The sequence below is a fragment of the Accipiter gentilis genome, chromosome 17 (assembly GCF_929443795.1).
Source record: "Accipiter gentilis chromosome 17, bAccGen1.1, whole genome shotgun sequence".
NCBI classification, from domain to species: Eukaryota; Metazoa; Chordata; class Aves; order Accipitriformes; family Accipitridae; genus Astur; species Astur gentilis.
The window spans coordinates 46,924-118,549 of NC_064896.1; the positions used below are offsets into that span (position 1 = coordinate 46,924).

Below are 71,626 nucleotides of genomic sequence, written 5' to 3' on the forward strand. Positions count from 1 at the left end.
GGCTGTGACTCCATGGGAAAGCCTGTGCTGGAGCAGTCTGTGACTGAAGGACTGCAGCCCATGAAAGGGACCCATGCTAGAGCAGTTCATGAAGAACTGCACCCTGTGGGAAGGACTGACATTGGAGAAGTTCATGGAGGACTGTCTCCCATGGGAGGGACCCCATGGTGGAGCAGGGGAAGAGTGAGAAGTCCTTCCCCTGAGGAGGAAGGAGCGACAGAGACAAGGTGGGATGAACGGACCCCAACCCCCATTCCCCGTCCCCCAGTGCTGCTGAGGTGGAGGAGGGAGAGAAAATTGGGAGAGGACTTGAGCCCAGGAAGGAGGGAGGGGCAGGGGGAAGGTGTTTTGAGATTTGGTTTTACTTGTCATTATCCTTATTTTGATTTGATTGGGAATAAATTAAATAATTGATTTTTTTTCCCCAAGTTGAGTCTGTTTTTTTGCCTGTGACCATAACTGGTGAGTGATCCCGCCGTCCTTGTGTTGACCCATGAACTTTTAATTATATTTTCTCCTCCCCATGCCACCAGGAGGGAGGAGTGAGCAAACAGCTTCATGGTGATTTGTTGTCATCTGGGCTTAAACCACAACAGTTAATGTCAATAAATGGAAATTTAACCAATATGGAGTCCGAGTGCCTTTTGTACTGGGATTGTAACAAATACTAGCCCCAGTGCATTACAGTTACAAACCACAAAGAAGGGTTAGCAGCCCACTGTGTGGGTTTCAGGGCTTACAGCTTATGGTCACCCATTCAGTAGAAAGGTCAAAATCCTTAAGCTCTAAATGCTGAATCCAGAAGTGATAAACTGCAAATCTTGGAACACAAATCATTGTTGGGGGTTTAAAAATTTTGGATAACGTTAGATTTTTAAATCCTGTGCTATGATCGGTAGATGACTGAACTGGAAACACTGATTGATAAATACGAAGCCCCACAAAATAAAGTAATGAACCATAAGGCCCTCAGTGAGAAACCCTCAACAGCAACCTCTGAAAAAAAAAAAAGGTAAATTAAAAACTCTGAACCCTCCATTTTAAAAAATAAATGCCCACGTGCATATAAGCAGGAAACAGATAAGATGTGGAATTTTTGCTCACAGCTCAAAATGTTTTGCCCCTTGATAGGAATCTCAGCAGAACATGCAGACAGACACCAGGAACACATTACAGTTGCTTTTCATAAGCTTGGTTTTAGCCACCGTACTAACATGACCATAAGCATGAATCAATCCCAATTATTGAACTAAAATGCACTTCCACCCAATCTACCCGCAACCCCACAAGAACCAGTTCATCCACATTAGGGACAATAACTTTATATTTTTAGTCCTTGCAGATCGATGGGCAAACATCCAGAGCCGGTGACACCTGTTACAACCAACAATCCTTTTCTTAAGGAAACGGGTACCTGCTGAAGAGAGAAAAAAGCATTTATGACAAATGGGAACGCTCCTCCTGTGGTCACTAACAGCACCTCAAAACCTGTTTCCTCAGGTCGGAGTGGCCAAGAAAAGGTTAAAACATTTCAGCCAAGGAAATAGTTTTTATGATTTTTAGCCTATTATCCACATAATGAACATGTGCAGTCCAAGCTACCTAACCAACTGGCATATCACTCAAATTCTCTTCAAGGAAAAGCAACTACCTTTTTTTTAATATACTGAGGCTCATCCAGTTGGATGTTTCTTGGCTGTAAGGATGCAATTTAAAAGTGTCCCACCTCAGATCTACAAAATTTCTACACAGTCAGGTCTTAAAGAGCAAGAAACTGTTTTCTGAGTGTTCTGTAAACATCTTGGAATGCAGAATTTGGGGATTACAAGCATCCTGCTTACTTTACAAGAGGCTCTTTTCAACATAGTGAAGAACTTGTGTGGGAAAAGGGAAGTCCTAAGTGGAAACACGGCACGCCATCTAAGTTTAAAGACCAAAAAAACACCTTAGACCTTTTGGATAAATGACAGGGCATCTTCAGAAATTTTGCTTGTGAAAGCAAAAACACAAATCTGCACCTACTGATTTGCATGTATATCTTAGCAATCCAAAGTGAATCTACAAGCCAGTACAGAAAACAGACAAAGGTGAAGAGCGTGTGCCTCAGTATTTATATGGTATTCTCTGGTCTGCCTTCAAACACAGTACCGCTGGATTTGGTGGTCCTAAAGACAATACTGAGTAATACAGTTGTCCCGATTTCTCATTGTTGCAGTTTATCATTTGTGATCCTAACTTCACTCTGTAAGAAAACTATGGGAGTGAGTCCACGTTACCCAGAAAGCCTGTAGGACACATCACTGATTTTTGTGCCTCTAGTTATCTAGCTGGCCATTGTGGGTCAGACAAATACAGTAGAAAATAAAAATCAATTGTACACATAAAGTGCACATTATTGATGAGTAGGAATGAAAAGGTCTTGATCTTCAGAGAATATTTCCACGACTGAATGATTTCTGTGGTGTTTGACCCCGAGCTAAGAAAATATAATATAGTTGTTAAAGTCTGGGTGATGTTTTGCAGGAAACCCACCACTGATGAAAAGCCAGTGAAGTAGCTTCTAGACCTGGAAAAAAAAAAATGCTATTCTCTCCTTACATAAGTATTTTGTTACTAAACACTGAATGTTGGTATGACGGTTTGTGTAAATAGTCACATCTGCAAAATGTCTGGACTAAGGTAAAGAGCAGCATTGGCGCTATAAAATTGTCATTGCTGCTTGAATTCATTTTCTCTCCCGCCTTGTCAAATTGTCATTTACTGAAATACCATTTTAAATGAGATAATGCATCCCAGAACATTATGTGCAGATCGTTAAATGTTCATCGTAACATTTATCTTTTACAGAACAAGTAGATCCCTAGCCACTGTAGTTCAGTCTTACCAAACACTTAGGATTTTCAAACAAAGCTTCAACATCTTTGCAGGAGGTGGGTTGGAGGGGTCTGTGGACCACTTCAATGGACTTAGAATTTTTTTCACCAATAGCAGAAAAACTTTTAGAAACATACTTTAAGTACTTGATAGAGGAGACATGTTTAGAAACCTGCTTTAAGTACTGAATAGAAATGGCTGGCTGTAGACATATAGCTTGCCAAAATGATCGAATACTTCCAGGCAAGCTGTCATTTAACTATGAAATCGGACGTGACCTATTGACTGATCCTCAGCACCAAAATTAAAAGATAACGATTAGCTTTTTAGAGTTCTCAGCAGAGGAAGTTTATTTATCCTATACAGGACACCTGGATCAGTGATACACTTTTGCAGGGTGCTGAGGAGAGTCATCTAAAAGAGCATTATGGTGCTAGATATACTTCTAAAGTCATATTGATCTTGGCAGTGGAGTTACACATTAATATCAGGCATGCCTAACAAGGCCGTATCCTTGGCCATTGGGCTGATAATGCTGGCTCCAAGACAATCTTTGTACACAAAACAAGCATATTTCTTTGCCAGTCTTTCCTTTTCTAAAATGAGGTCTCTCTCCCTCTCCTCTCCGCAATGTCTTTTGCTGACATTTCCTGAAGTTTAGAGTGTTTCAAGGGGTGTTCTCCAGCCTACCATTGGTCCCCGTAATACACTGTAGCTGTCTGACTGGCTCAAAAAAAAATTCAGGTAGATTTTAAGGTCTCTTAAATAATTTTTGTGTGCATCAGCTCAGTTTACAAGCTGCCATGTATCCCTCAGTGCCGGGTGGACTTTTTAAAGATAGCATTTACTCTTAGAATTTTTATGTAAGCAAAGGAAGAAATTATTTATGATGAGGGTGGTGACACTCTGGAACAGGTTGCCAGAGCAGCTGTGAATTCCCCATCAGTGGAAGTGTTCAACACAGGTTGGATGGGGCTTTCAGCAACTCAATCTAGCGAAAGATGTCCCTGCCCATGGCAGGGGGTTTGGACTAGGCAGTATTTTATGGTCCCTTCCAACCCAAAGCATTGTATGATTCTATGTACCTTTAGCCTGTAGAACTTTCACTGCCATTCTTTCACTTTCTCCTTCACATTAATCTTTTCTTTTTTAAACTCAGTGAAGGGTAATTTAGGCTAGGGAGTATTCATTCTGTTCCAGTGCCTCCACCTTTTTTCTGCTCTAGGGAGACACAAAGAATGGTAAGTTTGTGGAGTAAAGGTGCAACTGTGGGTGCCGTTTCTAATTTTGCCACATGCTGACACGGGAAGGATGTATAGTGTATAGCTTCACCAAATCTTTTACCATAAGTAAGCGGGTTCTTCAGTAGAAGAAACCCATTTATTCACCCGAGTCGCAGGGCGACTGCTGCAACGATCCATCTAATGCAAAGAAAGGAATAGGAGAGGGAGGAATTTAAAAGAAAAAGTTAACAACAGTAGGTTGTAACCCATGAACAATTATATCAATTAATATATGTGGCCCTTGCCTTCCTAAACACCTAGAAAATCCCTGTTCTTTGAGACTAGGCAGTTTGTGCGCTTTTTTATACTGGAAAATATTGCAGCCTGTTCTCAGTGTTCTTCCTGCTGAGGTAATGCGGAGGGGTAGCTGAAGGCCTGGGATAAAAAGGGGACTTGTGTCACCTGGTCTGTTTCTACAGGCTATACATAAGTATCACTAGCAAGAAGAATGACTGACACCTTTAGTAAGTCTGACACTTAGACTGGAATGCGAATGACTTGTTCCTAAAAAGAAATACTGAATTATATGAATGGGGAAAATGGTGTAAAACAGTTGCCACATTCTGGGCTGTTCTAAAGAAGTCAGTATGACAAGTAAAATGGCATAAGGAGAATAAATGAGAGGTGCAGAATCATAGAATATAAAGACAGACGATGTCTATGAAAAGGGAGTGAGTCTGCAGGGGCCAAAAGTACTACCATTGGGTTTTTACATCAGGAGTGTGCTGCTAAACTGTTCCAGGAGAACAGACTGCAGAAATATACAATTACAGTATTTGGGAGGATTTACCTTCTTCACTTTTGCACAGGCAAGCTGAGTGTTTGCTGCTACTGAGATATGTAAACTAAAACTTAATCCGAAAGTTTTCTTTTATCCTGTTTGTCCGAGGCTGAGATCATTCCTAAAACTTAGAAGGTGCTGGGGAGGTGAAGGGCAAGATAATCTGAAGGAAGTTAGAGCTGCAGATTTTTCATTTCTAGATTTTTTAATGAGATTCTTTCACTGGTCATAGCTAAATTATCCTTGGAGCGGTAGCAGACTGAACAACAGATTGATTTTCTCCTCCCTCCATCCCTAGCAAATATAAATTCAATGTGCAAAGCTTGCACTCCATTACTTGCTCCTGTAGTGAAATAATCTGCTTAAAATGTGAAATTTACTCACACAGACAGAAGATGGCAGGGGTTATAACTTTTTATCGGACGCTGCAGATGTTTAATTTTACACATTTTTGTAAAGAAAGGTATGTTTTATTTTTAATTTGCTGTTTATTTTTATTTTTTTTTTATCTTTAAAAAATGTCTAACTTGCCTGTTTGTACACTGATTTGCAAGAGTATTTTCATGTTTAGTAGGCTACCTTAACATAAAGTTTCCTCTATAGTCATCGGTATTGCGGCTATAAGACTGCAACTTCTATTTGATTTCTTAACACTCCTGTTTTACAGGGTGAAAATGAATCCCATTTGAACAGAAAACACTGCGATAAACCACCTTTATCCTAAAAAAAACCCCAGATTATTCTGGTTTTAATATAACTAAATTCTATTGAATGGTACTGTACATACAATGAAAAGGTAAATCTACAGACGTACTGGTTATTCTCGTGCATAAAAAAGAAAAAGATTTTTGTTAGCGTATACAATTATATAAACACTGAAAAGGAATTCAAATCTTGTCCACAATGTAGTATCCTGTAACGGAGAAAGAAACAAACACAGGAAAGAAAGGCGAGATATGCAATTACCATTTATCTGTACTCAGATGATAATAATTTAGGAAAATGCTGGTAGAAAATTTTTGCATAAATCATTTATTTTTCACAGAGTCGGAGCCAACTTGACACTTTGGCACTCTGTTCTGTATTTCAAATGCAGGTATCATTGATCAGTGGAAACTGGACCAATTATGGTGATTTTATTTGTTTATCATTGACATCCACAAACAAAAAGCAATTGCCTGCTCCAAATTAAATGCTTAAACATATTTTTTAATTTAACAATGCAATTTTGGCAAGATGTCTTATTCCCTCTTGAGTTCTTTTGTATAACCAATTTTTGCTGCAAAACAGTAACTGGACATTACCTTAACTTCCACTGCGATGTGGGGCTCAGAACATCTGAAAAGGAGGACAGGGAAATATTCTTCTATCTTCATAAGTGTCCTAAATATAAATGTACCGCTCTCACACCGCTGTCAGGTGATGGTTAAACCAAACTGCATAATGCTCTGAAAATCCTACAAGTCAGGCACCTTAGTTTCCACTGAGTTGATGCCACCTGAGGGTGCTTAGTACCTCATAGTGATATGCTTATCAGGATGTCTTTTACTGATAAATTAGACATGGGTGGATGATGCACTTCTCCATCTTGTAGATGAGAGAGAATAATACCCAGATTATCAATGAGCAGTGGGTCATGTTGCCATGGTTACAATGTGAGATACAATGGGTTTTCCCAGTGTCATTTTTTGGGTAATGCATTAAGGAAGGACTGCAGCTTTTACAATGTTTGATACCTTTTTTCTCCCATATATTTTAGTGTTAAGATGGCAGACTAACCATGGGAGACTGGAATTTCCTTGGAGGCATTTTAGAGGAGGTCCACATTCATTCCACTATTATTGGAAAGATTTGGCTAACAATCCTCTTCATATTTCGAATGCTTGTCCTCGGAGTGGCAACTGAGGATGTTTGGAATGATGAACAATCAGAATTTATATGCAATACTGAGCAACCTGGTTGCAGAAACGTGTGCTATGATGAGGCCTTTCCCATCTCTCTCATAAGATACTGGGTCTTGCAAGTTATATTTGTGTCTTCCCCTTCCTTGGTGTATATGGGTCATGCCTTATACAGACTAAGAGCCTTGGAAAAAGAGAGGCAAAAAAAGAAAGCTCAGGTAAGGGTGGAACTTGAAAGCACTGAATTAGAAATGACTGAAAATCGGAAAAGACTGGAGAGAGAACTCCGGCAATTGGATCAAAGAAAGCTAAACAAAGCACCTCTGAGAGGCTCTTTGCTCTGTACTTATGTGATACATATTTTCACAAGATCTGCAGTGGAAGTCGGTTTTATGATTGGGCAGTATCTTCTTTATGGCTTTCATCTAGATCCCCTTTATAAATGTCAGAGAGATCCATGTCCAAACACAGTCGACTGCTTTGTATCTAGACCAACAGAAAAGACAGTGTTCATATTATTCATGCAATCAATAGCGACTGTATCATTGCTTTTAAATATCCTAGAAATTATCCACCTAGGATTCCGAAAAATTAAAATGGGACTCTGTGGGCAGAATAAAAACAAGGACGACCCTGACAATTTCTATGTAAACAAATCTAAGAAATACTCTGTGATACCGCACTCTTCTTTGGGAGTACCCACCACCCCTCAAAAAACTCTTCCTTCTGCACTTAGCGGTTATACCTTTTTAATGGAAAAGCAAACTGACACTGCTGTCTACCCGGTTCTAAATTCTCCTCCCATGTTTCAGTCAGTGCAAAACAACTGTACAGAAAGCAGCAGCAATTACACCCATCGCAATCAGGAAAATAAATCGCCAAAGAGGACGCCAGCTACAAATGCTTCAGACAATCAGACTCGAAATACTAGCACAAATAATAATGAAGGCTTGCTTGGCGAGCTTGGGACTGAAGCGCATGATGTGCAAAAAGAGGCTGAAAAGAAACATTTCCTTGTTGTTACTCAGAATGCAGATATAGCTTTGAGCACGTGCTTGAGAAGCTTTGCTGAAATGCCATCTCAAACTTCACTGCGACCCAATACCACTTTTCCTATTACTGGTTTCAGAAGACAACATGGAATTGGTTCATCTTGGAACTGCTCAGCAATGGTTGAGAGTGCAGGAGCTTCAACAAATTCTCTTCCAAAGAACAGCAACAGAAGACAAAGCAGTTTCAGTGCAAACAAAGCCCAACTTCCTTATGAAAATTCTAGCCGAGCAGACACTCCTGACTCTACAGAGGAGGTGAGCTCAGAATCTAAGCAAAGTAGAAACTGCGATAGTCCTAAGCCTTTCTCTCTGTCTAGGCGACTGTCGCTGTCAAGTAATGCCAGCAGCAGGCGTGCCCCCACTGATCTTCAAATATAGTGTGAGTTAATCTGCCAATCGCACTAGTCAATGCTGGGATAATTATTGGACATTGCGACATAAGCAAGACCTATCTATAATAGTAGCTAAATTGCTCAACTTTAACCAGCTGTTTCACATAGATAGAAAAGTAAAATATTCAAAGCCCTTTGAATATTAGCTAAGTAACTTTTAAAGTCTCGTTACTTCCTTTGTAACGAAAGGATGGCTTAGACCTCAGCATATAAACTTCTACGCTACCCTTCCAGCTAAGAAGGAAAACAGACATTGTGTAAGTCCACATATTAGGAAAAGTCAGGCATAAAATCACAGCTGGTACTATTTAAACTGAATAAAGGTAGAAGACAAAATTTACAGTCTAATTCTATTTTACGAAGAACAGTAAATGACATTAGGCTAAAGATGGCACTGGCACTCTCAGGAGAAATTAATTATCTGTAAATATGTTTCTGCTTAATCTCTCTGAGAATTCAAACAGACATTTGATAGCTGTCTGAAAGCAGAATGTCAAACATATTCTGCTGTTTGAATTAAATACAAAAAGAACAGAACATTTGATACATGTATCACTAATTCTTTGACTCCACCTTCTGCTTTTTTTTTCCCAGTGTATCACACCACTGACTTCCTCAGCAGAACAGAGTCAATCTCTTATCGTATACAATTACCATTAAATACATTATTACACTTTTAAAGCATCATGAATTACAAATGAGTTGTGAGCTTTAATTTTGAAATTTTGCACATGTCCTGGTTTCGTCTGGGATAAAGTTAATTTTCTTTCTAGTAGCTGGTACAGTGTTATGTCTTGGATTCAGTATGAGAAGAATGTTGATAATGCACTGATGTTTTCAGTTGTTGCTAAGTAGTGTTTAGACCATGTCAAGGATTTTTCAGCTTCTCATGCCCAGCCAGCGAGAAGGCTGGAGGGGCACAAGAAGTTGGGAGGGGACACAACCAGCACAGCTGACCCAAACTGGCCAAAGGAATATTCCATACCATATGATGTCATGCCCAGTATATAAACTGGGGGGAGTTGGCCTGGCGAGTGGATTGCTGCTGGGGAGCTAACTGGGTATCGGTCAGTGAGTGGTAAGCAATTGCATTGTGCATCACTTGTTTTGTGTATTTCAATCCTTTTATTATTATTATTGTAATTTTATTATTATCATTATTATTTTCTTCCTTTCTGTACTATTAAACTGTTCTTACCTCAACCCACCAGTTTTATCCCCCCCCCACCCCCCCGCCCTCTGATTCTCTCCCCCATCCCACTGGGTAGGGGGGTAGTGAGTGAGTGGCTGCATGGTGCTTAGTTGCTGGCTGGGGTTAAACCACAACCTCGTAACACTAATAAACTAGCATTATTTTTTTTTATCAGAAAACAAGTTACTGCAATTTATTAATCAGAAATGTTGGATTTCACAAACCAGAAGGCTTACTATGGTAAAAAAAAAAGAAAAGAATGGTAGTACCTTCCTACTTTCAGTTACAATGTCAAAAAATATGTAAAAGGTTTATCAAACTGTAAAACCACTCCTTTTCTGGATGCTACAGGGTCCATCTGTCCCCTGAATTCTGACAGACTTTTAAATCATAGAATGCTTATAATTGTTTAGAAGGAGCATTTCCGTCTATGCTTTTTATGGGGGTAATAAATAAAGGACGTTCATCCACTTGCTGCTCCAGTCCATATAGCGTAAGGTGAGTTCCATGAAACATCTTGAAGTAATAAAGGAGGGAAAGATGAACAAAATACTATGTTACGTTTGTAATCGAGACTTCTATGAATGAAATACGTTCACTTGAGTTGCACAGCACTGACAGGCTGTAAATACTTAGTGAGGTGGTCACATATGGGATGCATTAGTGTATACACGTATATTTTTTACTAGTGGATTTGACTTACTGTACGCGTACTGAAAAATAATCTGTGAGATGTAGCGTCACAATGTTACGGCATCATTAAATTCTTAATGGGCATTTTCATTATGCTTACAAGCCAGCCATATTTCAGATTGGCTGAAGGCTGTACAATATTAGGAAAAAAAGGAGCCAGAAAACCTTAAAGGCTCTTCTGCTTGCAGCAGCAGCAGCATTAATTTGTCCACATAAGAAATACGCATTAATACTATTAAAACTGTAGTTTTCTCTCCAGCAGCTATTCTTCTCATGTCTAGTATTGCTCTATGTGTATACATAAATACAGCCCTATGTAATTCTGCTTACACTGTAAAATTTAACACTGTGTAATATACAGGAATGTATATAAATGTATAGTGTGATTTAGCTGAGTTAATGCTGCTACTGCGGCTTTAATTCTTGCATTTCTTGATGCGTAAGTTTCTGTGGGTGGTAACTGTGCTAATGCATGCTTTACATTTAATGTATCTGTAATAGAAAGCCTAGTACTTAATGCACTCCGCTCCCACTGTCTAAATAATAGAAAATTAGCATTTAGATGCTCACATATGGGATATGACATTTGAACTTCTATTGGTTCAAGACGAGATAACATAAAATCACAGCTGATTTTACACAAAACACAAGATAATTTGTTTTTCTGCTGCTGACAGAGGATTTTTATTAACTTTTGTTGTGTGGACATGGGTCAAGCATTCTATTTCATCGCAGCACCTTGCCAACAGAAAAGCTTAACTTAATTCCAGTGAAAATTGAAGACGTTGCAGAAGACCGTGTGGAAAGAGCGTGGAAAGACCCTAACATTGCAGGTGCAAGATTATTCGGTTGTTTCTTTTATTTATTTTTATAATCAACAGATTTTATCGGTCAGCAGGTACCGCAGCGTTTCAGAAAAATAAGCCGGTATAACGGCTTCCGGTTTTTAAACCAGGCTAAGGCAAAAAAGACTTTCTTTCCGACGCGAAGGTTTCACCGCATGTCACCCCTCGGAGCCCCTTGGGTAGGCAGCTCTGCAGCTGCAGCTTGCTGCAACTTTCTCCTCCCGCGATTTTTCAGTCAGCTCCCGTTCCCGCTCAAGCCACCAGCACCACAGTTACCCGATCTGACGGAAAGCCGCGCTGCCGGGCGCAGCGGCACCTCGCCGCCCGCAGGCACAGTGAATGCCAGGCGTCCCTCACGACAGGACGCGGGCCACCGCCCCCCCCACCTCCGGGTGACTCCCGCTGCGGCAGAGCGCCCTCTCACCGGGGGGACCCGGGGGCCGACCCTCGCAGCTGCCCCCTTGGCCGGCCGGCGGCGCGGCCCGGCCCGGCCCGGCCGGCGGCGGCGAGCCCCGGACCCGCCGAGTCCGAAACGCACTTCCGTACCTGGTGAAGAGCGCAGGGCGGAGCGGGACAACGGCCAGAGCTGCTGAGGCAGGGGCCGCAGCGCCGGCTTCGGCCTTTCTTTGGGCGGCGCGGACCCCCTCAAGAGAAGGAGCGCGGCGAGATGCTGCTGCGACGGCGGCAGACGCCCGCCCGCGCGGGGGCGAGGCCGAGGGCGTTGCTGCTGTCCCGTCGCTGTGGTAACCGCTGGGAAGCCCTCGCGCCGTAAAAGAGTAGGGCGCAGGCGCGAGGCCGGGTGCAGGCGCGCTGAGGGTTAGATGGCGCATTACAAGGTAGGAGGGAGCGAGCCGGCGGTGTGGGGTTGGTGCGGCTTACCGTGCCGTCTGCGCGGAGGGGCAGGCCGCGGACTGGTGCCGGCTTGGCCCTTCGTGCCGCCTCCGCGGCGGAGAGGGGGGCCGGCCTGCCCCCACGAGCCGCCGCCGTCGTAGCTGGGGGGGGTCGCCGCCGATCTGACCGTGTGGGCGTCCTCCCTCAGGCCGCGGACTCCAAGCGGGAGCAGTTCCGCCGGTACCTGGAGAAGTCGGGGGTGCTGGACACGCTCACCAAGGGTAAGTCTCCGGCCCGCGTCGTGCCGCCCGCGGGCGGCTCTTCGGGCGCTTCTGCGGGCGGGGGCCGTTCCCCTCGGGGCGTCCCGCTCCCGCGGCGCAGCTGCCGCCCTGGCACGGCTGTGGTGCGGCCGCCCCTCGGGCTGCCTCGGCGCTCTGCGCCGGCTCCCCGCCTGGGCGAGCCGGTCGCTCTTTCTCCTCAGTCTGCGTGGCGGCCGGCAGCCGAACTCGCCCGGGCGACTTGGTGCGGCAGTGGAAGTGGAGTCGGAGCCGGGCGGCGAGGCGGTGCGCGCTGGGGGGGGGGGGGGGTGGGCAGGGGGCCTCTCTGGAAACGTGGCCTGTGAACCACCCTGCGTTCAGTCCTTGCTGGCAGTTCGCGCGTTCGTTGCGCGTGGGTCGATTGCTAGAGGTGTGTGTGGAACAGGGGTGGTAGAGAGACGTAAGGGACAGGAAGGTGGTTCCTTTCCCCTTCCGTGGCGTGTGAGACCTCTCTTACTCGGCCAAAGTGCTTTTCTCTATGCTTGCTTTTGGAAACAGCTGAACCTCTTGGGGGCTGTTGTTCTGCCAGAGCTGTAATGCTTGAGACAAAATAACAGTAAATGTGCTCTTAAAAACAGTCTATTTAAAAAGACCCTTTCTTGAGTAGAGCTTGGTGTTTCTCAAACTAATGAACCTGTAAGTTTTGGGAGAGTGACTATCTGTATCGGAATGGGGAAGATAATGATGCTGAACTTGATGCATGCTTTGGCTTTCTGTATGGCTTGGCGTCTCTTAAATCCTTCTGAAGTCTTTTTGAGAGCCTTCCAATAGTATGTGGAGAAAGCCTGTTAATATTACTGCTTGAAAAACATGCTGTTTCAAGAGGGAGCAGCAGATCTAGGATGTCAAGTGAATAGGTGCTGCACTAAGACTCTTGGCCTGGTGTGTGGGTACCGCTTGTATTCTTTCTATTGTAATATGAAGCGTCCTATCGGATGGCAAAACAAGTCTTCCAAGCAGCATGGCATCCTGATTTTGTTTTTAACTTAGGTGCTTAGCTTAAAACCAATTTGGCTGTGCAGTTTGGACATCTGAAACTGGGAGAAGGGCTTCAAAGTATTTATGAAAGCAGACATCTGCTATAGCCATGTATGTGCCCCTGGGGTGAGGGGCGAGTGGTTATGTTTGGGAACTTCCCGAGTATCTGTGTGACTGAGTTCTCCAGATATGGAGTTGGTATGTGTATGGCTAGTTTTATTTAAGCTGTCGGGGTACTGCTGCTTGTGCCTGACCTCCCTGGCACTCTTTTGGCTGCTAGAGCCCTCATCTGTAAAGATTATCAGTGTCACCTACTCTGATGGTAGCCATTTATTTTTGCAACTGTAGGTGTTTAATGGAGGCTTGCTTTTGTATTGAAAGTTATAGAAGTGCTGATGGTGTCCTGTTGTTCAAAGATGTAGCTTAAGTGGAAGTAATGGTTTGTGAAGGGAGAGTCTCAAAATAGTTAAACTCAATTTTCCTGATGAAAGCCAATATTAGGATTGTGTGTGGAATATGTAAAAATTGTCTAGGCTGTTTTGTGTTCTGTGCTAGAATAGCCAAAGACTATGGTTAGGGGATAAACAAAAATTCTGTCTAGCTGTAACTGGGTGGGATGCTCTGTTCCCACCTGTACAGCAGACCTATTCTTTACACCAAAGTATATAGGTGAAAATCTTGTTAAGCAGAAAAATGCGCTATAAACGCAGCGTGCAACTTGTATGCCTTCTGACTTTTGGTACATGTTTTAAAAACTTAGAGTTGCATGAACTTCTTGCAATTGTTGAATATTTTCTATTTGCAGTGTTGGTAGCCTTATATGAAGAGCCAGAGAAACCAAATAGTGCACTGGAGTATCCTTTTTCTCTTCTGTGAATTGTTTGCAGAGACTTCACGTGAAACAGCAGTAGTGCTTTTGACTTGTAGGTGGAGAGGCTCATTTAGAAGACTTGCATTGAGAACATGACTTTTAAGGATGCAATTTAGGTAATAATTGCATTCTTACAAACTAACAAAGTCTGGTAGGATGAAAGAGAACTGTGCATATCAGTATGCCAGCAATTCTGAAGTTAAGTTATAGGGCATTACAGAATGTCATAGACCTGCAGCATTAGACTTGAGTACTTATAATATCTGTGGCTTCTGAAGTCAGCTTCTTCATGCTTCCTTCCCCACCCCTCCCTCCCCAATAATATGAGAGGGGAAGAAAATTAACGTCTTTTGTTTCTTGCTGTTTTTAAGTAGCCTCTCTTTTTGGCTATTGCTTCTATTTTTTTGGTTATTCCTTTTAGTTCTTCAAAACTTCTGCGTTTAAGAGAGGAAAAGAAGAGGAGGGTGTAGTAAAACATGTGAATTAGTCCTGTGTGTATTGATGTCTTGTTTTGGGGGTTTGGGGGTTTTTTAATATACCAGTGAACTTGAAAAGCTTTGTTATTTTTGTATCTTCATGCTGTAGGATAGAAAACACTCTAGTAGTCTTAAGTAGTTTAATGCAATTTTGGTCACGTGTATTGCAGCACTAACTTCATCATAAGTGTTAAAACCAAAGTGTGGTTATGCTGTCTAACTGAAGGAATACTTAACATCTAAATATCAGCTTTCTGAAGCATCATCTGGGAGCTTCAGCTCCTGAGAATCCAGAAATAGAGGCACTTCGCTTGGAAGTGGCAGAGATGAAAGAAAAATATGAAGCTGTGTTGGAAGAAAATAAAAAACTGAAAACCAAGGTAAAAGTCTACTTAGTGTTCCTCAATACTTCCATATTACACAAGAAGACTACTTTAATACTTAGAATACAGCTAACTTTCTTCCATTAGAGTAACTGATAAATGTTGTTGCATTGTTTAGCCGCATGGCTGAGGAATGCTAATGGAATTCATCATAGTGAAGATATTTTTTTTGATGGGACACTTATTGTGTTCTGTAACATAGAATAGTGTTGCTAAACTAGGGATTTTATTTATTTATTTAGTGAATGTGTATGTTATTGAGGCTAATCCCATGTCTTCATTCAGTCCTGTCTGGATGTGTTTGATATTATGTAGCTCATGCTTCCACAAGAGTTTTGAAAAAGAAAAAAGCTCATGTATCTATTATAAAGGCTTTCAAAAGGCAAACTGAAGGAGGAATATTATATATTAGTTTGTGTGACCTGGCACAGAGTTGCACGTGGCAGGATGTTACCGATGGAAGCACTTGTGTCTATGTGGAACAGTAATTTGCACTTTTGGGCAAAAACAACCCTGGTATTCCTTTATCTGCCACAACAGTGGATCTGACATGCTGGCTAAGGCAGAGCCATTCTTTAATGGGTCTGCAGACTGTCTGAAACAGCTCTGAGATGTGAACAACTTCCCCTTATGAGAGAGCACTGTAAACCTAACAACACTGAAGGAAACCATAATAAGCTAGTAGCTTATGTGCCACAACAGGTTTCCATGCGTTTGGTGGAAGAGGATGGCTGTTGTTATATGTGAACATCCCTATGTGTTGTTTTTTTTTTTACTGGGAGACAACCACCCCACCTTAGTCCTGGGAGAAGGGATTCTTGGGTGTTACGCCTTTGTAGTATTTCTTGTCTGGAGTGCCCCTTTGCTGTCCTAGTAATTGTCCTCCTCCTCTGTTAGCCAGTGTGAGTCCTTACAGCTACATTTGTTATTTCTTACTAGGAAATATGGCAAAGAGCAGAATTTTAGGGGGAGTAGCAATAGACCAGCAGTTCACTTGGTGTAGCCGACTTAAAAATGCAACTGATAGTAAGTAGACATATGAAAGCAGAGTAACCTGGGTCTTTCTTTAAAGAACTCTTTTAAAGAAGTCAAAACTTGTTCCAGGAAAGTAAGCCTTTCCATAACCATGGGTTTATTTGTGCTTTCACCTTCTTCAGCCTTCAAATGATAACTCTTACTTTGTGTGTTTACCAGTATTAATGTTTTTGCTTTTTCCCTTTCTTTTCCCTACCATCTTCTGCCTGTCATTCTGACACTGTAGAAGTTCACACAGACAGAATGCAGGGAGAACACTACTGTTTAGCACTTTTTTCAGTCCAGTAGCATAAAATACATGTCTTTAACTGTGCATTTATTGGTAACTTGAATCATGTCCAAATAGATGGTGGTTTTCCCTTGCATTCATCTGTGAAGATCTGTTCTTTTCCTTATATTTATTGGTCAGAATGTCAGGTATTTGGGTGGGGCGGGGGACAGGAAGTCAGTAGTTAGGCCCTTTGTGGAAAAAAAACCCCTGACTTTGGATTGTACACTGGCCATCTTCTGTGGTAAAATCTACAAGAACAGTGGTTCTTGTTAGTGGCATAGTGATTGCTGTAACTTAGTGTTGCTACGAGGAACACATGGGTATTAACTGTATGTACTTTGCTTATTTTCAACCTACTCCGCAATTTGCGGGAGAGGGAAGAATCTTAACTGAGGAAACTAAACTGGCATATTTCAGAGACTCAGTCCTAATGCTTGAACGGTTTTGAAGCTTGAGCTTACCTTTAATGTAACTGAGGTCAAGTAAACACCTTCATATGTTTCTTTGGAAATAACTTTACACGTAAAGGTCATACTTTAGCGCATAATTGCTTAGGCCATACTCTCCACAAAGAATAATGAAAGCTAGAATGATTACAGGGAATGTTAGTTTGGGTACTGTTGCTATGAGAATGACTGTTTCATTTAATCATATTTCAGTGAAATCAAAGCTTATAAGGCACTGATCATTATCAGTTGCGATTTGAGATGAAAAGTACTTAATGAGACCTAGAACAAGAAACAGGCAAAAATTAAGGGCAAGATCTATATGCTTGAAAGTGTGTTTAGAAAGCTCCCTTGTCATAGCTGCATGATTATACAATGTGACAAGCTGATGTTTTGAGGGAAGAGTTACTTTGTTGCCTGACTCGAAAATGGACTTGCATAAATATCAGTGATGGATTAAAAAATGGAGCACTTCAAGACCAAACGTTTTCCTACATTTCTTAATGTAGAAAGTGTCTCTGAATGTTGCAGCTAACTAAATTCCTCTCTTTAAATCCACAGCTGGCTCAGTATGAACCACCTCAAGATGAGAAGCATGGTGAATAACAGTAGTTTCTCCTTTAATGCCTTGACTTAATAAAGGGCTTCCTGAGAACTGTAGTCCTTTTTTTTTGTGTGTGTGTCTGTGTGAACTCTGCATGTCTACTTTGTTACCTTATGATCTTAAAGAAAGAAAAACTTGCAGTATGAGTGTACAGCTATTCTTGTGCAGCAGCAGCTGAAGAGTTTAAGCATACTGACCAACTTCCTTGGTTTCTGTATTTAAGAAAAGCTGATAGTTATGATTAACTTGTAAATAACTGTGCCTGCCAACTTGTGTAAATTTCATATTGTAGTCAATGGTCTTGTTAAGCTGTTGACCTCTCTCTTGGTTTTCTTTTGACTGGTGGGGGTGATATGACACAGATGGACCACTGTAAACTAAAGCAGGACCTCCAAGGTATGTTCTAAGTTGGTGCTCAGAACTGAGGTTAGCCTTGTACTGAAGCTGATAGGGTAACTGTCTACTCAGAGGGACACAAAAGGGGTGAGTATAGTTATGTTAAGTGATGGACATAGCACAATGTTGGAGATGCAAACTGAACTTACACTTTTTAATTTGCATGAGGTGTACCTATTTCCATGCAGTTCATGTCTCCAATCCTGTTTCAGAAACTGGGCCTTGGGAGAGTTGATCCAGATACTGCCTGGGCAGTTCTGAACAGAGTACAAAATTCTTACTTGTAATGGATGTCCTGGGTAATTAGAGTGGCACATGTAAGAGTACAATGCAGAGGGTTCTGCTTTCTGATTCATCTAACTGGGAAAAGAAAATTTAGGCAGGGCAGAAAATACAAGAGGGGTGTGTGTGTGACTTGTGATTTCTAATTTCACCTCTATGTTCTATGGCCCCTGTTTCCCTGAGCTGGCTTCACCATTCTTCTGGAATGCAGAATTGGCCTTCTTTAAATTTTTTTTTTTTTTTTTTTTTTTAAAGAGCTGCATCTGTCTCCTATCCTAAAACCAGGTAGTTTAAAGGCAGCTGATGACAGGAAAAACAAAGGAAGGGGAGGGAAAAAGTGCGGTAGTTGTCTTATGTATTAGATCTACTGGCTATTAGTTTAACTTTTCTGTTTCTAGGATGGGTTTTGCAGCTTGTCTTATGGGTGCGGTAGGATGGATCACAACTTTTGCTAAAGGCAATATACAAACTGAGATTGAGGGCTAATGAATGTAATAGTTGCTTACCTTACTACTGTACCTATTATTGATCTAAAGAGACCAGAAGAGAGGTAAATGAGGGGAAAATACTGTGTTAAATCAGTAAAACAACAACAAAAAAACCCACCCTGAACAAGCGAACAAAACCCTGGAAAAAACACCCAAACAGAAAAAATGCCCCACCTTCTGCAACGAGGGAGAAAAGAAAGCTGGCTTGTGAGTTAGAACATACACCTAGCACCAATTTGCAGCAGGTGGAAATAGGGAGAGGATAATGCTGTAGAAAATGCATCATACAGCTGAACATGTGCTGCAGGTAATGTGACTGAAGGAAGACGGAAATAAATGCTGTTTGAGGCACATCTCGCCAAAGAAGCGGCAGGCAGGTAAGGTGTTGACTTGTCGAGGTCGTCACGGGGCACAAAGGACTCCTTGGCTGAGACGTCGGCTGTGAGGGCAGTGGTCCACGCTTATGCTTTTCGTAACTATTTGCTTCCCTCTAAAAACAGTTCGGTCTTGTGAGCCTTAAAGGAGGAGTGTAAGGAAATAAAACCACTACTGGTTAAAATCTCAATCGAGCGGCCTGCCTGCGTGAGCGATGCCAGCAGACAATTCCTGACTATTTGATGAACGCGACGAACCTCGCTTCACAGATAACGTTGGCTGGGAAAGGAAGGGGGACGGCGTCTTCAGCGACAGCTTCCCCCGCCTCGGCTCTCGTTTCTTTTCGCGCCCGCCGGGCTGGTGCCCGCGGCCGGTCTCCGCAGCAGGGGCCCGGGGTGCCGCGCGCTGGAGGGCGGCGGGCCCCTCCCCGCCGGCGGCGCCCAGGGCCGCCCGGGCCGCTGCTCGCCCCGCCGCTCGCCCCGCCCCTGCCGCTCACGTGCGGTAGCGCCGTCAGGTGACTCGGGTCGTCTGACCGGAGCCATCCTACCTCGCTGCCGTCCCGAGCCAATCGGCGCCAGGGAGCTTGACGCCAGCCAATCCGCGGCAGGCTGCGGGGTGTCCGGTTGGGTTGGTCGAGCAGAAGGAGGGCCTGGGACGGGCGCTGGTGGCTGGAGGGCGGCGGGCTCGGGCGGACATGGCGCTGCAGTTCGGCGGGGCGGGCGCGGCGGGCACGGCTGAGGAGCCGGCGTTGGTGGGGGGTAGCTTCGGGGCTGCGGACTCGTTCCCCAAGGACTTCGGCTACGGGGAGGAGGAGGAGGAGGCGGAGCTGGAGGGAGGCCCGGGGCCCGGCGGGCCCGGCGGCGGCGCGGGCGGGCCCGGCGGCGGCGCGGGCGGGGCGGACTCCAAGCCGCGGATCCTGCTTATGGGGCTGCGGCGCAGCGGGAAGTCCTCCATCCAGAAGGTGAGGGGCAGCCGGCGGCTCAACGCCCCCGCCTGCCGCGCTGCCTCTCCGGCGCCGAGCTCTTTCTCATTTCTGTCGTGCTCTTTCGGCAATTTCTGCTTTTTAACGCGGGCGCGTGTGGCGAAGTTGAAGCGAAGGGAGGCTCCTGCTTGAGGATGCTTACTTCGCAGAACGGACTGCCCGAGAGAGGAAGGTTGTGTAGCATAGGTTGTAGCCTTTGTAGTTCTTCGCTTGAATGCTTCAGAAATGAAGAGTGAAGATACTGGTGTAAAATTTACCGTGAAGTGCTTTCTTACGGATGTGAAAGCGCTGGGAGCGGTACAGGTGTGGTGTTTAGCTAGCGCTTCCGGTCAGAAGATGACTTGAGCTCTTGTTCTGCCTTTTGATCCTTTGAGAGAGACTTCTGCTTCTGTATAAGCAGAAAGACAGCCTCTGGTCTCTTTTAGTACGCTAGACCAAGCGAACGAGTCGCTGGTCGAAGAGGAAATAAAACAGTTTCGGTGCCTTAGGTTTGCTGGTAGCTTTGTGAAGTTGCTAGCGTTTCTTAATAAAAATAAGACAAAACCGACTATTTTTGTTTGCCACGTTGCTTAAGAGTAGTGTGGCACTAAGAACGATCCTTGTTCCTCAGTGCAAGTTTTGCATTTGCAGTCCCTATTATGAAGTTTTTAGGTGAACTTTTATGGGAAGGTGTTACTAGTCAAATGCCTTGGTTCTCAAGCTCTAGACTTAGGGGCTTCAAACTTACTTCAAATGCAAGTGTGGAATCCTTCGGATATTTCTGTAAAGGTTTTATGCAGAGAAGCCCTTTTTGGACGTTGCACCATAGCAGGTATGAATCTGCTTCTTTTAGCCAACTTATGCAGACTACTTGGCAATCCATAGGCTGTACTAGACCGATGGGTTCTAAACTGTAGTCTGAAGATTCCTATCTTTTGCTGTAGGCTTGCCTTTCTTTACACAAGGTTTGCAAAAGTTACCATACCTGTTAGTGAGAATTTTTTTTCCATTGTGCTATTCTGAAATACAGTGGCAGACTGGGCTGTCATTGCTTTTCAGTCTTTCCAGTTATTCCCCATTATTTAGGCCTAATGCCCCCACTGTATGTGCAAATGCAGTGATTGTACTGAAAGTCTTTTTCTGTCTTTAGTCATGTGAATGGCACTCCTTGTAGACTCTCATTAGAGATCTTATTTTATTATCCGCAGCTGAAAAAAGTGAACCCTAAAAGCTGGAGGGAAGCAGTAACTCCAAATTGCAGCTAGATTTTAAGACTTTACAAGTCACTTTATAGATGTAGGGTTTGGATTTTTTTTTTTTTTTTTTTGTGTGTGATGACCAAGGTTGGTAGCATCAGTTCTCTGAGGACCCGTTCAAGTAGTTGTACAGGAAAGGAACAGTGTGATGTTGAGTACGCAATAAGAGGACATAGAATTTATCTTTTGCCGATCCGTTGCCAACCTGGCTTGGGAATTAGAAGCTGTGGTTCTGTTATCTAGGAGCTGATTGTGCTGCTGCCTGAGTGAACAAACTGTGGCAATAATTTTAGATACTCTTTGAGTATCAAGAAGTTTCAACAGCGTCCCTGCTCTTAGACCTGTTTAGTCTAAAAATGGCCATAACCAGACCTGAACCTTCTGTCTGGGCACTAGTTGTTGATTGCCTTGCCAGAGAGTGGGGGTGTGCATGATGAACACTGTATTAGGAAAAGTATTGGCTTTGTGGGAATCTAGAAATTTGTGTGAAAACCATGAATTATTAAACCACTTCAGTCCTCTACTGAGAGCAATATTAACAGGAGACCTCTCACAAAAGAAAGAAAAACGATGGTGCTGAGGAGGAACTGTTTTTTCCTTTGGACAACTGGATTTTCCGTACTGGTATAACCTGTGCAAATTTTTGTGCAGACTTATGACTTGCGTAACTGGACTTACTGCACTGTCCTTATGTAATAGGAACCTGAAAAGAATTCAGAGTACCTGATTTTGGGGGTTTTGTGTGTTTGTGTGTAGTTTTTGTTTTGTTTTGGGTGTTTTTGTTGTGGTCACCACACTTGCTGCTCTGCCTTCACAAGATTACCATAAATGTATTACTGGGGGAGGAATTTGTGCGTGTGGTAGAACCTAAAGCAGCAGCTTGTTTGGAGCTGCTGTAAACCTTTCATTTACTCCCTTTTTTCTTTAAAGGTGTTAAATGAACTGAATTGGGGGAGTAGGGAGTCAGAACCAGCTGTCTATGTTTCTGTAGCAAGCTCTAATACTTAAAAAAATCTTACAGCAAGATGTAATGTAGTGCTCCTAATAACTAGTGAATTTCTTTACAAACTTTGTCTGTTTTGTTTTCCTTTCGCTGTACTTACCCTCTTCCTTTGTTACCCCACACTACCCAAATCTCTCCTCTGGAAAAAAAGACAGCTGCTACTTCTGAGACCATCTCATTCATTATAGCAGCTTAAGAAATCCATAAAATTAAAGCAAAGATTCTGGAAAGCATGAAATTGACAAAATGGTTGTATGTCTTATGCTGTTAGGGAATCCTTTGGAAGTCGCTTCTCGTTGTTACCTGTGAAGCAGCTGTTTGCTTCCAGTTAGTAGATTCTCAACACCATCTTGCAATACCATACCTTTTCTCTCTCTTTTCAGGGACCTCCTTCCATCTGCCCGTGCAAATTCCTTTCTGGACATCAGGGCAATAGAAATAGTGTAATATTACCTCAAGAAAAAAAGGGGTTTACTATGACTGGAAAAAAAAAAAAAGGAGTTTGAAAACCCATTCTGCATTTGGACTTATAGGTAAAGGTGCCTATTTTTATGTGCAGAATGATCCTGTGCTGCAGTGGGGAGACTGGTTGATTATAAAGGGCAAATTGCCTGCTTCAGCTGTACAGACTTCGTTGAGGCATGCTTTTCATGGTGGCTTGGGACAACTCCCAGTGCAGGGTTCTTCCCTTTGGGTTACTTGCACTGTGAAGATTCCTAGAAAAGTTCTGGCTCTGGTTGTTATTTCCCTTTTGAGGAAAAGGATGTAGATTTCTCAGATATAAACCAGTTATTCAAGTTTCCAGACAAAGTGTCAAAAAAAAAAAGGGGGGGGGGGGGGGGGGGAACTAAAGTAGATTTGTTACTTTCTCAGCAACTTGCAATTCCTGCATTAGATATTCTTCTTGCAGTTTACAGGTGTTGCTACAATGTACTCGATAAAGTGTCTTGTGGTGACAGGTTATATTTGATCATAAGCTCTCTTAGTAGGGGTGTTATGGAAGTCATGTTTGTCACTTCATGTATAAGATTATTGTTTGGTGGTCTTGGATGTTTTTGTTTGCATGGATCAGGTGAACGTTTCAGCTGGTAGTGAAATTCCAAATAAGGCTGTTCTCTGATTTGTAAAATAAAAAACCACCAAAAACCAAGCACATGCTTCCCTGGGGAGTCCATTCAAAGTTTAAGGTAGTGGGAATGAATATGTCAGACAAATTCAGCTCACAGATCCAAGGAAGGGAAAATTGAGACAGAAATTGTGAGTTTAAAAAAAAAATAAATACAAGGGCAGTCCAAAAACACAGGGGTGGTTTAGAAACACTGCATCAGGAGTGCAGCTTAACTGCTGCAGTTCAAAAATAAAACCAAGTGCTGCTGTAAAGAAGTTATTGTAGAGATATGATTGACATGTCAGGAAATAAAAAAAAAAACCAACAACCTGAAAACTGAGATTGTGGCAGGTCAGATGTGAATGGGATGTTCAGAGGGATAAAAAAAAACAACTGAAAGAGCGTATTGGTAAGAGTGCTCAAGCTGACAGTGAAAAGTTCTTAAAATACAGTAGAAGCAGGAAGTCTGCCAGGAAGTTGATGAGACCGTTGGATGTTGAAGGTGTAAAAGGAACACTTGGGAATGATAAAAGCCATAGCAAGGAAACTCAGCAGATTCTTAGAATTTTACTAGCTTTTGTCTGCTCTGCCTGTGTATGCCTAGTCAAAATTGCTTGACATCAGTGTGAGCTGTATGCTTCCAATCGGCTGCTCCCACAGCCTTTTTATTTGCTTTATCAAAGCTCTGTAAAGCAAGTAAGAGTAGGGGTAGATGCTAGGTGATAAAAATGGAATTTGATTAGAACTGTGTCTTGGTCCCCTTATTAGTGTAAAAAACAGATTGGGAACATCAGTCTCATGTAACACACTGCTTTGGGAAGGAGGGGAAAGGGGGATGATGGCATTGCTTCTCAGAGACTCATCTGCTTTAAACTGGATTCACTAATTCTATCCTGCTTCCTGTGGGAGACACTGAGTTCCATAGAAGGAACATTGATTTCAGAATGCTTTAAAACTGTGCTGCAAACCCTGAGGAATTCTTAGTCCTTGCAATACAGCTGCTACATATATAGAACTGTTTTTACTTTTCCACACAGATGTCCTGCTGTTTAAAACCTCGTTTAAATCGTGGCTTCCTCAAACGTTTGCCTTGAGGAACAATTTTTTTCCCTTGGTCTTAAAAATCTAGGCTGACATACTACTTTGAACCTCAGTAAAGAATCCATTAACTATACTGGGTGTGGAGTTGTTTGTCTTGCAGTTTTTCTGACAGAGATTGTTGCAGTAGGTCTCTTTAATGGATGACTTCTGTAACTGTGTGAAACATTAAAAAAAATAAAAAAATTACCAAGTGCTATATAGGAAACATATTTCTTTTTGCAGTTCTAGCATTTGACCACCTCATGTTTGTAGTAACTCTTGCGATATACGTTTGAGTTGCCTTAGTGCAACCTTCGCTATTGAAACTGACTGCTTTTGCTACAGGCTGGTTTGCTCTGGGGTTACGTGCTAGTTCTATTTCTTCAGGGAAAGGTTAAAATCCCAGTGAGGCTTTTTGAGTACTAGCAATGAGTATGTTTTTCATCACTGCAGCTAAACCGTTTACCAACTGGTATAGAAGCTTTCATCGTTTCCTTAGGGTACTTGAGAGGGTCAGCAAACATAATTCAGTTGTTAATAGATGGCATACTACCTAGCTATCTGGGTCTCTAAAACTGAGATGTTATTTTTGTACACTTTTATTGAAGTTTAGGAACAGTCTGATTATATTGTGTTGTAATGCTTGGCACCAGACTGAAAGCAAAGTTTCCGTTAGGAATTTCTAAGAGTGGAAGGGAACAGTTCTTAAAAGCTTGCAGTTGCTTCATTAACACGGTGGCTTTATACCAGATCAAATTGGCTAATATAGCAGAATTTGAAAATACTGTCAGATTTGCAACGAAGAAAGAGTAACTGGGATGTCTTTGTCTTTAGGCAGTAGTATTATTTAGACTTGTTAAAATGTTTAACTGTATTCAGTTCTTTGGTTCTGGTCGAGGGTAGGTTATTTCCTTAGCTGATGCAGGAAGCTGTCTATTTACCAGAAGGAAACTGTACACTTTAGAATGGATAAACCTATTTGTAAGATTCAAGTGGCAGAACGTTTACCAATCTCTTCTAATAAGATGAAGTCGAGACTATTATTTGTGTTCTTTTAACAGGTGGTGTTTCACAAAATGTCTCCCAATGAGACTCTATTCTTGGAAAGTACCAACAAGATCTACAAAGATGATATTTCCAACAGTTCATTTGTGAATTTCCAAATATGGGATTTTCCTGGACAGATGGACTTTTTTGATCCAACATTTGATTATGAGATGATCTTCAGAGGAACAGGTGCTCTAATATATGTTATTGATGCCCAGGTAAATACAAATCACTAAGAATCACAAGGACGTTTTCTTTTTGCTTTGTGTGTGAGAGGAATGATCAAGAAGCTAATAATTTATATTTTTAGATAAGTTTGTAAAACATCTGTTATGTATGAAAGGACGCATTGGCAATGTAACTTTTGGTGTATGGTTTTCAGTTTTGTGAATTGACTGGAACACATGCTCCCGGTGGAGAGAGTGGAAAGGGGCGAGTACCCTTACCTGAGAACTTAACTGTTCTACAATAATAGTGAGAATCTGCTGTGCTTAGATGGTCTAAATTATTCCTTCCCTCTGCTGTTGACTGCTATGGAATTCATTTAATAACAGCACACTTTTGACCTCAGTTTCAAGTACTGGTACTGTTGGGTATCTGGTAGCTTCTAATAAATTTAGGAATTGCACCATGGGAGATTACCTGGTCATTAGGACTGTATTGGAGATCGCTGCCGCCTTTTGCTGGAGTTGAAGTGTAACCTGCCTTTTGCTCTGAAGCCTAGTTTTGTGTAGCTGAGCCTTGTATGGCTAATGCAACTTAATTTACATAGCAGAATCTAAGCTACTTGGATTTCTGACACTCCAAGCTATTCTCTTCTCCCATACTTCTGTTTAGTTACAGAAGTGAAGTGAATTTCTTGCACTGAAATATTTTGTCCTTGTGCAGAACAGAATAGTTATCAGAGATAAAGCATTGTCATTCATTCCTGCCAAAACTGATTTACAGGATGACTACATGGAAGCTTTAACAAGACTCCACATTACAGTTTCAAAAGCCTACAAGGTCAACCCAGAAATGAACTTTGAAGTTTTTATTCATAAAGTTGATGGTTTATCGGATGACCATAAAATAGAAACTCAGAGGGATATTCATCAGAGGGCTAACGATGACCTTACGGATGCTGGTCTTGAAAAACTTCACCTTAGGTGAGTTAAGGCTTCTGGCATATGTAGTTCTACTGTTGCTGATACGCATACAGACTAATGGGTTTTAGATGTAATAGTGGACGGACCGGAGCAAGGCCTTGAGTTTCTTAATACTGCACAAACTCTTGTTACAAAACACACTGCTGAATTTGTGGCCAAGCCTCAGCTGTTAGGCTGAGTAAAATAAGGCAGGCTACTGTACTGGATTTCAATCAACAGATTTATTCATAAACTTGCTGATAATTCAAGGTCCTTTTGCATACTTTTCATCCAGCATAGCAGGCCAAATTTGTACACGTGGCCTGGAGGGACAGGATAAGGAGAGGGGAAGCTGCCTGCCTTCTAGTCCTGGCTAGCACTGGCTTTTCAGTGTGATTGTTTTAAAAGCTTAGTCTCTTACTTGGTATTTGGCTCGCTTTTAAGGTGTCTTCTACCGACACCTTTAAAATGAGCTATTTTTTCTCTGTTTTTACTGCTATTTTGATTATTGTGGAGCCTTTAAGTATTGCCAGTGTCTCTCAGTGTTAGTGTGAACAAAGTGGAAGGCCGGGAATGAGACTTGAAGAAATCTGGTCAAGTATTTAATGCCTTTGTGATCAGCATTCTGTAGGCTAAGTGTGTTGTGAAAGCATGTTCAAATTTTCCTCTCTGTTCTCCCACCTCTCTGGATGGAGGAAGTCTGTTTTGTGTTTATACCAGACACTCAGAAATTAGGTTCTTGGTGTAGTGGCCAGGTATAATTGTGATAAAGGCATCCCAGCTAAATCATCAGGCCTGAATGTTAGAAAACATAGCTTTACTATTTCTATTGCAATTCTGAAATACTCTTGAATCTTTGTTCTTTTTTTATTCCTTTTCCCTCCCTCCTCATCTCAGCTTTTATTTGACCAGTATCTATGACCATTCAATATTTGAAGCCTTCAGTAAAGTGGTACAGAAGCTTATTCCGCAACTGCCAACGCTGGAAAATCTACTAAATATCTTTATATCAGTAAGTGTTAATCTAACAGAACTTTGAGTGAAATACGAGGAATGGTAAAGCAAGTCCTTCTGCTAAAGAATGCTGGCTAGATCTGCCCTTGGGAGATTCAGGTGGCACTCCTGTTGGTGTATTCTGCTGGCCCGGCTGTCTGCATTAGAAGCTTTTTACCACAGCTAAATTGCACTGGTTTGTGCTTTGTGTGGGTTTCTCTAAATACTGACAAAGCATAGTTTGGCTGGTTATAACTGTTGATATGGAAGTTTTCTGCCAGCACGATATACTGATTAGTCTGCTAAGGCACTTAGTCTAATGTAGCTGTACTGGCAAGAGACTTTTTTCATAATATGAACTTGGCCTTGAACTAAACTGTCTATTTCATGTGGCCTGTGAGACTTTTGCCCTTACTCTTCTAGAGTTTGCATTTCTTACAGAATTTGTGACAGAAATTTGCTGCTATGTACTTGAAATCAGATAAAATGTCACCCTAGAGACAAGGCTGAAATAGCCTGTCTCATTAAAGTTATGTCTGTGAGGCTGTTGCAGGCATGTAGACAACATGAAAAAAGCCAGTTGCGATTGAGAGGAGCTGTGTGGGTCAGATGTGTTGCCCCATGCTACTGTATAATGCTTGTTTCTTGTGTTAGTAGAGGATTGTCTGTAATAACCTGGCCCAGTGGATGAAGGGCATGTTAATGGTCACCCTGCTTAGTGCCATGAGGCTATGGAACGTGGCCCTGATGCCAAAAGGATCATCTGGATATCCTCAGGACACTGCCTTGGATATTCAGACTAGATAGGAAAAAGTGATAAGGAATGCTTCTGGTGCCTAAATAGAAATTCAGCTTTGCCAGAAACCCATAGTGAATACATGGTAACTTGCTTAACAGCAGAAGGCTTCTGAACGTAGTATGAGCACGTGTACTTTGTCAAAGTGTTCTGTTACAAATGGGATGGTACAATTGGCTTGGTGCTTTTCCATACCCATAACTGCCATAATGTGATAGTCTTCATGGAGTCATAAGTTTAGAAGCTGACTTTATTTGCTCTGCATGTTAAACTACACAGCAACTGCCACACACAGAAACCGAACTGCCAAGATACTACACAAGCATAAAATATAAGTGTCAGCATACTAGTATGAAGTAACTTGTCTCTGAGCCTGGTCCATCAGGTGGATGTGAATGTGTGGCTCTTCTGGAGTTAATAGAACCACAGAAGAGGAAAACTGCTGAATTTGGGTTCTGGAAGCATAGTAAAATGTAACCTTAATTATGATCTGATAAATAATAAACTGAAAAGAATTCTAACTGAGTCCTCAGCTTTATTTTTGTCAATTAGAAGGTGATGTTGATATGTACTATGGCAACAAGGGTATTGCATTTATAAACTATATGCTCTAAATCTTGATTCTGTCTTAAGCCTCTAAATTGGTTATGTTTAAACTATTTCCTGCTATTAAGATTGTGAAAGTATATGAATTCTACTTGAGATTTTAAAAATGTAGTTATTTTAAAAATTCATCCAAATTCTTTCTCTTTCTGAAGAATTCAGGCATTGAAAAAGCTTTTCTCTTCGATGTAGTCAGCAAAATCTACATCGCAACAGACAGTTCCCCTGTGGACATGCAGTCATATGAGTTGTGCTGTGACATGATTGATGTAGTGATAGATGTTTCCTGTATATATGGGTAAGTGATGAATGCTCTTGGGGAAAAAAGTCCTTAAAAGTTGTAGAATAGGTTGCAAACTGTGCAAGTGGTGCTGGCTTTGTCATCTAGCCAGATGCTATTGATTGGTCTGTAGAGCACATTGGTTCTGTAAGTAATTAGAATATAAAGCCAAATGATTTGGCAGATGGATTGAGCATTTGTACTCTGTTTCCCTCCGCTCATGGCCTTAGCCATCTGACATTTGTAAGAGTCAGGTGTTTCCTGTAAAATATGAATACTGCTGTGTCTCTTTTGGCATGGTGGGTGCAAGTATGTTAATACCTGCAAATAACTGGGGTCCGTAGCATGCCATAGCTTGTAAGCGTAACTTGCAGTCACATTGCTTTGAGAATTGCCGCTATCTGAGCAGAATAGCTTTTGTGAGATCAACTCGGCTCTTGCTGACTTTCTCTGAGGGATGCATATACTGCTTGTTTCTCACAATTTATGGCTGAATTATACTTCACAATGGATTTTTGAAGCAGCTCTGGAGGAGTGGTAACTTATTTTAGAACTGTGGTTGTAGCCTAGAAAATACAGTGCTGCCAAGAAATACTGTAACATTTAATGGTCTGTCTGCTGATGGGTCAACCCAGGGTTGTGTAACCATTGGGGGGTTTTGTTTTTTTTTCAGGAGTAGCTTGTGATACATCTTTTGCTTCTACAGTAATTTAACTAACACTAAAAACTTGCAGATAGAAAGCAGCATCCTAATCTTTTCTTGTAAATGCAGGCTGGTTTAGCTTAAGACCAAAAAGTGTCCTGCTCCCTTTTGCACTCCCACACCCTGGCCTCACTAAGGAAGCCTTTGTATTAAATGACCAAAAGTAGTTTTGCTGAGGTGTCACTCCATTGATGTTTCTGCATAGAAGTCCTGCATTAGAATCTTCAAACCAATCACCTGATTCCTTACTGTGGCACTGTAAACTCAGACAGTGAGTAGTAGTGACTCTTTGGTTTGAAGGTAAACTATGCTGTAACTAATATACTACAATACCTCCATTAAGAATGCTCAGAGGTAAGCTGAAAACAGTATGGACTGAACAGCTATAGCTCTTAGTTTGATTTCAAAAGAATGCATGCTGACAGCTTGCTCTTAACTGCTCATCTAAGATAGACAGTATCTAGTGAAGTCCTCTACTCTGTTTAGGTCTAGCTTGCCTGAGAAACTTAAGGTGTGATAATGGTCTTACAATAGTATTAAGACCTGCATGGCAGGTTCTTTGCTTGCTCACTGTTCAGTATGAGTGATACTCTTCTAACTGCATTTAACAGGTATTTGTCTTGAAGTTACATGTGCATGCCTACTAGATTATGCCTTGGGTTAACTCCTTCTTTCTTAGGTTAAAGGAAGATGGCACTGGCAGTGCTTATGATAAAGAGTCAATGGCAATTATCAAGCTCAATAACACAACGGTCCTGTACCTAAAGGAAGTAACAAAGTTTTTGGCATTAGTTTGCATTCTTAGAGAAGAGAGTTTTGAGCGCAAAGGTAAGGACTTCCCCCCCCACCCCCCAATGAACAACTTTTATCTAATGTTTTTTATCAACTATATTTTTGTGTAACTAAATTTGTTTAATTTCTTCTGGGAGGAATTTTCTACTTTCCCAGAGATAGGTATAAAGAGGTCTTATTTTTATTCTTGTGAATCATCGCTTTAATTGCTGTTCTCCTGCTGAAATGACTTGTGTAGCTGTGGCCTGTGTCACTACCATCTGCTATAGTGGAATCAGTAGAATGGAGTAATGCTTATTACGTTCTGCTTGACAGCTCCTGTATTGTGAATAGCCATATTCTCTATCACGTGTTGAACTGATGAAATTTTTTTTTAACATATGACTGAAGAAATCAACAGTGATAGGCTAGTACAGCATGTGGTAGGAACTTAGAATGAAGTATTTAATACATTGCAGGTCTAACCAGCTCTATAGTTGCTTGGACCTGTAGGAGATGATGGTATGAATGGTCTTGCATGTGTCACGGGGTAGAAATGACAAGCGTAGGCCCTAATTTCAAAGTATTTTACTTAAATGGTGACAGTACCTACCTTGGCATTTTAGAAAAAGCAGATGTGTTCTTTTAATAACTGTACTGTATTTGAACTTAAAGTTTTTCTCACCGCAGTTAGGATACATATCAATGACATAAAGGGCAAGATAACATTCAAGTGATGGTTGTGCTGTACGAGCATGTTTTTTTGGGGTTAGAGTCTTGTGTTGTCCCCTCACCTGCTGTTTAATTATGAATACACACCTTGCATTCCAAATGAGTACCTTTTTCTCTAAAAACTGAGACAGTCTAAATAAATACTGGCATCAATAAAACTTTAAGTCTTCTGAATCCAAATTCATACTAAAATAAGTAGCAAAGTAGCTGTTGGGTAAATGAAACGCTGTATATTGATTGAGAAGCTCTGTTGATTACATAAATGTGCCAAGCTGAGCACAGCTTTTCCTCTCCCCTACCTCTCCTTCTTGGCAGGTCTGATAGACTACAATTTTCATTGCTTCCGCAAAGCCATTCATGAAGTCTTTGAAGTAGGTGTTGCCTCCCACAGAATCTGCAACCACCAATCAAGCACCTCAAATATGAAAGCAGTGACTCACAATGGCACACCTAGGAACGCAGTCTAGAGGAAAACTAAAGACGTTGGATAGACTTGTCAGCTCTTCACTCCAAAGTTTTGTGGAACAAGAGAAGAGTAGTCTGAAAGCCTGAAGTATGTTTCACAGGAGAAGAGTGGCACTAACTGCGGAACAGCAGCTTGTAACTCATGTTGGACAACTGAAACTACTGTAAAAATACTTTGAGGCCAGTGGAGTTAGAAATGCTGGTTTGAAACCAGGTTTATTGCAAGTGCAGTGGTTTTTCAGTTAGGAATCCTATTTTAACAGTCTGTCTCTGACTGATTGCCTGGTCAAAGCTTACAAATGATTGAGTTGAGTTTTGTGTGAAACACTTGAATAGTCACCTGCTCAACTTTTTTTTTCTTTTTTTTTTTTTAATTAATCTGTAGAATATCCTCTTTTGCTTAAGTTTATCCTTTTGTCACACACAAAAAAAAAGGTGGTGTTATTATTTAGGCTTGTGAAACTCAGGCTTTTTGTTTGGTGAGGCTGGTCTCACAAATCATTCCATAAAGTAGTTCTTGCTCTCGTCGGTATTCTCAGAGTTTTCTTGTGAATTCTGTACTTGTTAAGTGGATGCAAGGTAGAGCTCTGTTCTAGTGATTCTATGTTTGGAGAGCTGACCTGGAGCTTCATTTTAAGAGATCGTGATACTTTGCTTTCAGACCACACTTCTTGGTATGCCCCCTTTGATGGAAGGGAAGTATTAAACCCAGAAATAAACTACCTGCTCTCTTTTGCAAAAACATGGATGTCATAAATCTGTGTGATTAATCCTATTCACAAAACAACTGCATGGCGAACTAAACTGAAATGTCTGCCACCTGTTGGAATAAAGCAACCACTTTCAGCTATTCCCAAGCAAAGAAATGACAAAGTTACTGGCTTTTGATGGTGAATCGGTCTCTACCCTCTGACTGATAAGCCAATTCCTAGAAAAATGTCTTAGGGTGTTATCCTTGCACGGCAATTATATATCAGTGTGCTACAACCTACTAATAATACCGGACATAGAAAGTGCGTTGATTCTGTACTGTGGCAAACACCTTCTTGTTTGTTGCCATGCAATCTGAATAGAATAGTGGGGTTTTTCTGATTTTGTGAATGCTGGCTTTCATACTATGGAAAGTATATCTGAATTGTTTTAATCTAATTTATTGGTATTGGTATTATTACTGCAGATGTCATACTGTACATCAGCCTTGCTATGCAGTAAGCTCAGCTGCTGGCCTGTAAAGATCTTGCCTCTTTTTACCTGTCCCTATGTGCATATAGGTGTTGCAAAGCCACTGGACCAACTGACTATACAAGTGCCACTATAAAAGTTTCTGCAAGAAGATCTGGAACTGTAAGCGATCTCTGCAACCAATGTATTTATGTGGTCAGAAATAACCACGGGATTGCTTCTGTGCTTATAGAATGGATTTTCATTGAACTATGTAAAAATGAATATTCATGCATTAACATTAGGGTGTATGCACATACTGTGTAAATGTTTTTCTTTTGTTCTAAAGATGTTGTATGATACTAAATACATAAAGGATCTGCTCCAAAAGTTGCCACAGTCAGCACGAGACTTGGGCATTCAAGTGCTCTAGTTCAGTTCTCTTAATAGTGGTTGTAGTTCTGAACCTAGGCTGAGCCCCTCTATGGTAATGGAACTGCAGGGTTTTTTTAAGGAAGTGCTGCAAGCTTGTAACACTGGGTTTTGTAGCTTGCAAGTTCTATTACAGTGTTCTAGTACTCAAGGTGAGAGGAAAAGTAATTGGCAAGATCACAGGAAGGAAGAAATCATTCCCATTTGTGCAGTGAGTTTTCCATGTTCTAAGTACACATGTATGTTCCTCTCTTTGTCTTTGCTCTCTACATGATGTAATAAAATGAAAAATGGTCAAACTGTAACACTGTTGTTTCTGTGAGAGGATGAGACACTTCAGCAAGTCTGTAAAGGCCTATATGGTTAAGCAAATTTTAAAAAGGCCATGTAATCTTCACAGTGTTTTTTAAAGAAGTTAAATACCACCTTCCCATGTGAAATTTTTTTAAAATGTCAGTTGGCCTTAGCTTTCCTCTCCATTAAAAGCTGACTCCAAACTGAACACTCAGTTTTCAGAAGGTGACTCTAGACTTTAAAGGCATATAAATGATGAAGTGACTTGTTATTTTCTTTTGATTAATGGTGAGCCTTAGGCTGCGTTCTGAAATTCTGCCTTCTGGTGTGCATGTTGTGGTGGGTTTTTGTTGGTGTTTTTTTTTTTGTTTGTTTGTTTTGGTTTTGTTTTTTTTGTCAGCATTACCTTACTCTTGGATGATTGCATTTACTAAAGGTTAATGGTAGCATCTCAAAACAGAATACTGATTATTTTCACTACTACCTGCACAATATTAGCTTTAAAAGTTAAATTTGTCTCTAGTAAGGAGCATGATATTTCTTCAGTTTATTGTCTTAACGGCCTTCCTAAATTGATCCATGTTAAGTCAGATGCTGCTATTCAAGTAGCATGTTCCTTAACCTGTTGCTGCTTTAGCAAGGCAGCTTTTGGTTTCTGCTGAAATCTTTATGCTGCCAGGGAGGGAGGGGAAAGGATGGGAATTACACTTTTTCTCCCTTGTGTAGGGACCTATCTCCCCTTCTGTACTGACCTGCTGCAGGGAGAGATCCTATTAGAGATGAGGGAAGGCAGTATCACAGTCTCTCCAATAAAAGGACTGAAACTAAAGATGACCACCAACTAGTGCTTCACCTTTCTGCCTTTTTTTTCCCCTCTGAACCTGTAGTGGTACAGCTGCTCTGCAGTCTTTTTCGCAAACAACGGAGGACGTGTGCTTTGAAGGAGCAAAAAGGTGCAGATGCAGGAGGGCATAGGGCGAAAAGGTGATGAGCCTGCAGGGAGAAGGAATAAAATCTCTTTCTGTTGAAGACTAAGGCAATCCCTCGCAAAATACGTGTCGGAGCTTCGAGGTGTCTGGCACCAGACTAATGGTTGCTAATCACTGGCTAGGTTTCCAACTGACAATCCTGCCAGCTGTAGCACAGGAGAGGGAAGGAAGGAAAGGCCCGGCCTGGGAAGAGGGGGCAGGGTAATAAAAGGTGGTGTCTCTATCTGCGGTCCTGAAGGTTTAAATCTGCCTATCGTTCGGCTGGAGGAGCGAGCGGTCTTCCCTCCCTTCCTCTCAGACCTCCCCGACAGTCATGCGTGACTGAGTCGCCCACTCCGTATCTAACGGACAGCGGCTGTAAGCATGGGGCTACACGCGACGGGGTCTTACCTTCAGGCAGCGGGAAGGGAAGCGCGGGAAAGCTCCTGTCGCCTGGCGGCCTGCGGCGAGCGGCCCTCCTCCCTCCGAGGCACCTAGTCCCCGCGCTGAGAGGAGTCGCTGCGGCGCCGACGGCGGGTGCTGCCAGAGGCCCCGCGCGGGAGCCGAGCCGCGCCGCGCCGGGGTCCCGCTGGCCGCCCCGGGCGGCAGGGGGCGCCCAAATGGCGCGAAGGCAGCTGTCGCTCAGCTTCGGGCGGAGCGGGCGCTTTCCCGCCCGCTTCCGTTGTTTTCCGCGGCGGGCGGGCGGGCGGCCTGGCGGGCCCTTCCTCGCCTGAGGGGAGCCTCGCTGCCGCAGCGGGCGTCCGCCGGATCGCTGCGTGTCGACGCCTGGCGCGGATCAGCGCGCGCCGAGTGGCCGAAGGCGGTCAGCGTTCCGTGCGGCCCTCCCAGTACGTGAGGTGACAGGAATACGGGAGGTGACAGGAATACGGGAGGTGACAGGCTTTGGAGCCGCCGGTCGTTCTGAGTACGTACCGCCTGACACCTGCGTGCGTGTGTGGTTCTTTTCTCGTTGACGAAAGATTCTGTGCTCCCTTTCGTGTGGAAGAGCGGGGTTTTTTTCGCTTTGAGTACCAACTCGCGGTAGATGGCAGTCTTGTAACGTGTCTGCGAGATTAAAGAAAAAAATGTTGCCTTTCCCAAAGCCGTCTTCTTCACTTCATGTCTCAAGTAGGTCTTACTTGGGAGGGACATACACCCGCGTGCTGCTGCACACCGGGACGAGTTCAGAGGTGTTTGTAGTTTTGCCTTGAAGGCTGACTTAACTTTTAGAAAAGAGCAGCTGAGGGAAAACTGTCTTTAAACTTTTCTGTTTTGTCAAATGCTGTTGCTAGATCCCAGGCAAAGTGCTTTCTTTTATTTTTTTCTTGCTTGACGTTTCCACTGGCTCCTGCTACTGTGTATGTGGCCATCTTCTCCCCTCCTTTTCCTTTTTGCATTATGCTTTGCCTTCCCAGCACTGGTTTCTACCCGGAGAGTTGGAAATGGGTAGCAGGAGAGAAGTATCCTTTAAAAGGGAGTTCTAGAGGTGCCTTTTCTGACCGCTGGAGCGTTTTTTGAGTCAACTTACATTTGGTAAAATTCTCTCATGTTGTCTGGATAAATAGGATTTTGTCCTCCTGTTAGTTCATTCAAGTGCAGAGTAAATATTTTTTGCCCAAGATCCATCACGTTAGATTTTTTCCTTTGTGTTGTGAACAGAGTATTTTTTCATGTCTAGAACTATTACTATGTTTCCTTATTTCCAACATGACTATTCACCTCGTTTTTGCAACTATGCATATCCTTTTTAACTTCAACATTTGTTCTCACCACGTGTGTGTAAATGGACCATCAAAGAGGAAGTACAGAGATGACAGAGCCAAGCTACTCTTGGTAGTGGCTGATGGTATGATAAGGGAGAGTGACATCAAGTTGCAGTATCAGATTAGATACTAAGGAAAAAAGTCTTTGCTGAAAAGGCGATGCAAGTACTTGGAACAGGTTACCCAGAGAGCTATGGGTCTCCATCCTCTGATGTTTTCAACCTTCAGCTAGAAAAAGCTAGGGCTGACCTGGTCTAGCGCTGGCGATGGCTTTGAGGGGATGGTTGGACATGATGACGTTCAGGAGCTCTGTACATCCAACAGCTCTGTGATGCTGCAAAATATTGGACATGATGATGTTCAGGGGCTCCGTACATCCAGCAGCTCTGTGATGCTGCAAAATATTTCTAACTGGTAGCTGAAGAGCATAAGCAACAGATGAAACATTTTCTAATTTGGATGAAACATTTTCTAATTTGCAGTATATATGAGGTTCAAAATACAATGTCACTGAAGAGAGATCGGTGGTAGGACCACCAGGCATAGATGTGTGGTCTGTAGCGTGAAATGTGTTTAAAAATAGTGAGAAAAATGCTTTTTTCTCTCTGTAAGCGGTTTGGTATTATTCTCTGAGGGAATGTGAGGTATATAAGCAAAATGCCTGATTACCATTAAGAATAAAGCTTCATATTAATGTAAACATATGTATATAATGTTTTTAAATTGAAGGCAAAATAAGGTGTATATCTCTGTTTTAACTAACTTTGTAGTTGTAAAGGTTGGATTGCCTAATTTTACTGGGAACCAAGCAAATCTGCTAAGCTTATCTTACCATATGGCTAGACTAGCTCCATTTTTGCCTGGATCTAAGAATTAATTGCCATTCTTCACAGCTCCTGAGCTTCAAAGCTCTATTTTGCTGCGTAGTTTGGTCTTAATGTGTAAACAGGTATCCCTTAAGCATGAGAAGGAAAGAAATGACAATTTCTTTGTTTTTAATTAACCTGAGCTTGTTTTCTGGGTATGGTCTAAAATCCATGTACAGACGGTGCTAGTAGGTGTCTGTGTATCTCCAGGTAGACAGCTTTATTAATGGCACCATTATAAAAATGCAGACCTTGTAAAACTAGGAAGGCAAGCCATATCACAGAGAAGACTGCATAGTCTCGGTATGATTTTGTTTAAGTTTGTAAGTTTTTTCCAATTTTAGTTGGGAGGTAGATTGGTTTTTTGAGTATGAGAGGTTTTTTTAAATACAAGCATTTTTGTGGTTCTAAATAGAAGTCAAAGTTGCTACTTTGCAATTTGGATGTTTTCCGCCTTTGCACTCAGCTCTGATATTTGTTTTGAAAACTGTAATTTTTCTGGGCATAAGCAGCTAATGTTTTGTTTCTGTGGTTCACCTTCCAGATGGTTGTGTTTGGGGTGAAATATTAGTGAAAGAATTTATAACAATATAATATATTCAGCATGAAAAGAAATGTCACTGAAACACCAAATAAGATGTGCTTTTGAAAAATTCAAGTTTCATTATTTCACAGAGGAATAGATCAATATTCCATCATTTAACAGCTGAGTTTAAAAACCTGCTGTGAAGTGAAGCAAGATATCTTATATTGGATGTAAGCTGCTTTGATGTTAATTCCCTGGTTTTGTGTCACTTAAGGGCAAATAAGCCTTCCAGCTCCAGTCATGACTCATTATGTCATTATGTTAGGCACTTACTGTACATCCACAGCTATGCAATTCATATATATCAAAAAGTGCAACATCATTTTTAGCTACTTTGTTATGCTACTAATTTCTTGGTTTCTTAAAAAAAATCCTTTTGTAGCTTCAAGCAGAGTGGCATAGTTTCAGTCTTTAACATTGATTGGGTCCTGCCTGGGAACGGTTTTCATGGTATTTGAGAAGTGTAAATAAAGGTACTACTGTTTTATTTTTCATAGTTGCTGGGACAGCATTGATGCCAGAAAGAAGATCTGAGTTGTATCAAATGAAAAAAGCCCAAACACCCAAAACCCCCCAACCAAACCCCTACATATTTAGTGATAATACAAATTGTAAAGCACTTCCTTCACTTTAATGAACAAATATCCACAACACCTCAGTCCTTTGCATGGCATGAATATTGACTGTTTACTGGGCTAAAGATTTCTGTGCATCATTTAGAAAACATTTCCCTCTGGGTACTCTTGAACACATGCCATCATGAACGGTTCCTAGGTCCAGGTATTAGGGGAGGACTTCCATGTGTCATGACAGCATTCCAAACTGTGTGTGCCTGGATTGGGATTACTTCTGCAGTTATTGAATTACTTGTGTAGCCTTTTGTAGTTATTTTTCACTTATCTTCAATGTTAACTGAGCACAGCTGAGGATCTTAACTTGTCCCTCCTCCCCACTCCCACTGTAAAAGTTCTATGGAATGGAGGAAAAAACAGATGAGGAGGAAAAGAATCTGAAATATAGTCTATCTAGTGTATGTTTCTTCAGAACTGAACTACACAGAAAGTATTGAGTGCTTGCTGTTTGACGCTGCTAGCCATGCCCTTTAAACAAATGCTATTTCTATTTATAGAACTTGTCACTGAAACAATAGACCATTTTAAATTTGATAATGTAATTAATGCTGACAATTTCCCAGTATTGTCCCAGGTGACAAATAGATTGCTCATTATTCCCAGTCTGTACATACACAGAATGATTGAGTAACATACTATACAATCAAAAGCAATTACTGAGTAGGATACTTAATGTCAACTAGGAAAAGTAGCATAGTCACTAGGCTTGTGCCACAGCAGCCTTTCTCTGTAATCATGCTTGGTGCAAGTACAGAAAGACTTGGCTTTAAAACAATTTGCTCAGCAGCCTCAGAACTTGGTTATTGTCTTACAGCTACTAATTGTATATCATTTCTTCATTCAGTCTAAGAGGTATCCTGAAAATGCATTCACATGGGCTCTGGGATGACAAATTTGATTTGAGTAAATAAGAAGCAGAGTCTTTAAAACAGACCTTTGTTCTGGGTTGTAGTTGAAAATACAACACATACATACAGCAACAACAAAACCCACCAAAATACAGTAAAATACAAAATGTGACACTGGGCCTTCAAAAGTTCCAGCTTGGATTATAACAGTATCTACTGTATGCGAATACATTTTTTGTCTTTTTTGTTGCCATTTACTTAGCTAAGACACTTTTACAACATAAACACAAAATTCTATAGAAGTACATTCACAGCTAGCATTAATAAATCAGTCCAAGCTAAGCCAGACCAAATCTGTAAAGGTTTTTGTAGTTTGTTACAGAGAAAATAGGTTCAGAGCTGATGAAACCTCCTAAAGGCTGGTTTGCTGCTTTCTCTCTTTTGCTGGTGGTCATGCTCTTCAGATTACTGAGGCTGCAGCCAGTGAGTGCTACTGGATAGTTAATTGTTACAAAATTAGGCTTGCTAATTAGGTCTGTGAGCAACTAATTTGTCCTTGGTAGCAGGGAGTACGACCACATTTGCTAGCCTCGTGGACTTGATGGAGGACAAAAGACTGTCCTGGCTGCCCTCTTCCTTCCTGTCCTTTATTTGTGTGTTATGTTAGAAGATTCTAACTTCCCTTCCTCCTTTTTTACCTTAGATAATGTCACTTTTTTCAGCAATCAGCTAGGTAATTCAGAACTAATTACCCTGATTTACCTCTCAGAGACCTGGTGAGGCCAAGTGAAGAAAAGCAGCTGGGACCATTCAGGAGGTAAAGGACCAATTAAAATAAATCTGTGTTTAAACAGCAGGTTAGGAAAATGCTGGAGGCACAGCGGAGGCCTTTGAAGAGTGAAGTATTTGCAAGATCCAGACTAAAGAATCTGAACTGTGACTTTTCTGGAAGCTGTTTTCTTTTCATGGCAAAAAAACCAATATTCCAAGTTCAGGAACAGAGCTCAGCTTCAGGAGATAAACTTTTTTTTTTTTTACGTAGACCTAGAACTCATGCAGCCTTTTTAATAGGGTTTTCATATTTATTTCTAGCAAGTACAAATACCTGAAGTTACACACTTCACTTTCATAACGGAATTGTCTGGAGGTGAATTAACTCTTCTTCTGAAGTCTGTTGCAATCCTAAGGTAGGACTTTCTTTGATTAAAAAGTGGCAAATTTGTAAATTAGGCAGCTGACGTGCAGAAACAGACTCCACAATCAGTGAGACTGTAAAGTAGGTATGTTCATTCAGCGCTGGGCTGCACGGGGGGTAGTCCTACCAAAGTTGTGTGCGCCTGACTCGGCAGTTCGCTTTAAATTTATACAGTCAAGTGTTACATATACATAGAGTTTCGCAATACGCCTATACATAGGCGTTACCTATCCCTGCTTCATATTAAAATTAGCTCCAGGAAGCCATTTCCATAGTCTCCTCTCAACTGCACTTGCGCAGTGCCTCCTTATGGTGGTCGTGAAGATGAAGGCTGTATGTCTTCTTCATGGTGAACTCTTAACCTTCTATCACTGTGCAGACTCAGTTGCTCCTTGGCATTTATCCAAATCAGAAGGCTGGCCTTGGCTGGTTCTTGGGGTCAACTGCTGCTTCTTATCAGGGACTATCTCCTGTCCCAGCCAGCCTCAACAATGCAAACGTTAAACATCAGTTCTCATCTCCTTGGGCCATGTCTACCCCTATTGAAACCTCTTTAACTTCATTATAAGATAGATAATTAATAAACAGTTCCTATCTACATCCATATATGTACTATATCTACTAAGGTTCCTTTTGCTCCCTGTCTCACAGCTGTTGACTCTTTAATGTTCCATTTTCTTTCCTACCTTGAGAGGTGAAACTATTCCAGTCTGTCCACATCTTGCTTCTCACTTTGATTTTTCCAGTAGAGTTTTTATTGTTGATGTTGTGTCCACCCCCCCCATCCCTAATGTCTTTCAGGCTGTCAGCTGCTTATTCTTTATCTGAAATCTGTAACAGTAAAGCAAAAAGGAAATATTTGCATTTATAAGCCTATATAATTGTGTTTTGGGAGACTGATAATTTTGATTACCATTGAAAGCAAGGAAAAAATCTCACTTCCCTGTAAGCACATTCACTTTTCAAAAATTCTGTGAGCCTCCATGTGTCACACTTCCAATCCCCAGTGTCTCAAGGCTAGCTTTTGTCACACGCCAACACACACCAACACACACCTGTTACCTGGAACTCACTGGGATAAAAACATGCTCCTAGGCTTATAGTACTCATAGTTCAGAGCCATCTTCTGAGCTGTTGCAGTCAATCATCATGTTTTAAAATCTCCTTTAAAGATCAACCAGGTGCTAGGCCAGACAGTTTTTTGACCTGGAAGGTGATCTGATTTGCAGTCTTCCCTCCCCTTTTTTTTTAATATATATATAACCTTTATGGTATTTGATGCAAATACTGATGTTAATGGCTTTTCAAAAATGACACTGTGTAGAGCAGGGGTTATATTACAATTTTTAACTACAGAGTGATGAACAGAAATGTTACCTTTGTGTGGGATGATCTAAATGTTAAACAGACAATTATCTTAAGACAGTGTCTTGGTCTGAGCTTGTAATTTTGGTTGATGGTACATGATTTTTTAAATACTATTCAAAGACTGATAAGAGATTAAGAAAAAAACCTCAACAAACCAACACCAAAAAACAGAGGAACCCCTAAAATAGTCTTGTTTAAAATGAAATAATTTATTTTTTTCAAAATAGTAATGGGCAACATCTGTCTTTCTGTTGTCATCCAAGTACAAGGTATACCCTTCCTCAGACTGTCTGCTGAAGGCATGACTCTGTAGCAACCTTCCATTAGCTGATAGATCAAAAACCTACCTTTTATGATTCCTGAGGGAGTTTAACTTCTTCCCATTAAAAATGAATAATAAAATTTAAAGCTTTCATCGTAATGGGGTTAGGAGGAGGTGTCTTGCTTTTTATAGCTACACCAGTGATCGAAAAGCCTGTTGAAACCATTGCAAAACTAGGGAAGAGGTCATCATTAGAAGCCCAGTGTAAAAAATCTTTTAAAGAACACTTTTGGATTTAGTTAAAAGTTTGTATCTTGCTGGTGTCAGTAAGCAGGCCATCTGCTCTTCATGTCGGATATGAAACAAAGGGAAGGTGTTAAATGTCTCAGGGTCATACAGAAATCTAGGGGATGAGGTACTTCAGTGTGGCCAGTATTCTGTAGACTTTTTTCCTAAATCGGTATACAGTAGAATTAAATGTTCCTCCACACCCCATGCACCCCCCAATTCCTGACTCCCAACTCAAGACCTTTACTCCATATTGTGGAAATGGCGAGAGATGTGAGAGAATTTTGTATGCATTTGTCCCTATATGATGAAAAATATGCCAGGTAGCCACAGTAGGCTTAAGAGATGGCCTGCAGTGGTCACAGTGGACTTGCTATGTTAAGAACAGTTAGATCTTTGGTAGGGTAGAAAATGAGACTACCAAAAGGAAATCGATTGGTCCAGAGAGAGAAAAAAGCATTGCTGATTAATTATTTGTTTTGTCCTACAAACTTCCCTCTGCCCAATCTGAATCAAAACTCTAGAAACTAGATTTTTCTCTGTACTTTCTTCAAATGATACTTCAGTTCTTCTGCACTTTTTTCTTCATCTGTAACATCTGTTCTGAAAAACCTACACTAATAGAACTGCATTAAGCTTTCCCATTGCCAGGAATTGATCTGAGTAAACAGTAAGAATTAGCCAGAATCCTTTCCTACTGGGCTGTAATTCCCAAATATATCCAATTCTCTGATGTACCAAGAAATAGCTACTTCTAAAGATGCTCCATTTGGAACTCCCACTTCTATGCCTTACTGTGAAGGTTTACAACTTATCAGTTACGAACTGCTGTGGGCGTTATGGCCATAAATGCTGTTTTATGATGCTGTAGTGAGGAGGCTCACTGCTAGTTTACCTGCCTTTTTGTGCTGTGTGTTGTTGTACACCAGAGCCAGTCAGCATGGGAGAAGGAAATGATAAGTACAGTAATGTAGTTAAGAAGCTAGACATAACTGACATCCTTACGCCTAATTATGGATCAGTGCTTTTAATTTTTTAGACTTCTGTGCCATACAGTGAAAAACATTTTGCTTTTATAAAAATACGTACTTTCTGTATAAGTTATCATCCTAAAAGGAGAAAACTGTCACTGTTGCAGTTCAGGGTTATTGATTAAGTGAGTTATGTTGAAATACCAAGTAAAAATAAACTCCCTGGTGGGTAACAGTAATGTGAATCCTTTTTACTTAGGTTCACATCTATTTGGCCGGGTTTTTTTCTGGCTTACAGCAAGTGAATTGGTCATTCAGTGTTCCCTTGTGCTCTAAAGATAGTTTATTCTTCTTGCCCTCTAGATGGCTGTCTTGTTCTCTTTTAAAGAATCTGTTACACGCAGAGAGTCTAGTAGAGCTGTAAGGGAGAAAGTTTATTTAAATAGTCACAGTTTTTAAATGTTTGCATATTAAGCGTTTATGAGCAAAATGTTGATATGTGACTGTGCCACTGAAAACCTGCTGTGAACAAATGTGAGCTGATACGTTTTCTGCTACTGGGCAGGAGGAGAGTAAGTACTAACTTGTTTCCGAGAATTGAAAATATTTCCTAATACATTTTTCATTATATCAAAAACCTGCTAATTTATCGTGGGAAGAAAAATTCTCTTGTGGTTCTAACAGGCACAGATGTAGTATTTTTCCATCTACTTAACACTATAGGAAATTCGGTTAATTCGTTTTTCTTAAAAACTTCTTTTAAGTCTTTTGACTATAGCCACAAGTGCATGGGGAGCACAGTAGAGATACTGAGGGAATGTTCTTACAGTATTTCTAACGCGTTGGAGCACAGGACATACAAGAAGGTTTTCTGAGTGGTTTTTTTTTCTGGTTTTTTTTTTGCCTTTCTTTTTTTTCGAAAGATCTCTGGCTTTATCTTGCAAATCTGTATTTAGATGAACTGAGTCTTCAGAAGAAGCTTGTGTAGAGGATTATCTTTAAATGGACTATTGTGAATTCATTTTTAAGATTAATAAGTGTTTCGTAAGATGTGAAGGAAAACCAACAATGTAAAAATCTGTTTATTTTGTAAGCATTGAAAAAAAACAGAAAACCCTAAACTAAACCCCGAAAAACAACCCACCAGAGGAAACCCCTGAAAATCCTCAAATGAACACTGATCATATGTCATACGTCCATTTTGGCTAGTTTAATCATTTCTAAAACATAAGAAGTGCTTTATGGATATTAATGAATGTTCATGACTTGAGTCAGCATTTGGTTTATATGCGTTTATAGGAGGACAATACGTATAGTTGAGTGCCATGCCACACTCATTGCTCAAACCTTTGATTTATTGGATAATTGTAAATTTATGTAATTTGGTAGAATTGCGATTTGTTTGGTTTTTCACATATGCGTTTTGAAGTATGCGCTGGGGCCCTCTTGCAATTACAGATGTAGTTTATGGCCGAGATTCTAAATAGTGACTCCTGAATCTAACTTTGTGAGCTGTGTAGGATGACCAAGCTTATGCATTCTTACTCCAATGCATTTTTCTGAATACCCAAGTTATTCCTTACAAGTCAGAGACTTAACTATATTTTGGGCTTTATAACTTCTTGTAAATCAGACAATAATTGCCAAACAACAGCTTAATGAAGCCAAATCTTCAGGAATCGCCCATCAGCAGCATGGAGTGAAAACTTCCTGAGGTTTTCAGTTCTTCATTGGTAATAAAACTAAAATTTTCGTTTCTTGAAGTCCTTCATTTATTTTCTGAGATAACAGCCAACAGTTAAACAGCTGCTTAACTCAGGAAGGAGCGAGTCCCATGTTTGCTATTCAGTTGGCATTTATCTTTATTCGTAAGTAAATCAACCTAGAACATGACCTTGGTATTTCCTGTGTTTTAAGTACAGAGAAGCAGAAGAATCTCTTCTACAGTTTTCTGAATTGTGATGAAGGCATTTAATTTTTACATTGTTTCCTTTGTTTCTAAATGCGTTTACATATATCTTTTTTCCTGCTTCTGAACTACTGAAAATGGAGTTTTCTCAATAAGTGGCACACTGAACAAGTAGTACCCTCCTTTTCAGTGCAGCACTGATCTTAGGGTGTTTAGAAACAACTGTCTAGTTAATTGCTTTTAAAGACAATTATTAAGGGATGATAACTTATATGATTTAGCATTGATTAAAATAATTGCTTTCTGGAAAAGACTCTCATCTAATAAGTTAATGCTTCTGAACAGGAGATGTTAAGATTATTAAGCATACTTCTACTGTCATGAAGAAAGATGCCAGTTTCCATAAGTGACAATTAGCACAATCTCATAGTAACTTTGGTTAGGAGGTGACTGGCTTAATCTGCCTCTCCTGCATACAACAGGTCATAATGTGATAGATAAGCAGTTGTGCTTACTCTGTGATGAAGGATGAATCATGTTTGAAAATCATGATGTAAAGCTTTCAGTGATCTTATCAGTCATTCATAATAACTCCTATGTCATGCAGACTTTTTATGAAAAAGAGCAAAGTAATTGGTATCCGTCACATGCACTTGTGTTAAGATCACAATTTCCATGACAGTACTGCGCTTTAATAGAGTCTGTCAACTTAGTTTAGCCTGTAATGGCTCACAGCACATCAGTCTTAAAGAATACAAGAATCCTTTAGTGAATAAGTTAACTGTAATTTTACACAGAATTGTACCACATAATTGTCTTAGGGACATAAAGTTAAATTTAGAGGAAATCCACTGCAATTAAGACACACAGCTTCTCAGGATGAGGATAAATGGTCAGTTCACTTAAAAAAAATCAAAAGCCAAGTAAGAGTCTTTTGAGGTTAAGAAAAACCCATCATGAGGGTTTACATTTGACTTTATTAAGTTACTTGTTTTTATAGAATTTTCAATGCTACCTAATTTAAATATATTTCCAACCAAGTAGATGGCTTGGTAACTTTCTTAAAAAGCTTCAAAACCTGCATTTGTTTTGACTTTCAGAAATGCATTGTCACCTGAACTATTTGTTATTAACAAAAAAAAAAAAAAAAAAAAAAAATCAGAAAACTCAAGGAGCAGGAGAAAGATTAAGCTTTATTTATTGTGTAGCTATGTTTCTATGAGAATGATGCATCACCAAGAGTAGTGACAGTGAAAGCAGTCACGTTTGAAGAGAGATGAGGATCCCTGAAATCTGTGAAAAGTAAATGAATGGAAGAGTTGTTGGGAGAGTTCTCATCTTTGGAAAACCTGTTTTCAAGACAACAGAAAGGTGTTTTTTTCACTTCAATGTCTGCAGCAGAGTCCTTCAAGTTGGATAATCTTTTTTTCTTCTGTGTTGCATTCTTTCTATTTTTCTGATAGTGGCTTTTTCAAATAATACTTGTTTGAAATGTCAAAATGCCACGTAAGAGCATATCCTTTTCTCAAGCTTAATTGAAAATACCATAAAGAGAGTGTGAATTTAAATGAAGCTCTGAATTTCATGGTCCAGCTGTGCTCCTTGCAGACCAACATGTTCTCACAGATGTGGGGTGGAAGACTTACCAAGATCATCACATCTTTTTCAGCTAACATTTTCCCCATATTTCTACCTTTTAATGCTATATAGATAACGTGAGAAAAGTCATACTGAAAATACCAATGTTGTAGCACTGTCAGTGTAGCACAGGCACACTTGGCATTGACTGACTTTTTCACAGCCTCATTGTTTCAAGGCTTTTTCCCCACAGGCATTTGATTTTGCTTTCTTACGTTTTCTATCTGTGAAGCTTACTCCCTTTAGCCCACTGCCATGTGCTGCTAGTTTGAAAGTATGCTTGATATCCAAGTGAAGAAAAAAGGGAAATGTCATGGGTACAAGCATATTTACAGTTTAATGGCTTCTGTGACTGCAGCTTACGTAGGTACACCTGAGCTATCTTTAAACTAGTTCACTGGGATGCTGCTAATATTGTGACACCAGAGTGGAGTCGCAGTGTATGTTAAAAGTGGAGAAAATATTAATGTATTTGGACCATGCTAAGATCTGTCCGAACTATGCAGTTAAAAGTCAGCTTAAGTAAGCTTGATTGATTTGAAGGTATCTATGTCCCAAGGAAAGATGCATGATTGAAACACCTGAGGTTTCCAATCATGTAAAATTAGGGGAGATGTGAGGTTGTGCTGTCATATTCAGTGTTTCTGCTGTTCTTTGATTACACAAAAATACTGCTCGTTGGAGATCATCGCTAACTTAAGCTTTTTTTATTTTTAACACTCTCCTCTCATGTTTGTTTTTTTTAATTCTTTCCAGTAACAGTGCTGATAGGGTCTGTGTAAGAGAAAATATGCAAATTCTAATGTGTGCCCTCCTTTTATTTATTTTTTTTTTTTCTGCTTAGCTGGCAAATCAAGGAAAAGACTTGCAGCCTTTGCCATTATTGTACGGGAGTTGAATGTTTTTTGCCTTATTCTTGCCTAATTGCCAGGACACCAAAAAATGCAAATGCAAAAAAGAGAGAAGAATGATCAAAGACAGACTGTGTATGTGAATGTTCCACATATATAGTTCCGAAAAAAATTGTTTTCAGAAAATTTTGTCATAAGGTAAAAGCTGGAGGTGAACTTGGAGAGCTTAACTGGCCTTTTTTCAGATTAGTGGTGTACTTTGCATGGATATTTGACTCTGCAGTGGATCAGAGCATACAGTCAGTCGGTCAGTTTGGTTTTCAGGCTATTCTAATCCTGTACAGAAGCTACTGCATGTAACTCTTGATAAAATAGGGAATGGTTACCACAATTTTATTGAAGTTTCCATCTTTTACTCTCACTGGATTTCTTTTTTAGTATCTCATAATGTAATAATAAGGTGTGTGTTTATATAAGTACATAGCTCTGTAGAGGGTTGTTTGTAGCTCCTCTCTCCATTTAGTTTTAAACGTATAGATAGAGTATCTGTAAGGCAGCTTCAGTGTTCCTGACATGGCAGAGTAGTCATGCTGTCTGTTTTCTATATGCTCTGGAGTCACTTCTACATTTCCCTGTGTCTTTTGGGGATTCAGTTGAGCAGAACCGTATGCGCGTATTTGAAATCTTTCGTTTTTTTAACTATCATGCTTCCTCTCTAGAGAAGTAATGATAAAGGTTGCTAGCGCTCAAGTAGATCTAGAGCTTATGTAAAGAACATTGAAATAACAAAAAGTTTGTAGCTACACAAAGAATGAACAAGAAAGAGTTGTAGCAACACCACATGGCACTGCATGTAATCTAGGTATGTCCCAAAATGGTGGGGCATTTTATTGGAGTGGCATAATAGCATGAAAAATTTTAAGTCCGGTGGCAAGTTCATCCAGTATGTTTGTTGAATTGGATGTTGCCAATCAATTAGTAAATGACATATTAGTACCACTTTGTGTGTGAGTAAGACGTAACTACATTTTGGCTTAAGTAACATTGATCAAATTCTAAAGGAATTGACCTTCCCAATGGTGCATAAGAATATAGGTAGGGGGACAAAAAAAATATCTTTTTTTTTATCCTAGCTGGTAGGGTGGAGCTAAATGAGTCACCTTTTTGGTTTTTTTATTTTTAATTATGCATAATAGCATTAATAAAAGAGAAATATGTAAAATATTTTACCTTTGTAACCTCTCTTGGTTGCAAAGAGGATGTCTACGTCTATTTATTAGGATGTGGTAGAAGACTGGATCTTATCTTACTCTTCTGCATAATACTCTGCCTTATCTTAAGTTTTATGACTACCTCGCACCAGAAGGTTATTAAACATGAGCATATGGCTTCTGTCCTGGTGGTAGCACTAAGTACTCTCACTGAAATGCACCAAGGGTTTGGAGGAAGGAAAAGGAATACAAAAGAACAAATAAAAAAAGAAAAAAAGCTGTAAAATGATAATGAGGGAGCATGCAGTCCCTCTCAGCAAGCAGCTCACCAGAGCAGAAGTGTGGCCTCAGTCACGGCACTGTGACTCATTATTAGAATCCTTTGCCTAAAGGCTTGGAGCAGTGATGCAGGAGAACTTCACGCTGAGAAGCTGATAGCTCCTTGGAGTGACTGTGAGACTAATCAGGCAGCCGCGGCTGCTGAAGGCTTGCGCTTGTTTCCTGACAGACATATTCAGAATCAAACATTAAGACTATGGGGTTTCGTGCATTTCTGTGAGGGCACAAAGCATCCCAGCTTATTCGGTATGAAATGTTGTTGTTGTTACGATAATAAAAATTATTATCATTATTACCAGCCTCAGTTCTCTGGGGAATAAGAAAATGTCCTTCTGGAACTGCTGCAACTCTGACATTTTGTTTTGCAAAATATTTCTCTGACTGCACTAGGGCAGGATGTTAATTTTCAACATTAGAATACTTTTTTTCCTATTAGTCTAGGAAAGGCATTACTAGAATGAATATTCTTCTGCTGCTCTCCATCATTATAGTGACAGCACGGGAATTATAATATTAGCCTAATTCTAAAAATTTTCTACCTTGTGCTCATTTTCTATTATTGATTGGTTCAGTGTCTTTGCGTAATGTGACTGCCACACAACTCATCTTTTGTAATGATAAAGTTATTCATCCTTGGTCACCTCATAACATTGCAGATTCTTTTATCAGAATATCTAAAAGCCTGTTGAAGTTTGAATAGCATTCAAATTTCTTTATTTTCTTAACCGTGTTTTGGATTCTTAGCTATATACCTGTATTTATAACTGTTCGTAAAGAGAGCAAAATTTGATGTTAAACGGAAGCATGGGAGGCCTACAGGGAAGGGAAGACCAAAGCCCGAGAATGTCAAAAAAGCTAGGTTACACAGTAGGCTGTTCTTTCAGCATCATAGTTCCCATCGCTTACGTCTTAAAGCACAACATAATATGCTGTCCTTTTTCCAGTGATGATGCTGGAAACAGTCACCTCACATTTCTTTGACATGGGGAGTCTAATTTTAAGCATCTCAATTTTCGTTGTACCATATAGAAAAAAATACCCAGTGCCCTAAACTGGGATCTGCAGTAGCCTGCTTACTGAATTGCTTTAACCAGCAAATAGAAAGTGCTGAAGAAAACAATGGGCTTAGGATTCCACTTTGTTAAGGATTCAGATGCCTGACTTTGTTAAACAACCAAGGCAGGTTAGTCTTTTTTCATACAGAATACAGCAAGGAGAAGGTCCACTTATACGCAGTATTGATAGGCCAGAATTCAAGTGCCTTAGGAATTTGCCCTGTGGAAGCTTAGATACACAGGGAATTCAGGTACCCTTCACAGCTGACTGGCAACTAAGTAGAGCATTTGGGAATTAAGCTCATAGGTCCCACTTGTAAATTTATTGCTAAATGGTTCTTTTGAGTTTTATAGTTCATTTTTTTTTAACATCTAAGTGGAGAACGTGTTGTTCTTTATGCCTATGTACATGACCAAACCAGTAAAACTTAGTTGTGCTCACAATGATGTTAAGAACAACAGTTATGGCTTCTTGAGATTTTTAATTGTCTTGCTTGGAAACATGAATTGTCAAGATTCAGAAAATTGTTTTCTAAACCAAGTGGTCACAACACATGCTTTTCTCATCTCATTTCCTCCATTGATTATACTTGAAATGCATTGAATCCAGGAATGGTTTGAAGAAAAGCGCTGTAGGTCGAGATGTGATTAACCAGAAATAGTGTAAAGGGGGGAGTGTCTGAGACTTTAGTTTGCCTTGTCTAGCTGAAATGAATTTGAAATGTAGGATAAACTTACACCCTCGTACATTCCTGCGACAACCTACTTGACATCAACAGCAGTTAATACAGAACTATGAATTTGACCTCCTTGTGGCTGGGTCTAAATGCAGTTTAAAATCTGAGCAAAATGAAGACCTAGATTTGGATGCATTTTTACATATTTGCGTCATTGCATTATAACTCTGTGGGAGCAAATGGACTGCATATGCCGATTCAGATGCATACAAGCCTGAACCTTAAGTATTTAAAGTAGTATTGGGTAATAATTTTAATGGTTTGGAGATTGGAAAATACTATTTCTGTCTGTGTGTACTTTGTTTTGTTTGAAAATTTCATCATGCTTTGGAACGGTAGCTTACCAGGGCATTATACTCAGCTAGAAAGTATTTGCATGTCTGGGCTTATTGACTGATAAATAGTAAATTGCAAGCTGTATGGCCAGCATACTTGCCAGTGATTTGCAGATTGCTGTACACATACTGAAGAAATTTATGGAAAACTTCAAATTCAAGGATTTTGGCTTTAAGTACATTAAGTAATTGTCTCTACTTCAGATGTAGTGAAGCTGCTGGTTGGTACGGTGCAAAAGGCATGTTGGCAGTACCAGGTAAAGGCAGTTATTGGAATGTTTTGTTCATCACTGAATACTTGCAAATAGTGCCCTAAATAAAATTAAATAAGGAACATAAATAAAGTTTAAAACCTAGGCTTAATGCAAATATAAAGAAACCGTAATTCTGTATGACTTGAGAATATGATATTTATCAAGTGTGGTGTTTTCTAGGTAAATATGTGGGGCTGCCGTCAGACCTTGCATTGCAGTGACAATCATCTGGTCTAATTTTTGTATCTTGATAATATTTTGGTTACTTGGTAGGGTCTAATCACTGGTGACCACAGCAAATAACATAAGTGACAAATCCTGCTCGCTCTTATCTGCACGTTATTCCCAGACACATCTTGATTGATTTTTTGTTTGTTTGTTTTGGTTTTAATTCCGTAATCACTAAGCGAACAGTATAGGCAATGTAATTATTATCTGTGCTGCAGTATTCCTTTTCAATGTTGTTTGTTTCCTGAAGGATTACACTGCGTGCTTTTCTTTGTTACTGGCTTCTTACAGCAGGAGATATGGTAAATGCACTATTTTCTGCCATCTCTTCACTGTACTCCTTCACAGAGTTTTCTACTCAGTCTTTCTAAAGAATTCCTTGTTTCATCTCTTAAAAATAAACTTTATGAATGATGGTTTAAATGTCTTTACAGTGCATCTCTTAAGCCTCTAAATGGCCAAGGCATTAGTTAGGGGTTTTGACTTTCCTTCTGTTTTGTTTATTGCTTTGGGCAAATAATTGGAGTGAAAATACAAATGCTTTAGTGAAGTGGAATACACTGAAAAGAACATTATATCTTAATTTTAAATATATGCTGAATACAGGTAGAATGTGAGACTTGTTTAACATAATATTCCAGTTTAGTTATTGTATAACAGAATAAGAAATCCCAGAGGAATTTTGTTAGCAAGGTAAAATAGAATCATATACACTCCTTATTATTGCAAAAGTTTCCTTAATCACATTGTTTAAACTTTTCAATACACTGTAATGCTCATTAGTGGTTTTTCATTTTCAGCTGTCAGATAATTCCTTTTGCTAACTCTGGATAAATAGTACTCTCAATACTTTTGGTTTTAGTTATAGATGATTTATATATGACCAGACAGCTGATATAATAAAGAAGTATTGTGTTTTCCACTGTGGTGAACTTAGAGGTTCAAATGTGTTAATGCAATTGATTTGATTGTAATATTTTATAAAAGTTTCTTCAACTAAAATACTGTTAGTGATTCTTGTTGCCAAAGGTTATGAAAGAAAATTAAATGTACTTTGAGCTGTAATGATGGCAGATGGTCAGGGTCTAAACCAGGGGAAATAGAAATAATCTTGTGGTCTTTTTTTTGTTCCTGTTTTCCAATGACAACTGTACATTAACAAAAGTCCTTATAATTAGAGGCACTGAAATGTATCTTCTTTTAAATGAGCATGTGTGAGGAAATAAATGAAAATTTTCCAAGATTTGGAGTATCAGTTTGCTATGCAATTTCCAATGATGCTTCCTCTTTTTGGCTATGTGTTCCTTTTATTTCTTTTGTTTACCAATTTGAAATTTGATTTGTGTTTGAGTCGGAAGTATTCAAAGAGAGAAGTGGGTAAGGATCTTGAATAGACCTATCAAAATTGTCAGGAGCTTTTAAAAACAAATACCTAAATAAATCTCATTTTTTGTTGTTTGCCAGTTGTTGTTTTGTTGGGGGGAGGGAAGTACTGAACGTGGGGCTGGTTGGGATCTGTATGCTTTGGTATGGAAAAGTTATCTAGTATTCAAAGGGGAAGATAATGAATGAAGAGTCTGCTGTACACTCATAAGAATTTTCAAGTCTAGCATGAATCTTTATGATTTGAACTTTATTGGTTACTTTTTTTTTAATTGAAGCAGAGGAAATAAAGTAAGTGGTGTAGCTTGCTATTGAGATGTTGTAGTCGGGCTAAGTGGTATTGGATAAAGGAGTTAATAGAATGTAACATGAGTACAACATCTTAGCAATTCTGAACTGCTTAAATTTTAAAAACTTGAAATTTAGTAACTTTTTAGGAAACTTATGGAGAACAATGGAAATGGGGCAGGCTACTACTGTGTTTCAACCATTAATGCCTTCCTGAACCCATTAACTTTTCTAAAAATGCACTGTACTCAGCTAAATTGGGTTATCTGGCAAGGAAAATGTTCAAAAATACCAAGAGAGTGTGGACAATCCGCTATTTAAACTGGATCACCTCCACTATTAAGAAGTGATGTGGGGCGTTAAGTTTTTTTCCCCCAATGTCTAATTTGTATGTGTTTAGCTCTGTTTTCTTTCTTTTCAGACAAGTATTCTAAAGCCTGCAAAATATTAATAATTTTCTTTCCATGATGATCCTTATACATGATGATGAAGTTAGTTCTCAAGTCTTTTCTTAAACAAAAAATACTGAGTTCTGCAGGTCACTTGTAATGATGAGGTTCTTTCTGTAAGTCTTTGTTATCCGTTTTAAATAGGAACACCAGAAGAACTTGCATTACACTTGCTTTGATTAACTGATGCATACTGCAATAATGGAATAATTTCCCCTTGTCTTCTCTACTCTTAATGGACCCAGTTACTGCTTTAATCCCTTTTTCCACAACACCACAGTGGGAGCTTAAACTGGTGTGCTTCCCTAAGTCCTTCTTGGAAGCTTTCTTCTCCCAAGATCTTGTCCCCTAATCTGTACCTGTGGCTTGAATCCCTTTTTGATATCTACATTTTGCATTTTCTTGTATTAGAATATGGTAGAATACAATATATTAGAATATAGCGGTAGTAGTTTGTTAAAAATCCACACAGCTTTTTAAGCCTGAACAAACTTCATCATTGTTAATGAATTTGCCGATACTAAAAACGAAGGAGAGAGAGGACTTAAGCCTGCAGAGGGGTGTTTTTGTTTAAATAGGTCTGTGCATAAGACTTCTCCCAAAGCACAGATGCTTGAAGAAAAATTGTGACATTTTCTGGTTTTATAAAAAGTGTCTGGAGTCTCTTGGATTTATAGAATTTTAAGTGCTGAAGGCATTATGATTTCTTTTATATCATAAACTGTGTATAATAAATGATCAACCTTGGGATACTGCATTGGGTTTGGCTAAGTGGAATTTCTAGAGGGATATCAAGTGTATACTTGAAAATATAAAGAGAGAGAGAATATGCTTTTCCTGCAGCAATATATTTCAGTTATTGATCCTTTTCCTTTAGTGAGCATGGCCAATGTTTTTGCATGGAATTTTAATAGAAGTACCCATAATTCCAAGATAGAAAATGCAGGCAAACGTAAGATCAATGAGAAATCACCGACGGTAATTTCTAGTCATTTTTCTGGCCAATGGAAAAGGAAGGGGTGATCCTTCTTATCTAGTCTGTGCCCCTTAACCTTACTAACTGTTGTAAATAATTGCCATTAGAAGTTGCCTCTTTTTGGAGTGAGTCTTTTGAGATAATTAACATCTTAGTAAATTACAAGGGGTAGCTTATCATGTGAAAATTTGAGTTACTTGGCTTATATTTAGATTATCCCCCCCCCGTTTAAAACTTAGGAGAATGGTATTTCCATCCTTCTCTAGCTTCAAAATGTTTACAGAAAATGAGTGACCGCTGCATTTGAACGCAGAGCGTGTCCTTCGTGCCAGCTTCTCCCTATAATGCTCAGTGGTTAAAATAGAATTCTGCTGGAACACTGAGTCACGAGGGCTGACCCAGCAGAGCGCTGTGTGTGTGACACATAATGAAAGGTTGAACTGTCTGTCTCTGAGGTGGCGTAGCAGATCAAATCACAGAGGATCAGGCGGAGATATGTTGCCTTGCTCTGAGTGACAGAAGTTAATAATTAGTGACAATGATTGACAGATACACTCCATCTGCCGCTCTGACGCCTAGGAGCAGTTATTCCACAACTGTCTGCAGGCACAATGAACTCCTCTGGGAGAAAAAGATGGTCTGTGATTGACAGCTGCCTCCGAGAGAGACAGGCCACTGACAGTAAAGTCACTGTCAGCAAAAGTGTTGAAGTCTCCCCCTGTTCCCTGGAAGTTTCACTAGCTGTATACATTTATTCTCTTTCATTTATCATGTCAGGTGGGGTTTTAAATATATTACTAGCCAGCCGTTTTCTTAACTGCAGGGTTTTTTTCCAGTCGTAGTGTAGAGATCCATATACAGTGAGATGACTTCAGCGATCTTTGGCTGAATGAAATACTCTACACCAGCATACTGACATAGCTGTATCTAATTAATCTGTCTTTCTGTCTGTTGGGAAAGAAGAAATCTTGCATTACTTTCTCTGTATATTGATATTTTGAATGTTCACGTAAAAAACCGTTACATTTTTAGTATTTCCAAATGCAGAAAAAATATTCGGAAAGACTTTGTAATTAAACTTAAGTCATGTGGTATTGTCCTTTCAGATTTGCAGTATTGTAGTAGAAATATAGGTGGTTTTTGACAGAGATCATAATCTGTAGTTCCTAGATTTTAATAACACGCACAGCAGACTGATAACTATGATTTGTAATGTAAAAACGTTCTTAAACAATAAAGTCAAACCAAATTTACTCTGAATTCCGTAAGGTAGAAACATGTAAGAAAATGTATTGTAGCATGCTTAACATATGTATTTCATCACTTTAATTATAGATTATCTGTTTGATAGAAATAAGTGCAAACAGCATTAAACTTTTGTGGGTCTCATTTCTTTAGCATAATACTAGCAGGCATCAATATTTGGGAAGATTTAAGAGTGTAATAGTTCTTTTTAGGTTTTTTGTTTTGTTTTGTTCTCCTTTAAGTTACATTAGTATATCCAGAATATGTTTAGCGAAACCCTGTATAAAATTGCAGTTGTTGAACATTAGATACCAAGCTGTGTCCATTTAGCAGAAGTTAGTCTTACCCTACTACACATATAAAAATAAATTCTGTGATCCATTCATAATTGCCTACTTTCTTCCTTCTAGCATATGAGACCACAAAAGAATAGAGTTCCTGCTCAACAAATTCCCACAGATGCTCCAATAGTTCTTTATGGTGTATGTTTCTCTTACGTTGAGCATGTTGTTTTTGCACTGGTTTGTGAAGCTCTAAGGTGTGGTCTTGTCTTGTTAATCAAATATTATATACTAAGTAGAGGACATCTACATTGAATTTTGTTCCAGTTTCCTTTCTCGTTTTGAATCCCTCTTCACAATTTTCTGTAGCTATACATTTTGGATTGCCTGGTTAGCTAAAAAGCTATAAAATGTAAAACAAACAAAATACTGGAAGAGGCTTCCTCTTTGCTTCTTTTCATAATAACCCTCACTATGGTCGGTAGTGGTAGATACAATGCTTAAATTTTGAGGTGGTTTTTTTTTTTTTTTTAATTTAATAAATTTGTGTGATGTTTTTAAGCAATCAGCTAATCTTCATGCACAGGTTTTGTGTTGTGATAGCTGAAGAAATCTAAATTGATTCAGTCATAATAGAAAGCTTGTCTGTAGAGAGGCCTGGTTAGCTTCCATCTTTCTGTTACTCTTCTCTTGCTATATTGTGGTGCTAAAATCTCTGTGCTGCTCCCGTCAGGCCAGGAAAGTACATCGTATGCTAAAAATACATACAAGGTTCGGTGGAGCAGTTCCATATAGAAGAGCCCCCATGCAGCAAAATTCAAGGTAAAGGGTTCCAAGGTCACTGTGCTCCCCATTGGTGAGTATTAGATTGCTCTAGATATAAGCATCTTCAAATTGTATTTTAGAATAGTTTCTAACAAAATACATGTGGAGATACTAATGTGTTTGAATATGGTTACTGTATTGTCAAATGCCAGTTATAACAAGAAAAGGCATTTTGCTTATACCTGATTTTACTGGTTGCAATTTCCCTCTAAAAAGTGTTTTCTACCACTGGTTTCTCCAGTTCTGATTTCTCTTCACAAAATGAAGTGTAGTCTGGACTGACTTTTTTACTGAGTGGTTCTTTAAAGCTAAAGCTTAGGAAATTCATGTTTGACATGCACTCTGTCACTTCAAAAGTAAGGTTAGGCTTTTGAGGGTTCAAATGTTACTCACTCAAGTTGCAGCTTAGCTTGACACGGTTTTGAAGTATATTTTTCAAAGAAGCCAAGTTAAAATGACTTTTGAATTGTTCCATGTGCTTAAATTAAAGGGTTTGATAGAATTGAACTTTGACATTTGTGCATAGTTATGGAAGTGATCTGTTACACAATGGTACTTATTTGGGCTATGTTTGTAGCAACAGCTAACAAAGCTACTTTCGTAGTTAAAAATACAAGTTAATTAAAGGCCAAACTAAATAACTTGCCTAACTCCTATAATTTTTTTAAATAAAATCTTCTGGTTTACCTCTTATCTGATTTTTTATTTATTTTCAAAAATTTTGTTCCATCTTTTTCTTTTACTAACTTTAACAGTTGTGTGAGATTTGTCACCATCTTTGAAAATAGTATCATTTAGGTTTTTAATTTTCTAACCTGTTGCAATAGGGAAGCAATACTTACAAAATGTAAAGTTAGCTATCATTTGGAGTAAAATTGTCCAAAATGTTCATCTTGGTGCTTGCTGGGAATATATAGAATTATAGGACACATAGGTGTTTACTCTTGCACAATGTCTGTAGCCCAAAGGGATTTGCTGCTTTGCTGTTTCTCCGCTCCAACCTAAATCTAAACCTGTTGGGTATGTCTGATAGAGTCAAATGCTTTTGTTTTTAGAGTAATGCAGTAACATGAAGTCTTCAGAATGTTAAGCGGGCACATCTTCCACAGGTAAATAGTTAACAAGTTGGGTTTGTTTATAATTGACTTGATCATTTTTTCCTTCCTTAGTCTAGATGTTTGGCTTAAATTTTCATTTTAAGATTAAATGACCTGTTTCATTTTATTGCCTAGGACTAAACATTGTCGTTGCTGGACTTTCTTTGCTTAGCAGGGGTTTGCATCTGAAATACATATGGGCATGATGATACTGCATTATAAGGGAAGATTCCAGCTGATATTTAGATACAAGAAATAAAACAAAAAATATAACAAAATTATCAATTAAGGTGTCTATGTAAACTAAAGTGTCTCAATTTCAGACTTCCCAAATGACAACAGTCTCTTGGTGTCAAACATTTGTTCTACACCAGCCTCAAGTAAGAAAAAATAGAGGGCAATTCTAAATTGTTACCTTTTTGTTAGTAGCACCAGAACACAGGAACAGGCTGAATTTCAAACTTTGAAGTATAACAACAGTCTGGAAAAGGTACCTGCTTATATGAGGATATAAACTTTCCTCAGTTTGTTTGAAACTGCAGCTTGGTCTTCAGATTTGGAGGCCTGTAAACCTTAGAAAAATTTGATTATGGGAAAGGGTATTGTTGCCGTCCTGTCTTGTTGCAGGAGGGTCTAGTATTCTCTGGCTTTCTGCCAGAAGAAGAGATTCTATGGTTAGTCATAGACATATAGTTAGAAGGTGGACTGAGCTGGAGAATGGCAAAAACTTTTTAACCCACAGCTGTACATGACTATGACTATAGATAGCATGATATGTTAAGTAAATAGGTGAAATCCTGTCACTTAAGACATTTAAAACAAATCTGCATGAAGAATTCAGGAATTTGACAGTTGTGAGACAGTACAATTGTCAATAGGCAAAACAAGGAGATTTATAGTGTCTTCTAAATCTAACCCAAGGTATCTTGTAGAGTAAGTTATAATTTGTAATTATTAGATTAGATTTTATTAATTGGAGCAATCACAAATCTGTAGAATCTTTCTGTATTTTGTATATTAGCTCTATCTTGCCGCTAAGGAAAGCGATTATGCTGCAGTCAGCACTATTCTATCTATTCCTTTCAATATCCCAGGAGATTTTTTGCTCTGTGGAGCGACAGTGTTTCCTGAACTCCTAGAGAACACAGCAACTGCTCTACTTTTTCTGAGAGATGAAATGCTTGTTTTCTTCCAAGTATAGACTTTGTCAGCCTGAAAAACAGTGGTGAAGAATGGTACCAACACCTCTCAAGAGTGCATAGATTAGAACTGCGAACTCCAGATACAGGGCTGTAAAAGAGGAAGTGAGTTCTCTAGTAAGAAGCATCCTTTGTTTATGTAATTTTTTTGTGTGTTACCATCAGGTGGTAATTGTACAATTTGTGTTGCTAAAAAATAAAAATTCTGACTTAGATTTCTTTTATAAGAAGTTCTGTTCTTAGGAAGCTTATAAGCAGAACGAATGGACTCTAACTGGGACTGTAAAATAACTTACTTAATTTTCAGTATTGAATTTAAGCCTAATGGCAGTGTGGTAGCAAGCCAAGTATTCTCGACATCAAATGGAAAAAAAGACTCAGCTTTATTTCTGTTTTCTTAATTTGTATTAGTCTCCTAATACCTCAGTCAGTAAACATGCCACATTTCCTAATGATATGCCAAAGAAAAGCAGGCCAATCAGTTTGCCAGAGAATGGAAAAATTAAAGAAACCCCATCTGTCTGTGAATGTTTAAAAAAAAAAAAAAAAAAAGACAGACATTTATATGAAAACCTAGAGATCATCTTTTATTGCTTGTCTTGTTCTTTGCTGCTTTCAGTTGCGTTTTTTATGGTGTGCTTATAGTAAGTCTAAAAGAAGATTTGTATAAGCTTTTAAATCAGCAGGTTTTTATTATTTGTATGTGAGAACCCGGGGCTACCATGCTGTTTTACAGAATCCTTAATTTTAAGAAGCCTGACTTGGCAGTGTGTGTGTACTTTTTTGTTTGTTTTTAATTTGAATCCTATAGGAAAGGACTTACACCCAAGAGTAACTAAGGTTAAAATACGCTCCTAGCAAGTCAGTATGTGAGTAAATAGTTCTCAGTTCTTATGTGTTTATGTACTGTAACCTCAGTACATAAACTTGGTGATAAACAGTTCTTCTCACATCCCCTAAGCTCTTCATTCCTCTACCTTTACCTGCCTCTTATGTTGTTTAACTACTATTGGGGCTGGGGCAGCACAGTGTTGTGACCGATTCCAAGCAAACCATATGTAGATTTGCTGCCAAGAGATGGGCAATTGTTGAGTTTGCTTCAATGTGGGGCAACAAATTGTATGTTTTTCCTCTGTCTAGCAGTTGTTTTTTTGAAGTTGGGTTTCAGGGGTTTTTTTGTTCTGTTTTGTTTGGGTGTGGTTTTTTGTTTGTTTTGGTTTTTTTGCTGGGTTTTCCTTTGTTGGGGATTTTTTGAATGAAATTGGATAGAACTTTGGATCTTAATTATTCTGCCAAATTTGCATGCAGATGACTAACCAGGTGAAAGCAATCATTGGGCAGGGATGGATGACCACTGTTATTTATGAAACTATAAAAGTCTATGGAAAAGAAAGATATTGTTGTCGCCCTCCTGCTGCCCTTCTGATAGGGCTCTATTCACTTCCAAACTTAAACCAATTTACACTTGAATATCTACACTGGATTCTTCTGCATTGCACTTGGTTTACACTGTGGTAAATAGCAGAATCAAATCCTGTTTCTCTATATTTTGTGCTCTAGGATATCTATAAGATGCAAACACTTATTAGTGTCTTTTTTTTTTGCTTTTAATGATAACAATTTGAGATAACTGCTGACTAAACAAAAAAAAAGAAATAAAAATTCCCAGCATGGTTTTATTCATTTATTAGTGAATGGTTTTGACTAAAGAACTTACTCAAATTTCCTTAAAGCTACTAAGCATCATAGAGATCTTCCTTGAGGGATGAAGAATGCAGTGCTGCTTTCTCCTGATTGTCTTTTTCAAAAGAAGTCTTTTACCAAATGCCACTGGAACTGTGGTGAGAAAATTCTTTCTTATGTAACTTGAGTGTTCTGAAGTACCAATGATTTAATTACTTTTTTTGTTTTTTTTATTACCATAAACCTCAAGAAAGTGCATATCTAAAGGGTAGTATCAGCTGCCGGCACTCGAAAAGAACTTCCATGATTCAACTTGTTGGATATTTTGTTTGTTTGTTTGTTTTAAGAATGTCTCATTGGTCATCAGGCTCCAGTTATCTTAAGTAATGGTAGATAAAAGTGCAGAATCGCTGTCATCCTTCCAATTCTGGGAATAGCCCTTGATGGTCTCTGTACTTGCCTTCCAAGTCATTATTTGGATAAATTAACTAGGAAATTCTGTGTTACTATAAAGAAATCAAGTTCAACATACAAAGTTATTTCCATTATTTCAAAGTCTATATGAAAAACCTCTTATGCAATATAATGGTGTAATACTGGAAAAATAAAGCAAATTTGTTGTCTCCATTTTAAGGGTGAATCACATTATTCTTCCATTAAAGAAAAACTATATTGATTTTCCAGAATGTTACATTTTTGACTGTCAACAGTCAGGTTGTGTGTCTTTTCCCATTTCAAATCTTTCCTTGACTCACAATTTGAATTAAAGATCTGGAAAGAACAAGGCCAACTGAGAGAACTGCTTCAATCAAGCTGAGAGGCAGAGACTACAACTTGGAGTCTGAAGCTTTGGGCTTTTTGGACACATTCTTTCAGTCTGAGGCTTCATTTGCAAAGTTCAACGTCCATGCCTGTTAGCAGTGAAAGTCAAGTCTTGTTGAGTGTCTGTTTGCTAGCACAGCGGGAGGTACATCATCTGTCTTTGAATAGGGCTGCTGTCGTTTCAGCTGACATGTACAAGAAGCAGCATGCCTTGCAGAAATAAGTGTGTGATAACTATACAGTGAACAAAATATTCTTAAGGCATTAGGAAACTGAACATATCTCACTGTGTTATAGTTCATCTTCACAATTCAAAATGACACATTTTTATAAGTTCAACAGTCATAACAGAATACATGTGTCTGGCCCTGTGAACGTGACCCTTTAAAAACCCTTAAGTTTTATGAACTGCTTTGCAACACAGACCTCTATAGAGATGGTTTTTAAAGAGAGGGGGGGAAAAACGGCTCATCTCCTCAAATGTGATTAGAAAGAAGCTTCTCCCCCTCCGTCCACCAGGTTACCTCACAGAACTTAAAATACTTAGTAGAATGAATAAGTATCAGCTGAGAGCATCTTTTTTTCCATCTTCATAATTTTCTTTCCTTCTCTTTTTTTTGTTTACACCATCCATTCTAGCATGTGCTACCTCAGCATTAATATTTCTGAGTTGATCTCCTTACCAGAAAGATGTGTCTAGCTGTAATCTTTGTCTCATGGTTAGCAGCCTGCTGCGAATCTGCTCTTCAGTTGCTGGCCATTGATTTGGTAATGTACATTTCCTCAGTGATACTTCACCCTCAGAGTGTTACTTTTTTCTACTTCCCATTGTAGAATAATTAACCATTTTGACCAGTATACTGAGACCATCTCAAGTCTATACATAAGTCCCGCAGGGCTGTGAGGAAACAGATGCTACCAGCACTTCATTGTTTAATTATGATTACAGATGTTTTTGCACTCAGGAGACTTGTCTATCTTTGCAGTACATTTCCCACCCATTCAGTCAACAGAATGTGAAATATGTTTCTGGGTTGCTTTTGCAATACAATACCTACTTACCTCCCAACAGGAAAAAAAACCACACCAGTGTAAACTGGAATGAAGCAGATCACGATTTTTTTTCTACAGCCAGAGCAGTGTTAAATTGACTAACTCTCTCTAGACTTGATTTCAACCTAAATTTTTTTTTTTTAAGTCCCAAGGTACATGAGGATGACTGTGTAGAAATATAGCTGTAGTGTTCATATGTTTTGGGAAGCAGCGAGTGATAGTTTGGTTCATCCCTTGCAAGGCTTTTTCTCCTCCGGTTTTGTCCCTTTAAAGCACATTTTAATGTTGTTCTGTATATTGGTCTGTGCCTTTGGTTTGTTTTCTCAAATTAAGTTGAAGGAGTTATTTCATTTGGAGAGTGGAAATGAGCCTGTGGTAAGGCCGATCACAGTAACAGTGAACATAGGAAATGGCTCAGTTTAAACTGAGAGGCAGCTGGAAAAGTGGACAAATTTCACCACAGTTTGCTTTTCCAAAACATGTATGTGGTTAAGCTGTTTCTGATCTTATTTCTTCAAGACACTAAGTGGCAATTTTAAAGACATTTAAGTATTTTAGCGGAATTTCGTTCTTCACTAACTTGAGATGCCAGATGATATCTTATCTATGCTTGACGACTCAAGATGGAATTTCAGAAACCGAGAACTCTGCTGATGAGCATTGCCTGATGAGGATACAGCTCTGCAGCCAGGTCTATCCCTTGCAGAAATCAACTTCCACCCTTCACTTAAGTTCCATGGTTTGTGATCACATGGTAATATATGTCCTTTGCTCTGTTGTTGGTGTGGGCTTGTCCCTCCAGAACGGTGGAAGTTAATAATTTTATCTTAAAAGTTTTCACCTAGTTTTGTTGATATAACTTGAGTAAAGAGATACTTGTGTGTGTGTAGTTACTGTGTGAGTAACAAAAATGTATTTATGAAAACGTTCTTGGGAGTAGGAATCTTGTGAGAGCAGCACTGTGTAGAGCCCAGATTCTTTATCAAAAATCCAGCCACAGAGCCTAAGGCTCTTTTTAGCGTGGGACTTGGCAGGTTTGGGGCAGGCACAGAGGATCAGAAAGGTGCCTACTGAAGTTTTGGCAAGGTAATTCATCACTTGTCTCTACTCTTCTGCCAAAGCACTGCTAACTCTTTAACTCTTAGTGCACTGGTGCAAATTGGTCTGCTGTTGCAGGAGGGAGGGAAGATGAGAACTTGCTTAGATGGCTAAAGCAGCATTAACCTGGCTTCTGATGACCCTGAAGAAACTAATGCTTGGATAGTTGCAATTCCAAAGCCTACTTCTCAAAAGTAATTTTTCTTTTTGTTATGATTAAAAATATATCCATGACATAACTGAGAAAGTTTACCAGCAGTCCTTCATAGAGGACCTGGCTCTGCAAAATCTATCATATGAGAATGTTTTGCTTGTATGTAGTTCTTGCAGTTATGTGGATTGCCCATATGGATTTTGTGTACACTGATCATTCCTAAATATTTAACAAATTCATAATAAATTTTGAACATTTAGGAGAGCTAGAGTTAGTATTACTGATAGTCCTGTTTTTTTTTAAAGTTAAATTTGCAAGCCTAAGGCATTAGGGCAAAGACACAACTGTATGCAAATGAATAAGTAACTGTTTTCTATGTATTGTCTTAAGTTGCTAACAGTTTTGTTTTGCTCCAGGGGAAAATAAAACCCCCCAAAAAACACCAAAACCCTTTATAAATAAATAAATAAAACCTAAAAAGAACAAACAAACAAAACCTTCCTCTTTTGCATCTGTTGCTTCATTTCTACCAGTCAGTTGCATCCCTGTACTACATTGAGATTACAAATACAGTTTAAAAAACCAAACAACAACCCCTGCCTCTGCTCGATGGCTTAATTCTTAAATCACTGAGGTTGATGGAAGTTTTCTATTTGGTCTTGTTCAGCTGATACTGAAGCTAATGAGTGCTGTGGAAAACAACCTTGTTATTCCCCTGTGTTACCATCTCCAAAAATTGTGCTTTCTTGATAAGATTTTTCATAGTTGGTAATTGATTAAGCCTGCAGTTTGGATTTTGTTCCTGCAGTTTGTTGTAGGTACAAAATTAAAGGCTTTGAGAAAAGATAAAAGAAAAGATAATTTTGGTTTTTTTACACAACCAATGAGAAAGCATTAAGAGAATATGAATGGTGACAACAACACTAAATGGTCTGAAAAGAATGTGGACATATTCTTAAATGCATTGGTGCAAATATTTTCTATTTATTGCTTTTGCTTATATATATACACACACATAACTTTTAATGAAGATACTTAAAATTTCTAAAGATAACTTAGTGGCACACAGCTTTTAAAAAAATCTTTATTTTCACTTTTATGGGCACTACATTAGATCTTTACGCTTTGAAGAGAAAGTCCTAGCTATTGGGGTTTTGGTTTTGGTTGTATAACTTTAAATAACGTATTTGGAAGTAAAGCAGGTAGTTCACAAAGTGTCATTAAGGTTTTCTTAAGCGATGTTAAAACGTAATTCAGAAATTCAGAAGTACCCTAGCAGTTAGTGCTTTTGCTTATCCTGTTTATAGCTGGAGAATGGATGGTGATGAAATAGTTTTAGGAGCAGATGCTGCAGTCTACAAATATTCTTATTTTAAAATAATTTGTAAGGATTTTTGATAGCTCTCCACATTACAATAAAAACGTTTCTGATCCAAGGTATATGTTCTTCAAATGCTTATGTTTGCAAAAAGTACGTTTGTACATAATAGAATTGGTTGTGAAATCCGTAGCATCTCAACTCTATCTCAGGAAGGGAAATAAACAAAGATTGCTTTCAGACTAATGGCTTTTATTTGATCAGGATGAGAGTAAAAGCAGAACCATTTATTTATCTAGACAGAAGAACTGGGAATGCCTATTAAAATCCCCTACGTTTTCAGGTAAGACATGTTAGATTTTTCTTTGAGATGAAAGGGCTAAGGCCTGCAACAAAGCTGCTCCAATTGAAAATAAAGCTTCACGTGAATCACATCAAAGACACTTCTCCTATTGTTAGCTTCTCCCATGCAGGGGTAGATTGTCTCATTAAGAGCAGGAAAAGTACGCTGTTTACATAAGACAAGCCTGATTTATAGCATACAATGGCTGCCATATTTATACCACCTTGAGCTTTCCTGCCACAGGAGAGCACTTCAGCTATCATGCGATGGCTCCTTTGAAGGTGTGTTCCCTTGAAAAAGGATGCCTGTGATTGCACTTGTTCGGTTTCCATTTGGTTTTCTTCTCTAATTAGGTGATTACAGATAGAGCGGTATCTAGTAAGTTGAGACGTAAAACAGCATAACTCTGTCTGCAAAATTAGCTTCACAGCTACGTTGATTAAGCTGTACAGTGTTAGAAGCATTGTCATACTGCACTATTAAATCCTTGTTCTTGTGGGACTTTCATACTTTTGATCATTAGGCCAATGTTTGTCTAACTGCTAGGGATATTTTTATAGAAACTGTGTGAAAGTAATTATGGTGTAATTATTACAGAACCCTATCGCTATTCTGAGATTTTTCTGAAAGGGCAGAATGTTTATACACGAAAAATATTCCTGGTCTGGGAAATACAGATCTAAATTACATCTGATGTTGGGTTTTTTCATTGTTGTTGTTATGTTTCTGGTTGGTTGGTTGGTTGGTTTTGTCCCTTAGACTCTCCTGTGTATGGCTGTCAAAGGGAAGTGCGTGGCTCTGTTGTTCGTCATTAGTATGTCAGTGCAGCCTAGAAATTTGGAGGTAGGCAGCCAAGCTTGTTTTGCATGTTTTTCACAGTAAGTTATCAGATCTGAAAGCTCAAGTACTATGGCAATATATAAATAAATACTTAATTCTATGTAAGTACATAAAATACAGATCTTAGTGTGCAGAATACATCAACCACATGAGAAATAAATGCGTTCAGATAGATTGTTTCCCAGACATGGATGATCTTCAAGTCTTTTGTTGCTGCTCTTGTTGCTTATGTGTGGTCATTTTGATATGATTTAGAAGAACTGAAATCTGATTTATTTGGAATTCATTTCTGTTCTGTGTTGTTGATTTGTACCATAACAGTAATGGTCCCAATAGAATTGCTTAGTCATTAGTGAACTAACCAGTAGTTAATGAGCAAACAAGTCTCTTGAAGACAAAACCATAACAATTCTGATGTTTATAATAGACAAGTCTTGAGTTGTTTGGCAGATAAGATTTTTGGTATGTTTGTTGAACTCCTGTAATATCAGGGTGTTAAGCTGATATTTTAAGAACTAGTTTTATCTGTAGATTTAATGATGTTCTTGCATGCAGAAGCTGCTGACCTTGTACAAGCAGTATCCCCTTCTGTCAGGTAACTGGAGTTTGTATCCAGCATTTTAATGAGAAAAAAGGTGCGTGTGGTGATGGCTGGAGCCTGCTGACAGCAGTCTTCTGTCAGATTCCTGGTCTCTCACCATCCTGAACTTTGTTTAACCACAGCTGTTGCTTGTATGAAGCTTGCTGGAAGAGTGGCTTCCTAATTCATTTTCTTCATGATTTTCTTCGAAATTTGTAATGGTTTGCAGAATCTGCAGTTATTTTTGTAATTAAAGGGATAGATGCTGTTGTGGTTTAGCCCCAGCCAGCAACCAAGCGCTATGCAGCCACTCGCTCACCTCCCTCACAGTGGGATGGGGGAGAGAATGAGAAGGGTAAAAGTGAGAAAACTCGTGGGCTGATATAAAGACAGTTTAATAGGTAAAGCAAAAGCCATGCGTGCACACAGGCAAAGCAAAACAAGGAATTCATTCACCACTTCCCGTCAGCAGGCAGGTGTTCAGGCATCTCCAGGAAAGCAGGAGTACTGCGTAACGGTGACTTGGGAAGACAAAACACTAAACTCCGAATGTTCCCCTCACCCCCCTTCCTCCTTCTTCTCCCACCTTTATATGCTAAGCATGATGTCATATGGTCTGGGATATCCCTTAGGTCAGCTGGGGTCAGCTGTCCCGGCTGTGTCCCCTCCCAGAGTCTTGTGCACCCCTGGCCTCCTCACTGGTGGGGCAGGGTGAGAAGCAGAAAAGGCCTTGGCTCTGTATGAGGACTGCTCTGCAGTAATGGAAACATCCCTGTATTATCAACACTTGTTTTCAGCACAAATCCAAAACATAGCCCCATACTGGCTATTACAAAGAAAATTATCCCAGCCACAACCAGCACAGATGCAATACAAATGCAAACCCTAATTTTACTGTACACTGCATAATTTACTTATCAGTTGCCAATCCCACTTAACTTTGTACAAGACTTTTAAATAGGAAGGCCACAGTTCTATTAAGTAGATCGAGCTAATTTTGGGGGGTGGGGGTGTAGGGGTGTTGAAGTGACTTTTTGGCTGGACTAAGTAACTGATGCTTGTTAGCGTCTAATGAAAACTGTTTCTCCTCAAGACAGCTGGACTACAATATGACCTGCATGTTTCAAGGTTGCTGTAGTTTGTTCATAATAACAAAACCATCTTATGATATCATAGCCTCTCACTCACTTTTTAATATTTTTTTCGATGCTTAGATCATTAGAAGCTCTCTGATCCTCCCATAGGAGTAACTGACTTCCTGTACATACAATATGTTTTTTTAAAAAACTAGTACTTTAGAAATTGAGATAGGTTGCACTGTTGGTATACTTTTTTTAAAAATTATTTTTCAATAAAATGATGCAGTAGTATAAGAATATTCAGCTGGTACCTATTAAATCAGAAAATACCATTTTTTTAATTACTTCAGCCTTGGTGTGTTCTGTTTGCCTTTGTTGGTTTTGCATTTGAAAATCATGAACCTTTTTTTTCTGAAGTCCCATACTTCTTGGTTATCCAGTTTGCATTTTCAGTGTTAGCCTTTCTCTTTCTAAACCATTCAAACTATCAGCCATTCTGAACTGTTAAGCCTGTATTCCTCTTCAGAGCAATAATGAGCAACCCACATAAATTCTTCTCAGCATAAGCAACCCCTCCTAGCAGAGTTAGGTTTGCCAGGTAAACATTTCTATTTTTGTAAGTGGGTATCTATGGATAAAAATTGCAAAACTATTTTTTTTATTTGCTTTGGGAGACCTGTGAAAATAAATTTTGGAAGAAATTTGAAGGAACTTTTAATTTTCTTGTCCTATGTAAAATGTTACCAGGGCTTTGATGCTTTTAGCTTGACTTTTGGGGTCGTGTGAAGTTACCTCTGTTGTTGTAGCAGAAGTCCTCAACAAACAGTTGCCTGATACCTTTTTCTGTTGCACAGGTATCTGAAAGCTAATTGAAATGATGTCGATTGGTTTAGGAAATAAGCAATGCAAGTGGTGCTGAAGCTTGCCTTTTTCTGATTCTGAAGCGGGTTCTAATATGTGTGGTGAAACTATAAACTTCTGCATTGTTTGTTGCCCTGTTATATTTCAGTTCTTAAAAAATAATTTTTAAATATTTAAAATATTTTTTCATTGTTTTTATTCAAGTTGTATTGATGCTATTGATTATTATTGGAAGTTCAAGGTAGGCTTTCATATTGGGCTTAGGAAATAAACCCAACAACATATTATTTTCTCTTGAGGAATCTTCTAATGATACTGTATTTCAGTATATTCTGTGATTGCATGAGGTTAACAAATTTGGTATTTTCAAACCAGTTTTGTTTTCTGGTAACAGGGTAGAATTCCAATTTTACTCCTTCCTGGTGTGTTGTAATCCTCTATTACCTCTCTTTTTTTCATCTGGGTCTTTTTGGCTAGTGTGATATTGCTGTGCCTACTGGCATAATACAAACCAAAACCTGAATCTCTGGCTAGTGAAGGGACACAATTGCAGGTCTGCAGTATTTCTGACCAGACAGCTAACTGATCGTATTGCCAGTCTTTGTTTTATACTTTCTGAGGCATTTATCTCTATTTGAAACTTCTTAAGAAAGAATTGAAATATTGTAAATGTTCTGTTACTATACTTCTGTGTTTCTTCTTTTACTGTGCAACTATTTTAGCTCTGGTTTAGTGACTTAAAACTCATAAAAGCAGGTTTGACTAATTTAAAAAATAATTCTTTTTACCAGCTGTTTAATAAAGAGGAGACATCCAAAGTGCCTGGTTATGGTTCCCATTTCATTTGCAGGGTGTTGGCCCTGCTTCATTCAGTATAGACTGTAATGCAAAGGTCATGGAGATTAAATAACATATTTAAAAATTATAATGATGCAGATAAAATAGTAGGGTTATGTCACATTTTTACAATCTAGAATTTTTGACTAATGTAATGAATCAAAAACTGTGTTTGTTAGAAGATAGAGGTCTTTGACCTTTCTTTGACTTGATTAACTGAGAGCAAGATGGTAATTTTAAGATTGATGGGACTGGTATTAAATTTCTTTCAATGCTTTGTTTATAATTAAACAGTAACACTTCTAATAGCCACTTTAATCGGCCCAATCTAAAAATCTCTTACTGTACTTTTTCAACCAGCATTTCAAATATTGGTACTTGTGGTGCAAGAAAATACATATTTTATTTTGCCACCTGTGGACTGAATTGTTTTGTTGTTGAATTAGTGGAGACTTTGCCTCAGACCAAAATGAAGAAGCAAGGTGAGGAAAGAAGATTCTAAGCTTCGATTAGAAGGGCTTAGTATTGGCAGGCAAAATGTTCAAAGCAGTGTTCATGAAAGCATTGCCTGCAGTATTGGCCGCATTCTAATTATAACAAACCTTTCAGAACATGACAGATGCAATTCCTTAGAAATGAGTATGCATCAATAGCATGCAAGGTGTGTATATATAGATCCTATTTTCAAAACATGTAGATATGAATGGTGGGATTCAGTTGTCTGAATGCCAGCCCTAATAGAGTTTTACGTGCTGCCACCAGCAGCTACCTCTCCAGAAGGGTATGGCTCTCCTCTGTCCTGTATTATGTTTGCAAATCATGTAGGGCTACCTAAGGAGTCTGAAAAGTTCAGAGGTTAGACTGTGTAGTATTGGAAGTCAGTTACTTTTGAAGGGTGACTATCTTATTTTTATGCTGTTGCTTGCTAAAGCTGATGTATCCTCACAACGTTTCATGGGTCATGCTTTAACTCCACTGAAATTGCCTGAATGGGGCCGTTGCACCTCCAAATACGGATACGCTTTCCTGTTACTTACTTGGCGTGATCGTGAAGGAACAGTGTGGCAGTTCTGAGTTGGGTGCAGCTGTGCTTCTGGTTTCAGATTGGTCATATCATCTTGCCTAGTGCTCTCGTGTATTGAGAGCCTAGATCAGTGGGAGGTTGAGAGATGCTATTGGACCAATTGCACGCTGTGATTCGATAAAGGGTCTTCGTATGCAACTAGGCAGGCTTGTTTCGCTGCAGGCCCTCGTCACCTCCCTAATAAGAATGCACTGACTGAAGCATGTTTGCCCTTACAGCTCTCCTAGAGGAGCCATCTCCTCACCTCTG

At 39.5% G+C, this 71,626-nt stretch overlaps 3 protein-coding genes across 3 annotated transcripts; all 3 read left to right on the top strand.

Annotated features, from left to right (window-relative positions):
- The first annotated feature begins 5,669 nt into the window (after positions 1–5,669).
- On the top strand, positions 5,670–9,056 carry GJA9 (gap junction protein alpha 9). The gene has a single exon (XM_049819733.1). It carries the CDS (start codon positions 6,719–6,721, stop codon positions 8,267–8,269), a length of 1,551 nt encoding a protein of 516 aa, XP_049675690.1. The 5' UTR covers positions 5,670–6,718; the 3' UTR covers positions 8,270–9,056.
- A 2,683-nt stretch (positions 9,057–11,739) lies between these two features.
- Positions 11,740–17,281, top strand: MYCBP (MYC binding protein). The gene is made up of 5 exons (XM_049819735.1): positions 11,740–11,849; positions 12,053–12,125; positions 13,945–13,993; positions 14,737–14,866; positions 17,183–17,281. The coding sequence occupies exons 1-5, from the start codon at positions 11,835–11,837 to the stop codon at positions 17,225–17,227; spliced, it is 312 nt and encodes a 103-aa protein (XP_049675692.1). The 5' UTR covers positions 11,740–11,834; the 3' UTR covers positions 17,228–17,281.
- Positions 17,282–19,379: 2,098 nt separating this feature from the next.
- On the top strand, positions 19,380–33,589 carry RRAGC (Ras related GTP binding C). Its single transcript, XM_049819734.1, has 7 exons — positions 19,380–19,727; positions 25,236–25,439; positions 26,170–26,369; positions 27,246–27,360; positions 28,896–29,038; positions 30,403–30,551; positions 31,542–33,589. The coding sequence occupies exons 1-7, from the start codon at positions 19,461–19,463 to the stop codon at positions 31,691–31,693; spliced, it is 1,230 nt and encodes a 409-aa protein (XP_049675691.1). The 5' UTR covers positions 19,380–19,460; the 3' UTR covers positions 31,694–33,589.
- The last annotated feature ends 38,037 nt before the right edge of the window (positions 33,590–71,626 follow it).

What these genes read in the sequence shown, in the direction of transcription:
- RRAGC (XM_049819734.1), top strand. Translation starts at nt 19,461, where the DNA reads ATGGCGCTGCAGTTCGGCGGGGCGGGCGCGGCGGGCACGGCTGAGGAG. An exon ending in GGAAGTCCTCCATCCAGAAG is followed by an intron (nt 19,728 to 25,235) that starts GTGAGGGGCAGC and finishes TTCTTTTAACAG; the next exon opens with GTGGTGTTTCACAAAATGTC. An exon ending in TACTAAATATCTTTATATCA is followed by an intron (nt 27,361 to 28,895) that starts GTAAGTGTTAAT and finishes CTCTTTCTGAAG; the next exon opens with AATTCAGGCATTGAAAAAGC.
- MYCBP (XM_049819735.1), top strand. An exon ending in GCTGGACACGCTCACCAAGG is followed by an intron (nt 12,126 to 13,944) that starts GTAAGTCTCCGG and finishes TTCTATTTGCAG; the next exon opens with TGTTGGTAGCCTTATATGAA. An exon ending in AAACCAAATAGTGCACTGGA is followed by an intron (nt 13,994 to 14,736) that starts GTATCCTTTTTC and finishes TCTAAATATCAG; the next exon opens with CTTTCTGAAGCATCATCTGG.
- GJA9 (XM_049819733.1), top strand. Translation starts at nt 6,719, where the DNA reads ATGGGAGACTGGAATTTCCTTGGAGGCATTTTAGAGGAGGTCCACATT.